The sequence below is a fragment of the Salvia splendens genome, chromosome 19 (genome assembly GCF_004379255.2).
Source record: "Salvia splendens isolate huo1 chromosome 19, SspV2, whole genome shotgun sequence".
In the NCBI taxonomy this organism is placed as follows: domain Eukaryota; kingdom Viridiplantae; phylum Streptophyta; class Magnoliopsida; order Lamiales; family Lamiaceae; genus Salvia; species Salvia splendens.
Window position 1 is genome coordinate 18,983,000 of NC_056050.1, and position 72,089 is coordinate 19,055,088.

Here is a 72,089-nt window from a genome sequence, read left to right on the forward strand (position 1 = left end):
AAGTAACCGGGCCAATCCAAGTTTGGGCTACAATATAATTACATGGGCTCAATAAATTCTCAGCCCAATCAATTAATATTAGAAGCCCAAAGCAAGGAGTCCAATATTCAATACTTCTCTCGTTGATTGAAAGGAATCGACTGGTGGATAAAACGCTTCTCTCGTTGTTTGAAAGGAATTGACTAGTGGATAAAACGCAAACAATCATCAAGTCCAGAAAGATATAAAATCCATATTTTAGTGAGCTTGTTCTAGTATCATTTTATCCATTTTATTGCTTGCTATTTGAGCATCTAGGTCTATATGATTGCAATGAATGAATTCTAAAATTCATGATGCCTACAACCTTCTAGTCTCTAGGTTCGATTTTTGGTGTTGAAGTGTTCTTTATTGAACATGCCCTTCACCTACCACACACATAAAACAAAAATTGTTTACAAAATATAAACTGAGAACAATTTACTTAGATTTGTAATAGCTATTGATGATTCATCACTTTGCTCTATGAATTAATGGTCGCATAGCATGTATGAAATTTTTGAGAAATTGTACGCATTCAAAAAATAAAATTGTCACCTTCGTGATTCAATTTCAAACCTAATTAATACATTAAACTAAGTGATGAATCCCGTATATGTATATCTTCACAATTCAAGGATTAAAAATATTCTAAATTTATATGTAGACGTATCAATCGTAGTAGTATATAAACTTCTTAGAAAATAAAATTGAGTAAAAAGTTCTGAATTTTTAAATATTTAATCATATTTTATTTGTAATTAAAAAAGCATATAAATTTTACCAAACGGCACAAAAGTAGAGATAAATTCCAAGATTTACCATACAATTATTCGCTTTTAAGTATGCCCTCGTTGTTTTGTTTTATGCTAACATTATTACCAAGCCACTAAATTCTTATAATAATCAAAATATCCAACCATTATTTGGGGGATAATATCATGCTCAACCAAAAAGTTAAATCTTAATAGTTTCAATGTCGGGTATTGAGAAACAGCAAGACTGAATTAATCTACATCAAGAATACTGTTACAATAATTAATTTTTTCTTCTTGTTTTTTATTGAGAGGGACTATGCCATCAATGAACAATGATAGTCCATTAAATTCAACATGGTCGGTCAGTCTACCTTTCAAATTGATTTATGATTGCGGTTCTCGAATCACACACGACACCCAAATAAATTTTGAAAAGTAACGATAAAGAATAAAGTTAGGAAAATAATGAGACCAAATAAATACATGGGTAGGCCAAAGGAGCACAGTCCCTAAGAATGGACATGGTTGATGCGCTGTTCGTTTATAAATGGAAAGGTAGGAAATAATATGGTGGGAATAATTAGATAACCTAATTAATTTAGTGTGATATAGCTTTTTGTCAATTCAACATTTACCCCACTATTCATTGATGAGGGAAAAACTTTTGTCTGTTTTTCGTGTCTTGATTGACTAATAGGGAAATGATCTTGCTTTTGAGATTTTTTTTAGTTGCACTTTTTCCATGTGTTTTTTTTTAATTTTTTTAAGGACGATCTACAATGGTTCCCCATCTACCTCCGAAACGACTCGGACCCCCCGGCCTAACGGTCGGAGGTGAAGCGTCTTACCACCGAGCTGCGCTTCGTTGTCGGGATGGGAAGGAACGAGTCAACCAACCTTTCCCCAAGCACGGGTCCAAACCAGTTAACCTATCAACCCAATTAAGGGGACGGCGTTAACCTATCTCCCCCAGCGCCTGGGTCCAGGCCAGGACTCAAGAACCCCTCAGGGGAAATTAATCCCCAAGATGCGCCTTCCAGGGGTCGAACTCGTGACCTCTAGGATGACGCGGTATCCTTGCCTCCCTCCCTCCTCTAGTTGCACTTTTTCCATGTGTTTTTGAACCTTTAGAAGTGATCAAAGTGTCTATATCTTCCCACGTAAAAGGAAAGATTAATAAAGTGAAGTTAGTCAATTGTCTGGACTGTTCCTAGTAATTGAATTTTAATCACCATTTTTATTTTCGTATGAGATATCAGTCATGGACTCATGAAAGAAATATTACTATCATATAAAAGCATTAAGTATAATGTAAGCACTCAAAACGTCCTCATTTGGTGCTTAGAGGCCACATCTGACTCATGTGCATAACAAGATCTCCATAGAAGAGACCAGTCAAAATTGAGGTGTCATCTAAAGTTTGAAAGATCACCTACAACTTTACATAATTGGTATAAATTCAACTGCCACATGTGAACGTATTTCCTCCGTCTCATAAAAGATGTCTCACATTCATTTTTAGTTTGTCCCACTAAAGATGTCACATTTTTATTTTTTAAAAAGTTCTCTCATAATAATATAAATATTATATTTTCTCTTTTCACCTAAGAGCATCCACAACCGTGCTCTTGCCAGCGGCACGGTTGTGGGCCCGGGCGGTACTATTCATGCCTGCTCTCTGGCAAGAGCACAACACCCACAACTGTGCTCTTCCGCAAGGACGAGCACAATTAATATAAAATTCAATTACACAACAACATTTTCATAATACTAAAATTCATTAAAAAAACCACAATAAAAATTACAAATTACAAATAAAATAAAAAGACATAATTAAAATCCTAAAAATTAAAAATTACATAATTAAAATACTAAAAATTAAAAATTACATAATTAAACTCCTAAAATTAAAAATTACATAATTATTGGCTAATATAACCCGAGGAAGACTACGCATCCGGCGGCACCAACCCCAATTGTTTTTGGAGACCCAATATCATGGACTCGTGCGTTTGAAGTTGCGTAGTGGTCATAGTTGACCTATCGGCCATATTGAGTTGGGCCAAAAGGGCCCACAACGAGTTGTTCGGGGGTGGAGGTGGAACATAGGGTGCGGGTTCGGGAGCAGGGGCAGATGGAGTCGCGGCGCGACGTCGTTCGGCCGCCGCCTTCTTCCTACCTTGCGGTCGGCGTCGGGAACCGCTTGGTCCGGCATCGGGGCTACCCAAGTTAGCTCCGGCGAGTTGGCTAGCCACTTCTTCCGAGCCGGAGTCGGATAGTGCTACCGACCGTGAGCGTTTGGAGGAGCCGCTAGAGGAGGATGTTATGCCTCCCTTATACTTCGGGTGCGTCCGCGTCTCCTGCCAAACGTTAAGATATTTGAACGACTTACCGTTCATGGATTGGTAGGTGCTCAGCGAGGCGGTGATGATGTCGACCTCGCTTTGGCCGCTCCCGGCATTCCGGGACTCCTGGATGAAATAGCCGTTGAACTTGCCAATTTTTCGTTGGCTCGGCCGATGCAGTTGCGCACCATACTCTCGTTGCGCTCGATCGTTCCCGGCGGCCGGTGTGCATTGTACCGGCTAGAGACGCGCCACCAAAAGTGATCGCCGGATTGGTTCGTTCCAACCACCGCATCTTCGGAGATTTCCAAGTACGCCTTGAACAATCTTTCCATCTCCGCCGGTGAGTACGGTGTGCGGACACCGGCGCGAGATGGAGGATTCGGCATTTGGGAAGGGGCGCGAGGCCTAGGCTCCGGTGTCCACCCGTAGCGCCCATCGGAGGCACCTTGATCGTCGATTGGGTATGGCCGGTAGCCACTCGGAACGCCCGAATCTTGGGTGAGAGGAGGGGCCGAATATTCCGTTTCCGGACTAGGAAACGGTTGCGAACCGAACCATTCGGGGTTCCAACCGTGAGAGCCGCTTGGGTTGTCGTCGTTACCGGACATAGTGGTGTTGTAGGGTGTGAGAGGAAGATGAAAATGGATATGAGAGATTGAAGATGAGAATGGAGATGAGAGAATGATGATGAGAATTGTGTAGTGAAAGTGTGAATTTTTGGGAGTGAAATTGGGGGTATTTATAGATGAAAGTGTGTATTTTTGGGGTAAAAAAAATAAAAAAAAAATTAAAAGTGGGGAAAAACGGTTATAAACGGATATAATTTTTTGGGGAAGTGAAAAAATTTTTTTTTTTATTTTTTATCGGTTTTTTTAATAAAAAACCGATTTTTTTAAAAAAAAAATAAAAAATTGTTTGAAACCAACGGCTATGCCGTTGGCGAATGGGAGAGTGACACGTGTGCGTCCGCTGGCACGGACGTGCTCGATACATCGAGCAGCGCCGTGCCAGCGGCGCGGTTGCAGCGGTGGCGGTTCTTCGCCTTGCCGCTGGCACGGACGGCGGTGGCGCCAACCGCCACCGCTGCGGATGCTCTAACATACAAAATAAAATTTCCTAAAATCTCGTGCTTCCTAGAAGCGTGACATATTTATGAGACGAAGGGAGTAGTATTTTAGCACCGTCGATATTATTGATACGGTTGATTCATAGGAGTAATTATTTAGTTAAACATTTGTTTTAGATTTCTGTCTAAGGCAACCCAAATTTCACATTTTTATACAAATTTCCGCCTTAGGCAACCCAACTATAAAACTTACCGTACAAAAAAAACTTATCTTTTAAGGACATAAAATAGAGATGCAATTGAAAATTTTAAAAATAACAACAATTTAAGACACAAAAGAAATCGTCCCTAAATTCAGGACCAATTAACTTAATTTGTTGCTTTTCTAGGACGCTTTTATTTATGCTTCATAATTTTTGTCGAGGCAGCAACAATAAGGAAGTTTTTAAAGTATTTGTGGTATATTTAGAAATACAAATTAGCGTCCTTAATCGCATTAAAAAATGTCCTTAGCCATTTTCTTTATTGTAGTGTTATTATATACTTCATCTATCCCAGTTAAGTTGATTCATATTCATTTTTGGGATGTCCCAACTAAATTGAGTCATTTCCTTTTTTTGACAAAATAACGTAACATCCAATTACTTTTACTTTATTGCATCACATGCTTTATTTTTTCTTTCTCTTTCCTACTTTATTACTCTCTCATACTTTTCAATACAATTTCCCAATCCATGTGTCCAAAATTTTTGACTCAGATCAGTTGAGACGGAGGGATTACTAATTTATAATGCAATTTTATAAGAGAAGATAAATAGATTATACATATACTCTTATGGATCAAGGATTACCTTTTTACTTCCCTCATCCACGATTTAAAGTTCCATTTTGACTCGGTGCGAGTTTTAAGAAATGTGAAAGAATGTGAGTTGAAAAAGTTAGTGTAATGTAAATATCACTTTATATATTGATTTTATAATAGAATGTGATGTAATGAGTTTGTGGAAAGTGAAGTCTCTTTACCAAAATTGAAAAAGTAAATGTGAACATTATTTTGTTGATGGACCAAAATGACAAATATGGACATTATTTGGTGGACGGAAGAAGTATGCTGGAATTTTCTAGCCGTTAACCTTACTTAAAAGTTCAAATATTGCATGTGTAATAATACTCTCTCCGTCCTATAATAGATGTCACATTTCTTTTTATAGAAAAATTTTCTTTCTCATTAATATAAATATATTATTTTCTCTCTCCAATTATTACACAAAATAATTTATCCAAAAATTTCATGCCAATCATCAAGTGTACCATCTGTTATGGGACCGAGGGAGTATGTATTACTACCAAACTTCTACAGGGAAGGACAAGGGAATTTTTTATACCTCTTGTCTAATTAAATTTTATTACTACATATTTAGATTCAATGAAACCTGTAAAAGAATTTGATTCAATGAAAGAATTCCAAGGGTGCACACGTCAAAGGTGTTGGGCCTAAACAGTAGAAAGCATAAATGTATCTTTTCACTTTCTAGCCTTTTATATATATACACATAGAAATCAAACTCGTTGTCTCACTTCCACACAATCCACACTAAGACAGATAACAAAAAAAAAGATGATCTTCTTATCGAAATCCAAATCAAGAACAGTCCACCACTATCACGATGAGAGTGGAGACGACGGTGAAGCATCCACTTCTCTAACAGTTTGGACAAAATCGCTCGTTTACAGCTGCAGCGGCTTCACCGTCATCGGCTCCGACGGCGGTTTGGCCTATCGGGTCGACAACTACACCGGTCGACCCGATCAAACCATCCTCATGGACGGCTCCGGCAATCCCATTTTCACTATCTGCCGTCGCAAGGTATCCTCGTTACATATATAAAATAGTATTCCCTATGTAACCTAGTAATTGTGCACTTGGATTTCGGAACGTCTTTTAAGAAATTTTGGATTGAAAAAAATAGTAAAATATGAGTCTCACTTTTATAAATTATTAGTTTTATAATAAAATAAAAGTGAAAAAGTTAGTAAAATATGGGATCTACTTAACATTTATGTTAAAAAGTGAAAGTGAACAATTAACGAGGATATTCGAAGATGGAAAAAGTGGACAATTAATAAATATGGAGGGAGTAATTCTATATTTAATTAAGTTGAACTCCCTCCGTCTCGACTAATATGACACATTCCTTGGTCGGCACGAGATTTTAAGAGTTGTTGGTTAAAGTGGTTAATTGGAGAGAAAAATGATAGATGTAAGTATAAAATTGAGAAAGAAAGAGAGTTGAATATTTTATTGGAGGAAGAAAAATGCGGTTGGGTGTAATAATTGGTGAGAGAAAGTTACCAAAAATAGAACGTGTCATCTTGATTGGAATAATTTTGAAAGGAAAGTGTGTCATCTTATTAGTTTGAACGGAGGAGTAATTAGTTTGACTTTGATAATCTGAAGAAGCTAAGGCTGTTGGATTACTGGCTTGTCTACGAAGGAGAATTTGACATGAAATCACCGCAGAAGCCTATGTTTTGCGTGAGGAAAAATAACATGAGGCTGAGGCAAACAAAAGTGGATGATGTGGTAGCCTATGTATATTGTGGGATTTTGGAAAATAGATGCATGTATGTGGTGGAAGGATCCTTTACGCATCGATCGTGTAAGATTTTGGATGAATCAAGGAGGGTTGTTGCAGAGATTAAGAAGAAAGAGGCCATGCCAAAAGGTGCATCATTTGGTTTAGAGGTGTTTCATTTAATCATTAAGCCAGGTTTCCATTGCAAATTTGCCATGGCTATTGTTTTATTACTTGACCAGATGTACTCCTATTAGTGCACATGTGCAAAATCAATGATACTCCTAAATATATATTGTTGGGTTGGGTGGATTCGATTCGGTATAGTTTTGTTTCAGGACCGAGCCACATAAGATTAGTGTTGTCTTGTTCTGTGCTATTCGGTTGCTAGGACTATTTATCACATGATTATCCATCGATGATTGAATTGTGAAATTCAATCTCATAAATAAAAAAAATAAAGTACATAGTTAATCATGAGATATGACCTGCACCTTCTACTACAAAGTTAATCTCTGAGTAACCAAACGTCTGCATAGAGTACTTATAGAATGGTGGTGTAATTATAGTTGATTAGATACACTAATACATCCTTAATTGCAGTTTAACATTGTAAGCAAGCCTAACACCTGCACATGATTTGACACTAGACCTCATATGCTGCAGAAGTGTATACATTGAACAATTATTGTAGATTTGTCGTTGATCTTATACACGTAGCCGACTTCGCTTGACTATATTACTGCAGGTATTGTCGTTTATTAACTCTTAACATTGAATCGATAATATATATGCATGATTGATACGACACCACAACTGAAGGAGCCTTCACAGCCGACGGAGTCACGAAGGACAGCAGGCAGTGGCGGATCCAGGATTTTTTGTTTGGGGGTACGTAAATAAATTATCGACTTGGAGCTTCAAATCTGGTTGGTCCTCTTTCCAATTAATTTTTTAATTAAAAGAATTCTTTGTATAAAAAATTTAATAACTTTTTAATGACACTATTAGTTCGTTGTATATTGAAAGTGGATAGCTTCGATGTTAATATTTGAATGATTTCACTATTTGTAATGAAGATTTTTAGATTTATATATTATGTTGAAAAGATGTAGTACTACCTCATTAGAAACGAATTAAACTACATTAGAAAATTCAAAAAAAAAATGTAGAAGATAAGTGCATTAGAAAAGAATTGAAATGATTAAAAAAATTATACATTATGTCAAAAAAATGTATTAGAAGAAAATAAAAAAATATATGTGAGGACATTGGGAAAAACAGAAAAATATGCGTTAGAAGGATTCTAAAAATGCATTAGAATATATAAAAGAAATAGAGGATGAGAGAATAAAAGTAGCGTGGGCATTAGAACATATAAAAGTAATAGAGGATGAGAGAATAATAGTGTGCATGCTATAGGTTTCGAACACAAGTCTATGCATTAGAATGGGACATAACCAACCACTAGGCTAGCAAAGGAATATAAGAGAAATACATCTAAATGCATTATTATACTTTATTTTGGGGGTACAGTTGTACCCCTTGCTACAATGTGGATACGCCACTGACAGCAGGAGGAGAAGATCAGCCAAGGGAACAAGAATCCACTGCGAAGTGAAAGCCCAAAAGGAATGCGAAGCCGCCGAACAAATTGGGCGATTATGTTCCCAAATAGTCTATATAATAATTAGTTAATTTACGTTAGTTATAGTTTATTGTCTTTGGAACTATTATTATTTTATTATTTATGTTCAGCATGAGTCGAGCGTAATTATAAGCTCCGTCGGGTTTTCTTTGTTGATTCTTTCCCGATGTATAAGATTCGGTCGAATCAACCCTATGGTCCTTAGTCTATAAATAGGGCTATTTGTTCATACTCTCTCTATGAATAAAGATATTACTTGCCCAACACCTCGTTGATTGTCTCTACCAAAACCTAGATCTCGAGCTGCCCGACGGGAAGAGTCCCGCGCACAGTCGAATCTGGTATCCGCTGACCCTAAGATTGGGGGCCGGAGAAGCAATATTACGTCGAACAGTTTCGACGACAACCGTTGAGGGAAAACCCCTTAACATCTGGTGCATTCACTTTCGTACTCATGAAGCGGTTTAACAACAATGGAAAAGTAGTTTGGGGTTCATCTCGGCCCAATACTTTTCCGAATGGATCGTCGCGCCGCCTACATATAGGAGGCCGTCGCGATCAGGGAGGGTTTCAGCGCCCAATTGTGGAGGATAGTGAATTTGAAGGGAAATTTGGGGAGGACTCGCACACTGATGAACCAATTAATATCAAACTGGACTGTTTATTCGAACGATTGACAAGTTTGATGTATGGAGGGATGAGGCGGACCGTCGGTTTGAGAATCTTGAACCGTACCTTTCACGCGATGTTGAGCCACCTTTGGGGTTTGTGGACGATGAGAAGTTGGAGGACGATGGAAATCGCCGACGTTATTCGGGGGATAGAGGGCCCCGTTCTCGGAATTTCCCATCTGGCAACCGCAAGAGTGGGATCGATAATCGTGGCCATAGAGATAACAGGAGCCGCGCGGGATTCGGGTGGGACCAATCCAACGGATATGTTTCGCCTGTGGATCGCCCGGTATCTTGGTGGGACCCACCCCAGCGGTTCCAGGCCCCGGGCTACGACAAGCCAGAGCGAGTTAAAATGCACCCCCCTCGCTTTCATGGGACCTATGCAACAACTTGGATTTCGAGGGTCCAATATTACTTCAATCATCTGATGATGCCCGATGCCCAACGATTGCACTATGCGGTCATGTTGTTCGATCAATCGGCGGCGGATTGGGTTTTCAGCTATTGTTCGAATAACGAATTCGTGACGTGGCAGGAATTCCTGGATGATGTACGTCACCGTTTTGATCGTCAAAGTTTCAGGAATTTCTATGGTTTGATAGCAAAATTGATGCAGACAGGAACAGTGCTGGAGTATCATGATACGTTCGAAAAATATCTGAATCGTGTTAAGGAGTTCCGGAATCAGATCTGTTTACATTATTTGTCGCGGGCCTTAAACCCGATATGCAGGAGAGGCTACAATTGCAAAGACCGTCGTCCTTAGCGGCTGTTATGGCTCTTGCACTGGAGCTGTGAGATACTCAAACAGATCGCATACTCCAGCCACAGCCGTCGTCGGCTGCTCGTCGCCCCTGGCAGAACAGAGACGGTAGGGGTCCGACGGGAGGTTCTCCTGCGCAGCAGTCATCCCAGCCATCAGGAGCGGTGGTTCAAACCTAGGGAGGTTCAGGACGGGCGGCTGTTCAGGTGAGGCCACCGATGGTCCGGGTTTCGCAGGCAGAAAAGGAAGAACGGGCACGGTTGGGTCTGTGTTATTACTGCCCTGATAAATGGGTAATGGGTCATGTATGCAAACAACGTTTATTGTGCTATGCTGAGGAGGAAGCTGAAGGCGTGGCAACGGACGACGAGTTTGCGACGGAGGAGAATGTAGCAGCATATATCTCCCACATCCAGGCCATGAAAGGAGGTCAGCGCTCTCGACCTCTGAAGGTGACAGGCTTGATTCAAGATAGGGAAGTCTGCATTTTGATTGATACCGGCAGTGACAGAGATTTCTTTCATCCTAGGATTACGGAGGTGCTGCACCTGCCTTTATCGCCAATTCGGCCCTTTCGAGTGGTCGTCGGGAATGGCGAGGCATTACTCTGCACTCATGTTTCGAAGCAAACGAAGATGGAGGTACAAGGGACAGTCTTCGTGATAGACTTACATATTCTGCCGTTTATCTTGAAGGGTATTCTGCCCCAACCCAGACGCCTTAATCTGCACTCCATGTTTGCATTGGCGTCCTCTCAAACAGCTTTTGAATTTTATGAAGTTTTGCTGTTGGAGCCGGAGGATACCGCCCCAACCGCCATCACGGGTGAGGATTTTCCGGTGAACCTACAACCTGGAGTGGCAGCCGTGTTGGAGCAGTTTTGCCGGGTCTTCAGTTTGCCGGAAAGCCTTCCCCCAGTGAGACCGTTCGATCATCGCGTCCACCTATTGCCAATGACGAATCCCGTTAATGTGAGACCCTACCGCTATCCGTATTTTTTGAAAAACGAGATAGAGCGGCAGGTCAAGGAGATGTTGGAGCAGAGTATTATTTAGAGGAGCAACAGTCCATTTTCTTCGTCGGTTCTCCTAATCCGCAAGAAAGATGGAACCTTCCGATTTTGCATTGATTATCGAGCGTTGAACAACGCTACGGTGCCCGACCATTTCCCCATCCTAACGCTAGACGAGCTATTTGACGAGTTGGGCAAAGCGAGGATATTCACTAAATTAGATTTGCGCTAGGGATACCATCAAATTCGGATGCACGACAAGGACATATTTAAGACGACCTTTCACACTCACAACGGTCATTTTGAATTCCTGGTCATGTCGTTCGGATTGACGAACGCTCCGTCCACATTTCAGGCATCTATGAACGCAATTTTCCATTCGATACTGCAGAAATTCGTTATTGTTTTCTTCGATGACATATTGGTGTACAGCCCGTCTACAGAATCACCTGAAGAACATTATCGGCTGTCCTGACTGTGCTGCAGAATAACAATTTCTTTGTTAAGCTTTCTAAATGCTCCTTCTGCAGCACTACTGTGGAGTACTTGGGCCACTTGATCAGTGAGGGGTTACTAAAAGCCGACCCAGCCAAAATCGAGGCGATGACGGCTTGGCCGCAACCGAAGACCGTGAAACAGCTACGCAGATTCCTTGGCTTGACAGGTTACTATCGTCGGTTTATTGCAGGATATGCAGTGATTGCTGCCCCGTTGACGGAGTTGCTTAAAAAGGACGCTTTTGATTGGTCCGACGACGCTGGGGCGAGTTTCCAGAACCTGAAGGCAGCGATGACGACTGCTCCGGTCCTCCGCCTTCCGGATTTCGACCGACCCTTTTGCATAGAGACAGATGCTTATGATCTAGGAATTGGGGCATTGCTTTTGCAGAACAATCACCCAATTGCTTATTTTAGCAAGAAGCTAGGTCCCCGACGTCAAGCGGCGTCAACCTACCACAAAGAGCTCTACGCGATAGTGGAGGCAGTACAAAAGTTGCGGCAATACCTATTGGGCCGCGAGTTCATCATCAGGAGTGATCGAAAAAGTTTGAAGGAATTGCTCCAACAAGTAGTCCAGACCCCTGATCAACAGTTATATGTGAGGAAGCTAATGGGTTACAAATTCGCAATTGAGTACAAGAAGGGCAGCTCGAACAAAGTGTTTGATGCCTTGTCGCGTCGGGGGGAGTCTTCACTGGTATCAGGCGACAGCACCGCGACCGCTGATGGCAGTCCGAAGATCGATGCCCCGCGGCAGCGCCTTGCTGGTGGCTGCGGTTCAGCCGGTTCCTAAGCTGCTCGATCTTTTGCGCAACGAAACATCATCTTCCCCTGAAATGAGGGAAATCACACAGAAAATCAGGGGGGGGGGGGGGGAAATGCGCCGCCTCATCTGACTTGGGCGAATGGACTTTTTTATCACCGACGCAGGATCTTTGTGGGGTCGCGCTCGTCGGCGAGAACGCCGATTCTTACCGAGTACCACAGTTCGCCATCAGCGGGACATCCAGGATTTGAGAGGACTCTGCGGCGAGTTTGTGTGGATTTTTATTGGCCTAACGTGAAGAAGGAAGTGAAGAGATTTGTGGAGGCTTGTGTCGTCTGTCAGACTACGAAATATTCCACACAGAAGCCTGCAAGGTTGTTGCAGCCATCAATTACCTATTCCGTCGCAGGTTTGGGAGGATGTGTCCATGGACTTCATCACGGGACTTTCGCCATCGCGAGGGTACACGGTTATTATGGTGGTTGTGGATAGATTATCTAAATATGCGCATTTTGCGCCCCTACCCACCAAATTTAACGCTCTGAGGGTAGCACAATTATTCGTCAATACTGTGGTTCGGCATCATGGGTTTCCCAAGACCTTAGTCTCTGATCGTGATTCGGTGTTCTTGAATAAGGTTTGGGGAGAGATTATGAGGCTTAGTGGAACGAAACTGAATTTCTCGACTACTTACCATCCGCAGTCAGATGGCCAGACGGAAGTAAGAAATAGGGGTCTCGAGCAGTATCTGCGAGCTTTTACGGCTGATCGTCCTTCAAAGTGGACCAATTTCCTTCCGTGGGCGGAGCTAGCCCTCAACTGTTTTCACCACGCGGGGCTAGGCGTTTCCCCGTTTAAGGCATTGTATGGCCGAGACCCTCCAAGCTCCCTCGGCCACTACTCCCCCGTCCGTGGCTGAATTAATCACGCAACGAAGCAAGCTGCTTGTTGAGCTTCGCCGCAACCTGGAGCGAGCGCAGCAACGAATGAGGGACTCAGCCAATAAACATCACCACCATGTGGAGTACGCAATCGGCGATATGGTGTTATTGAAATTGTAGCCTTACAGACAACACTCGGTAGCTCGGCCTTTGTCTGCAAAGGCGCGACGTTACTATAGCCCTTTTGAAGTGGCGTATCGGTTGAAGCTGCCGGAAGGGAGTCGGATACATAACGTGTTTCATGTGAGCCTGTTGCGACCGTTTGCGCCCGGCGATAGCGAGGGTGTGGGCGGCGAGTTGCCCACTGAATTTTTTGGGGATAGACCAGTGGTTTACCCGGTTAAGGTGTTGGAGAAACGCGTCCTTTGGTTGGGAGGTCAGGCCTGCGACCATGTGCTCATTCGGTGGTCCGACGGGTCGGAGTCACCAACGTGGGAGCCTTTGGATGTGATCAAACGCAGGTTCCCGAATGTGCTCCTTGAGGACAAGGATGTCGCTATCGGGGGGAGCTGATACGACCCCACAATTGAAGGAGCCTTCACAGCCGACGGAGTCACGGAGGATAGCTGGAGGAGAAGATCAGCCAAGGGAACAAGAATCCATTGCGAAGTCAAAGCCCAAAAAGAATGCGAAGCCGCCGAACAAATTGGGTGATTATGTTCCCAAATAGTCTATTTAATAATTAGTTAATTTACGTTAGTTATAGTTTATTTTGTCTTTGGAACTATTATTATTTTATTATTTATTTTCAGCATGAGTCGAGCGTAATTATAAGCTCCGTCGGATTTTCTTTGTTGATTCTTTCCCGATGTATAGGATTAGGTCGAATCAACCATATGGTCCTTAGTCTATAAATAAGGCTATTTGTTCATACTCTCTCTATGAATAAAGATATTACTTGCCCAACACCTCGCTGATTGTGTCTACCAAAACCTAGATCTCAAGCTGCCCGACGGGAAGAGTCCCGCGCACAGTCGAATCTGGTATCCGTCGACCCTAAGATTGGGCGTCGGAGAAGCAATATTACGTCGAACAGTTTCGACGACAACCGTTGAGGGAAAACCCCTTAACAATGATCCCATTAATTATTGTAGGTGTACGTGTGTTATGTCGGAAGATATGAGCGTTGATTTTGAAGGTTTCAGCTACTTAATTAACCAAAATGAGAAGAGATTTTCCGGTGAGGAATAGGTTATATTTTATACATCACTATACCAGAATTTATAATCACAGTAAATTTTAATGCTACATTTATATATATATATATATACATTTATATATATATATATGGTTTTGATCTATGCAAAACTAGATTTAAATATAGAAACGCAGAACAATACAATATAATACGTAGGGCACTTTTAGGTCATATTTAGTTAATTTTTAGGTCATGCTAACAAAGCATGACCTAAAATGATCTTAACATGACATTAAATCCAAATATTATAATATGACCTAAAATTACTTAATTATGACCTTCCGTGTTTTTGGTTAATTATTGACCATTAGATCATCTAATCCTAGGGCCAAGATTTGAGCTGCATTTCTGGATTTAAATGTATATATATATATATATATATATATATAGGGGAGCGTTATTCTCCTTTTCACATCTTAGATCTTTTTTCCTTCTTAATATTACGCGTTAGATCTAAGGCATCAACAGATCAGATTGGTTCTATAAAACTGGTTCCGTGTTGCATTATAGAAGGTGGTTGTATGCATTACAGGGTTATTATTGACATTTGACGGAAAAGTAACTGCCACATTTTGGTATCTGCGAATAATGCACCACATGGTCACGAGTAATGCATATAATTGACTATATAATGCACAATATGTGAACTGCAATGCATACGAATAAGATGTACCATGTTATGATGTTTGGACACACGTTTCTTGTTTCCCCTAAGGGTTTAATAAGCTTAGGGGCTAGGGTATAGTACGTAGACACGTATGTAATCTTCACATGGTAACGAGTAATGGATATAATTGACTATATAATGCACAATTTGTGAACTGCAATGCATACGAACAAGATGTGCTGTGTTATGATGTTTGACACACGTTTCTTGTTTCCCCTAAGGGTTTAATAAGCTTAGGGGCTAGGGTATAGTACGTAGACATTACTAACAAATTGTTGTTATTGGAATATACGTATGTGCAATATTTGGTTTAGGTAGTGCATTATGTAGCTGTTAATTGTCATTATCTCAGTATATTATGCATTATTAGAGGTATTGTGTATATGGGTTAATCAACGGATTGAAGATTACATACGTGCATTTAGTAATGTCTACGTACTATACCCTAGCCCCTAAGCTTATTAAACCCTTAGAGGAAACAAGAAACGTGTGTCAAACATCATAACATGGTACATCTTATTCGTATGCATTGCAGTTCACATATTGTGCATTATATAGTTAATAACATCCATTACTCGTGACAATTTGGTGAATTATTCGTATCGTTTTATAATTTGTTATTAATGCGTACGTACTATACCCTAGCCCCTAAGCTTATTAAACCCTTAGGGGAAACAAGAAACGTGTGTCAAACATAATAACACAGCACATCTTGTTCGTATGCATTGCAGTTCACAAATTGTGCATTATATAGTCAATTATATGCATTACTCGTTACCATGTGAAGATTACATACATGTCTACGTACTATACCCTAGCCCCTAAGCTTATTAAACCCTTAGGGGAAACAAGAAACGTGTGTCAAACATCATAACACAGCACATCTTGTTCGTATGCATTGCAGTTCACATATTGTGCATTATATAAGCAATTATATACATTACTCGTGACCATGTGGTGCATTATTCGTAGCGGTTTCCAGCCATTATTAGATTACTATTGTACCCTCATAATGCACAAAATAGGACAAATAATGCAACACGGGATTAATTACCCAATGTTGATCTGGACCATCCATTTCTCTAATCTAATGGCTGATATTAAGAAGGAAAAAGGAGGAAATATAGGAAAAGGAAATGAATACATCCCTATATATATATATATATATATATATATATATGGGTGCATTATAATGATAACCCCAATTTGTGTGATAACCCTATAACTAAATCTCCACCACACATTTTTAAAATATGTGGTCTAGATTTAATCTAACAAAACTATCATTTTATCAAATAAAACTATCATATTTCGGTTATATAAGGGCAAAATTGTCATTTCGAATATATCAAAATTTGACCTATCAAATCGCTCTGCCTCTCTTCCTCTCCCGCTCCCTCCACTATCTTCACAAAATCCTCCAAACCCAACAACCCATCCCCGTCCGAGTCCATCAGCGCCACTGCCGCCTCCGCCTCTTCAGCCGCCATGTCGCCACCGTATATTAATGTATGTGTAGAGATAGAGAGTGTATGCGTATACGAGTGAGTAATCTGCTTGGATTTGTGAATGAATCGAGATCACGACGCACCGTTGTTCTGTAAATATAGCATAAGCTGGTTTGCCTTTACTCACTCTCACTGTGTGATGTGAATATATACTTGTGTGTGGGTTTGTGTGTGAGAAATATTATTGTTTTTTTTGGGAAGGAGGTGGTGTAGGGTGGGGGAAGCAATGCCGCGTTGTATAGAATACTGCGGAATAATATACAGTGCATATGGATAATTTTGATATGATTAATATATATAAATATTTTTATCTAAAATCCCAAAATTTGGAGAGTATTAAACTTTGCTTGTTGTATTGTGACTATTGTCCACATTATTAATTAGAGGTAATGAGTTGTGGAAAACGTTTTCGACGAATGAAAATAGCAGTGCTTTTAAGAAATGAAAGGAATAATATTGATCTTCAATTTTTGATTTGGAGATTTTAGCTTGTTAATAAAATCGCAACAAATTGAAAGTTTTATTGAAAGCTAATATTATCATATAAAATGATAGTTTCAGAAGGTAAAGTGATAGTTGCACTTGATAAAATGATAGTTTCAGGGGATGAAATGAATGTTTTAGAAGGTAAAATGATAGTTGCACTTAATAAAATGATTGTTTCAGAGGATAAAATGATAGTTTCAGGGGATAAAATGATAATTTCAGTGGATAAAATGATAGTTTCAAATGATAAAATGATACTTTTGCATAAAATGATAAAATGATAGTTTCAAATGATAGTTTCAGTGGATAAAATGATAGTTTGAAATGATAAAATGATAGTTTCAATTACAAATCGTATTTTGTCGTGTCCTCTGCTGTGTCCTTTGCAATCGTGTTTCAATCACGCATCTTAGACCTTATTTCAGCTGCAGCAGCTTCATGGATATGAGAAAAAAAATCAATATAGCAAAAAATCAAAGACACATCACTCTTGTTCAGAAAACACTTCACTCTTGTTCTGATTTTACTTCACTCTTGTTCACAAAACACATCACTCTTGTTCAAAAAACACCTCACTCTTATTCTGATTTTACTTCACTCTTGTTCACAAAACATATCACTCTTGTTCAGAAAACACTTCACTCTTGTTCACAAAACACATCACTCTTATTCTGATTTTACTTCACTCTTGTTCACAAAACACATCACTCTTATTCTGATTTTACTTCACTCTTGTTCACAAAACACATCACTCTTGTTCAGAAAACACTTCACTCTTATTCTGATTTTACTTCACTCTTGTTCACAAAATACATCACTCTTGTTCGGAAAACACTTCACTCTTGTTCACAAAACACATCACTCTTGTTCAGAAAACACTTCACTCTTGTTCACAAAACACATCACTCTTATCATGATTTCACTTCACTCTTATTTGCAAAACAACTATAAATCTAACCATGTAAACATAATACAAAGGCCATACGATTTTCATAATCAGTTAACATCAGTGAAACAACTATAAATCTAACCACAGAAATTTATGTTTTCATAATCACTTAAAATCAGTGAAACAACTATAAATCTAACTCAGAGTATCATTCTATCCGGCAAAACTATCATTTTATCAACTCAGAGTATCATTCTATGATAAACTCGGATTTTAACTGTTTTATTGGACATTAAACATGATCTTTTGTGTGCTTTCATTGCATTATCTTAGAGTTTATGTCCATATTTCACTATAAAGGTGCTTTTATGAGTTTATCTAGTGTTTGAAGTTAAAATAGGTAAAAAATGGTCAAAATGAGCCAAGACGAGGCTGGGGTCTGCTTCAAACGTTAATCTTCCTATCAATATGGGGTCCAAATCCTATTTTGAGACTACCATTGTCTTCATCATCGAAAGAGCTTTGCGTGGGTACCTCACACGCCCCAATCGGAGTTCGAATGAGAGAGATATGGCCGATCTACGAAAGCCGCGCGCGACTGCCGGGAGTGCTACCCGACCGGGTGGAATTTATGTTGAATAATTCCACCCGGCCGGGTCGCCAGTTTTGTTCATGAAGACTCCAGAGAGTTTCACCCGGCCGGGTGAATACTCAGTTCAATAATTCCACCCGGCCGGGTCGCCAATTATGTACATACCTACAAATCAATCGATCATCCTAATCAATAAAAATAGATAATAAATATAAATGAAAACTATATTCATTTTGTCATAATGCCATATACTAGTAATTAATTTAATTTCCCATCCGAATTGTTGTATTATATAGACCAAAGGAAAAAAAACAATTTTACAACAACGCTATATAAAAAAACATTACTCTAAATAAGATGTGATTTCAAGAAAATATAATGCACGAAAATAAAAAAATTATCGAAGAAACAACTGTAATTATGAAGAAGCTTGAATCCCATCCCACAATATGCAGTAATAAAACATATAGTAGTTGGAAATCTTAAACGATTACCAAAACATGGAGTATTAGTGTTGTGTGAGTTGGGCTAGTGGGTGTGGTGTTGAATTGGTTGTTGAGTTGAGAAAGAGGGCCATTGCACAGTCATCAACCTCTGAAATTGGATACTTATTCATCCATGCAATTCAACTATCATTTCAGGGGATAAAATGATAGTTTCAGGAGATAAAATGATAGTTTCGGGGGATAAAATGATAGTTTCAGAAGGTAAAATGATAGTTGCACTTGATAAAATGAAGGTTTCAGGGGATAAAATGATAGTTTCAGAAGGTAAAATGATAGTTGCACTTGATAAAATGATGGTTTCAGAGGATAAAATGATAGTTTCAGGGGATAAAATGATAGTTTCAGAAGGTAACATGATAGTTGCACTTGATAAAATGATGGTTTCAGGGGATAAAATGATAGTTTTAGGGGATAAAATGATAGTTTCAGAAGGTAAAATGATAGTTGCACTTGATAAAATGATGGTTTCAGGGGATAAAATGATAGTTTCAGGGGATAAAAGTAAAAGTATCATTTTATCAACTCAGAGTATCATTCTATCCGGCAAAACTATCATTTTAGTGATTGGATAGCTCATCAAATATACAAAAATTGATTTTTTAGGTTTAACTACTAGGCAAGATTACAGATAAAAAAGACACTAAAACCTCTTTCAAAATTTTTTTACTGAACAAATAAAGAAGATCTCACCCATTTGAATAAAATCATCATCAAATTAATTATATAACTGAGTTGATGCTGAGTTTAGTTTCAGCTGATATTACAATAGAAAGATATATATAGAGTTTTGAGGTGTACCAATCAAATTGTACATGCACCCTCTTTCTCATTTTTCATGGTACAATTATTTTTGGAACGAAATTAAGACTATCTAGCTTTGTCTAACGACGGTGGCGAGGAGAGTCAACATTTCTCGGCCGGCCTTCTTCCGGGAAGAGACGATGCGATTTTCTTCCAGATCCGGCGTCGTCTGCCGCTTCAGAAGCTTCATCAACCAGAATTCTTCCCTCAACACCATCAAATCTGGGAACAAAATCGATGAGAAGAGGAATATGGAAACAAAATCGCTGAGAAAGATGAGAGAATCGAATTGAGAGAGAATGAAAGAATGGAGCGAAATTCAGAAATTAAATGAGAGAAATGACATATTTACCCCCTGCGCCTTTTTTTATGAAGTAAATCTAAGTTTGAATCTCAGCCACAAGATTAGAAAATATGTGTGGTCCAGATTTGGTTATAGGGTTATCACACAAATTGGGGGTTATCATATGATCACAACTCGATATATATATATATATATATATAGAGAGAGAGAGAGAGAGTCTCATTATTCACAAATCCACTCTTAAAGATCGAACCACCGAACCATACCAAATTAGGGTTTTTAGATCTAGTTTTTTATGGATGAGAGGCACAAATTTATCAATTATTTTCACCTTCATCACGAGCCTATTTTAATTCATCCGAAGGTAAATAAGTTATACTAACATGTTACGAAGATTTAACTTCATTCCAGTAGGTTTTTACTTCATTCCAGTAGAATTTTACTTCATTCCAGTAGGATTATTACTTCATTCCAGTACGTAAATGCGGTTTCACCGTCGCGTGCCGTTCTTTCTCTCTACAATATCTATCACCACCGCCACAACGCTGATATGGTTTAATAAACACATGGAATGATGTAATAAATTATTGGAATGAAGTACGTGTAGAAGCATTTGAAGTCCTACTGGAATGAAGTAAAAACCTTATCCAACGAAGTAATAACGTTTCTGAATGAAGTAATAAGCGCACTTGAATAAATTGCATTTTTTAATGTAAATAAAGTAAAAACTAAGATCAATGAATTCAAATGAAACATATGTTGAATCATTTCAAAACCTACTGGAATAAAGTAAAAACATGTTGTAGTTTCAAGGTATTACGTACGGAATGAAGTAATAAACCTATACAATGAAGTAAAATGGGCTTGTAATGAAGACCGAAAAATTTACACAGCAACACATCTCATCAAAAAAACTAGACCTAATGGCCAAGATTTGGTCTCTAGTTCGGTCTTTAAAATTGGTTCGACATTGATCACAACTCTATATATATATATATATATATATATATATATATATATATATATATATATATAGGGGAGCGTTATTCTCCTATTCATCCCTTAGATCCTTTATTCTTCTTAATATGGGCCGTTAGATCTCATTCATCAATGGTCTAGATGATCTGCATTATTACACTATAATGGTGCATTATTAGTCGGTGTGCATTATTCAACTGAAAATCTGCATTATTACACTATAATGGTGCATTATTAGTCGGTGTGCATTATTTAACTGAAAATCTGCATTATTAAATGACACGTGGCACCAATCTAAACGCCGGATGACAAAATCGTGGGAATGAGATTAAGAAGGAAATAGGAGAAAAGATACAAAAAGGAAATGAATACATCCCTATATATATATATATATATATATATATATATATATATATAGGGATGTATTCATTTCCTTTTTGTATCTTTTGTTCTTTGCTCTTTTTAGTCTCAGCCCCACGATTTTGTCATCCGACGGTTAGATTGGTGCCACGTGTCATTTAATAATGCAGATTTTTAGTTGAATAATGCACACCGACTAATAATGCACAATTATAGTGTAATAATGCAGATTTTCAATTGAATAATGCACACCGACTAATAATGCACCATTATAGTGGAATAATGCAGATCATCTGGACCGTTGATGAATGAGATCTAACGGCCCATATTAAGAAGAATAAAGGATCTAAGGGATGAACAGGAGAATAACGCTCTCATATATATATATATATATATATTATTTGTGGTCAACCAAGGAAAACGGTCTGGATTTGATCCATTTTGGATGGTACTGTAGTCAACGCCAATTAATCCATTTTGAGTGAATTAGTTCACATTAATTAGCAACTTCAAGAACAATCTTAATCTCCGACTATGAAATAAGAAAATCAACTTGCTCCAAGCTCCGGTGCCTGTTGGGAAATAAACACAGGCAATCACGAATATGAAAGAGAATGAACACAAGAAGTTGTTTACCCAGTTCGATACAATGTGTATCTACGTCTGGGGGCGATGCCAAGCCAGGGATTTCACTATATAATTTCAGGATGATTTAACAATGAGGGAGCACCTCTATTTATAAGTAACTAGAGAGCCCTAATTCTAGTCAAACTAGGAAACATATTCCATAAGGAAATATCTTTTAAGGAATAAATCTATCACAAGGAAATATACTTCAAGGAAACAAATCCTAAACATGGTAGGAGATATTTTAGGCTCCATAATTAACAATCTCCCACTTGGAGACTAACAACTCCTAAACAACCATTTCCTCGTGATCTCATCCCTTCATCCGCTTAGCATCGCCTAACCTTCTCTTCAAGTTCCAAGGCCAATTGAAGCTATGCATAGCTTCAATTTCTCTAAGGTCACCACCTTAGTAAACATGTCTGCAGGATTATCACTTCCAAGTATCTTCACAAGTTGCAGGATTTTCATCTCCACTAGGTGTCGGATGTAATGATATTTCAACTCCACATGCTTTGTCCTAGAATGAAACGCTGGATTCTTCGCCAAGAAAATAGCACTCTGACTATCACTGTAGAGTATGCTACTCTTGTTCTCCTTCCCAAGTTCATCTAAGAAACTCTGCAACCACACCATCTCCTTGCTTGCCTCTGTCGCAGCTACATATTCAGCCTCCGTAGTAGACAAAGCAACAGTCTTCTGCAACTTAGAAGTCCATGAAATAGCAGTACCACCATAAGTAAATACATACCCGGTTGTGCTTCTTCTCCCATCAAGATCATTGGACGCCAAGTCTGCATCCACATAACCTACCAGCTCGACATTCTTGCCATTGAAACATAAGACGCTTTCTGTAGTACCTCTCAAGTATCGAATGATCCATTTAACTGCTTCCCAATGTTGTTTGCCCGGATCACCCATGAACCGGCTCACTACTCCCACTGCTTGTGCAATATCAGGCCTCGTACACACCATTGCATACATAATACTGCCAATTGCTGAAGCATAAGGAATTTTCTTCATTTCAGCACGTTCTTCTTTTGTACTCGGCGACTCCTTCTTCGACAGCTTAAAGTGACTGCCCAAAGGCACACTTACTGGCTTCGAATTATCCATGTTGAATCTTTCTAAAACCTTACCAATGTAAGCAGCTTGCGAAAGATACAATTTTCCTGCCGCATTGTCACGCTCGATTCTCATGCCCAAAATTTGATTAGCCTCTCCAAGATCTTTCATGGAGAATCGTTCAGACAATTGCCTTTTCAACTTATCCATCTCCTTTTGATCACCTCCTGCGATCAACATATCATCAACATATATTAACCGAGTTCAGTTGCGAAGTAATCATGTTGAACTCGTTGAGATGTTGTTGCACCAGCTTTCCCTCTTGCATTCTAAAATTAAACAATCGTCTAATCAGATGTACCTTGTTTGCCGTTGATGGTTTCTGATACATGTCCTCCAAGATCTTTATCATCTCCTTTGTCGACTTTGCTGCAGTCGTGTGATAAGCCACATCCTTGGACAACGATAGCCTAATCGCGCTCATCGCTTTTCTGTCCAGCAGCTCCCACTCCTCATGTTCCATCTTTTCGGGTTTGGTTTTTAAAGGCTTCCAGAGATCTTTACCGTACAGGTAATTCTCAATCTGCATCTTCCAAAATCCGAAATCAGATCCATCGAACTTCTCTACAGCAATTTTCTCGTCGATCCCCATCGTGATTTCTGCCTCTTAAAACCTGGCTCTGATACCAGTTGTTGGGAAATAAACACAGCAATCACGAATATGAAAGAGAATGAACACAAGAAGTTGTTTACCCAGTTCGATACAATGTGTATCTACGTCTGGGGGCGATGCCAAGCCAGGGATTTCACTATATAATTTCAGGATGATTTAACAATGAGGGAGCACCTCTATTTATAAGTAACTAGAGAGCCCTAATTCTAGTCAAACTAGGAAACATATTCCATAAGGAAATATCTTTTAAGGAATAAATCTATCACAAGGAAATATACTTCAAGGAAACAAATCCTAAACATGGTAGGAGATATTTTAGGCTCCATAATTAACAGTGCCAGCGGTGGAGGTGAAGCTCCACCAAATTTGTGCTCCGGCTTGAATCAGACATGAAAATATCATCGAATATCCTCTTATAATACCCATAGCTCCAATTTGTGGAAGAAGACGAGAATTCTCGCTGATTAGGGTATGAACAACTGCTTCTTCTCAATTTCAAATTTCTTTGCTCATAAAGATTCGATCTTTCCTTGTCGACATTTGATTTTTGGGTTTCATTTTCTTCAAATGGGGCAAGGCTGAAACTCATCAAACAATGGAGATCTCTCTAGAAAAGAAAATTCTTTGATTTTATTTTCCCATTGCTCTCGGCGACCACTCACCATGAGCAGCTTTGCAATTTCAGACCCTCACCGCCTTTATTCTATACGGCTCTCGCATGCAGCTCAATCTTGGCGGGGGAGGAAATTACAACGGCGACGGTCGTCTTTAGTTGTCGTTGTTGCGGAGCAGAAGCTGAATCTGATGTGGTGGCGGCATATGTGGGATGAATTGATGGAGTTCCGTGGCGAGTTGGAGGATGTTGGAGACTAGGGGGAGAAGTCGGCATAGGAGGTGGTAGCTGTGAGGGCGAGATCGGAGGTGACGGGCATGGCGGAGAGGGTGAAGGAGAATATGATGTTGATGCTAGAGGGTAAAATTGTTCGAGATAGAGGGTGAGGAGCTCTTGATGTAGATGACAATGGTGTTGAGTAAGTGAAATTGGGAGCATTTGAGGGATAGAAGTGGAGAGCCTCGATGAGGATTAAATCGAGCCATATCATGTCGAAATGGTAGTACTACTTGTCATAATGCTCGGTAGTGTTCACTACAACTCCCGCCACCACCGTCGGATATCCGTAGAATGGGGCCATTTTCAAGGGATAGTGATGGTGGATGAATAAAGACAATATGTTTAGGACCAAAAAGGTAGAATACAATATTTATAAAATACTCAAAACAATATAAATCTAGTCAATACTGAGTTAATTGACGTTAACTGTCAAATTTCGACGGTGCCGTCAATAAAGGATCAAATTAGGACCATTTTCATTTGTTCAGGATTCAAATATTCAAATGTTAATGTTCTTGACTAAAATTGTAAAATACACATATGTTTAGGACCACAAATCGTAAAATCCCAAACATCGTATAACCACAATACGGTCAAGATGTTTAATTCTAACCGACAATATAAATTGATTTAAAATTAAAATTATATAAATATTTCTCCACTTTTTTTTCTCTCTCTTACTTTATTTTTTCTTTACTTAATTCACAAAATAACACTGCATACAACATGTGCCGAATAAGAAATGTTCCGGTTAGTGGGACAAATGGAGTATTATATACTCCCTACATCCCTTAAAAATAAAACTCTTTCTTTTTTGTCCGTGTCCTAAAAATAGAAACTTTCTATTTTAAGAAATTTATTTCTCTCTAATGAAGTGTGATCCATTTTTCACCAACACGTTTTTTTTTCTATCTCTCTCTTATTTACTAATTTTGCATTAGAACTCGTGTCATTTTAAAAGTTTCTATTTTTAGGGGATGAAGAGAGTATTTTGTTGCAACTATAAACAATAAATGTGAGAAAGTTGGTATTTGAGCAAGCCTGGTGTACTAGGTTATGAGTTTGAGACGTCATTGAGACATTTTTATTTTTGTTTCGTTTTTTATGATTGTTTTACTACATCGATTCTTATTTCCCATTTCGTTTCTTGACATCGTCGATTCTTTCGATTATGGCATTTCGCTTCTGCCAACAATCATTGTATCTACTCTATTTTTTTATCACCAATTCTCTAATTTATTTACTATCATTACTTAGCTATCTTATACAAATCCTATTATTAATGCTGCAATTGTCTTTGCCAATGCCTACATCGAAAAATATCTCAAATTATTAACTGTAGTTTGGGCCTCTAATTTTTAAAAAATATATCTATCTAGGTCTTAAATTTTGGTAAAGCTAGAAAAAGTCCAATTTGGGGAGGCCATAATTTTACTATTTAAATTTATCATTCTACGTCATCACCACTCACTAAATTCCTTTGTGTAATTGGTTCTTTTAAGGAAAAAATTAAAAAAAGAAGAGACAACAATTAACTAGGGTAAAAGCGCAAGAGCGACTCTATGCCGGAATAGAAAAAGCGGAAATGCATTAAGCTGCAACTATACTTAGGTCACAGCCTCACAATCATATCATAAAATAAAAAAATTAATAATAAACAAAAAACTATATAAACTCACACTATGAAATCACAAAAACGAAAAGTTGTTAGTCTGCACACTCAAAAACATTCGCCGCCAACCTCCGTTCTTTGCTGTGGTACATTTGCATCTCTTCCCTCTTTTCATGCATGATTATATTTATGCTCTTCTTCTACCTGTTGCTCTTCTTTTATCACTGTAACTTCTTTTTTAGTTTTTATTGTTTCCTTGTGACTGAGCAACAGTGTTTTCTTTTTTTTCTTGTTCAATTATGATTCTTGAAGCGGATTTTGGGTGGGAATCTGGATGTATCTTCTATAGTTGTTGGTTGTGTCATTGTGCTACTTCTTCAGCTTGTATTTAAGTATTGGTCTCTTTTGTCACTTTAGTAACCTTTTTTAAAGTTTTGTTTACTGTTTTCTTATGATTAGCAAGAACTCATTTTTTTCTTGGTTAACTGGTTTAATTAATATTGTGATTGTGTTTCTTGAAGTGGGAACTAGGAAGGTTTTTGGATGATAATTTGGGTGTCTTTTGAGTTTGCTTGTTTTTTCTGTATAATTTGTGTAGTTTTGCTGAGCTGAAACTTGATAATTAGCTGAGTCTATGGTTTGGTTTTAGTGATTCAGATGTTTATAATTAGATGGGATTGTGAATTGTTTGAATTTGTGATTAACCTTTCAATTTGCTAAAATCTTTTTATTTTGGTTTGATGTGTGCTGTATTCATGGTTATAGGTATTGTGTGATTAGTATAGGTAATAAGGTAAGTAGAATTATAGGTCACATTGTATTTCCTTTATTTGTTCTTAGACTTCTAGGTTGAGCCTGATTCTCCATTGAGAGCTGAGATGCTCTACAACTTCTGCACGTATAAAACAAATTCATATTGTGACAGAACTATCGTTTTCATGATTTTCGGTGCGATTATAGAGGACGAGACAACAGAACAAGCTGGGTAGTAAAGCCACGTAGTTCCAGTTTAAACAATCCATGGAGATGAACTTTGAAGGAGCTGATTTTGTGATAATGTTCAAAAAGTTCAGAGACCAGTTAAAGAGTTTGATGAGAATGGCCTGAACTGCACAAGTATAGGGGCGTCTTGTTAACTACACAACATGTTGGTTGAAGGTTATGAATCTTTGAAGGCTGCAGACAATGTTTCAGGAAGCAGGGACCTCAAGGTGGAGGCAAAAGAGGACCCTGATGCCACTGAAAATTCAAGCTCATTTGCTGATACAATATCTGGAAATGAAAATGCTTCTAGTTTAAGTGATGCTGAAGTCGAATCACACTTCATTCCTGACAATGGTTTGGATCCTACATTTGATGGATTTGGCAGCATCTTCCCAATAAGGTTTGGTTTGCTCACTTGCACATTTCCCTTCATGCTATCAATGGTATTATGTGCTGACATTTCAGATTGCCTTTAGATATCATTCAGTACGACCTTTTATTGTAATCACACTCATTTATCTTCGTCTTCTGTTAGAGAATCAAAAGTAACAGTGGCAGTTGAACAGATTTAGCTCGTTTTATTTGTGTTCTGGTAAATGCCTATGTCTAACTAAGCATATTACAGTCTCAATTATGTAGTAAATGATGTTTGCTGCATTAGTCGAAAAGCTGTTGTACTGTGCTTGTTATGCACTTTATAATGTGAATCATGTTATTATCTTAGTATGGTTAGTTTCCTGCTACGGTGACTGTGGTGATCACGTTTATATTTTGACTTGCGTGCATTGCAAGAACAAGTTTTTGAGCAGTTTTTAAGTGACCTTATCTCTTCAACAAACTTATTTTCTCAGGAAGAAAAAATTGACTGCTCACTGGAGAAACTTCATACATCCTCTAATGTGGCGATGCAAATGGACAGAGCTGAGGATAAAGCAATTAGAGTCACAAGCATCGAAATATGCCAGACAGGACAGCGGGAAACATATGGCGCAAGATAAAACAACTGTGGAACAGTTGGGATCGAACTCTCTGCCAATTTCAATTCAAAGTCATAGAAGAGGAGGAAAAGAAGAAGAGTGGAGAATACAAGTGATATTGCATCATACATGTCAAATCATATCATTTTCTCTGATCGAGGTTCGATCTTCTTTCTTCTGCTATGTTATTCTAATTTTTCACTACAACTAAACCATTCAACCGTTGGTCTTACTGCAGAAAATAAGAAACCTGATCTGGATGGAGTTCCTACATGGGAGAATAATGGTAATTCAGCGTTGATCGAGTCCCAAACGAGCTAATAATATCTTGTGTGTTTTCTTAGTTGTTGCTCTTGGTTCCTATATGCAGATGAGCATACAGGCAATCGTGATGAGTTTGGCCTTAACGATGATCATTCAATTCATGATGAAGATGATAATCTTCTACATCATATGCTCAGGAAAATCGAGCTTGTGCATTCCCGGGTTCAGAAGTTGAGGAATCAACTTGATGTAGTTTTGATAAATAACGCTAGCAGGTTTTCTTCCTCGGAGGATTTGAGCCAGCTCATGGGAGGTGACATACATAGCCCTACATTCTCTGCTTGCAAAGGAGATACAGGCCTGTATGCATCATCTCCGTATATAGGGGACTATAATATTGAGGATTTTGATTTACTCGACTGTGAAGAAGTTTCTAGTTTTGGAGAGCCTTTCTCGATTCCTGACGAATTACATGCTAATGTAGCTGCAGCCGGTTTGAAATTTTCACCGAATATTAATTTGCAGCCCCAACTTTGATTTATTTTTTGTATGCTCAGAAATTGTTTTACTTATAGATGGGAACAACAAAGAAACTATCAAATTTGTAACCAATTTTTGGTTGTTTCAGAACAAGATTGGTTCAATTGTGTAGTTGTGATGAATCAGCTGGATGTAAAAGTGAAGAAGAGAAGCTCACTCGAGCTTCAGCAGCCGTTAGATGAGGTTCATTAATTTGGGCTTTTTAATCTGGGTCGTTAGATAAAATAGCCGTTTAGCCTCAGATTAGTTTTAATAGTTAGTTAGTGATTGTAATTTCAGTTTTACACACACACAATCTATCTCTCTCTCTGTAATCGATCGAGCTCTGTAATTCCTCAAGATTTCTCATATATGCAAGTTCAATTTCCCATCTTCTTCGCAATATCCATTCTTTAACAATTGGCGCCGTCTGTGGGAATCGAAGTAGATTCCTCAAAGAAGTTTTGTGGGGTTTGCGATCTGGAATTAGATTTGCGGTGAAGATGGCCTCCAGATTTGAGGCGGAGAAATTCACAGGAAATAATGACTTTGGGCTTTGGAGAATGAAGATGAAAGCCATGTTGATTCAACAAGGTTTGGCATCAGCGCTGGAAGTTGAGGCGAAAGATTCCAAAGAGAAAGGGGTTCTTGATGAGAAGGCTATTCAGAAACGAGCTGAAGTCGAGGCAAAGGCGCATAGTGCTATTGTGCTTTGCCTCGCTGATAAAGTGCTGCGTGAGGTCGCGAAGGAGAAGAGTGCTGCAGGCATTCTGAAAAGATTGGAGGAGCTCTATCTCACGAAGTCTCTAGCGAATAGGTTGTTCATGAAACAACGCCTCTACTCCTACAAGCTCTTGGAAGGAAAAGGGATATTGGAGCAGTTAGAGGACTTCAATAAGGCGGTAGACGACCTTGAAAACATCGATGTGTCAATCGGTGACGAAGATAAAGCGATCTTGCTGTTGAATGCGCTTCCTCGCTCATATGACCAGCTCCGCGATGCGATTCTGTATGGCCGTGAGGGATCCATTACCCTATTGGAAGTGCAGTCAGCTTTAAGGGCGAAGGAGTTACAGAAAGGTGAAGTCAAGCCTAGTGATGCAAGTGCAGAAAGCTTGAATGTGAAGAAATTCAAGGGCAAGAAACCGTTTAAGAAGGCCCAAGATTTTTCCAAAGCCTCCACCAGTGATCAAACAGAGACTCGTTCTTGTCATTGGTGCAAGAAGCCCGGTCACTTGAAAAGGGACTGTTATGCTTGGAAGCGAAAGCACGGAAATGGTGGAGGGAAGGCTGTAAATACAGCAGAGAGTGTGGAAGATGAAGAGGTTTCTGAGGCCCTGAATGTGATGGAGAGAAAGGATTGTGGATCCTGGATTATGGACTCAGGGTGTAGCTTTCACATGAGTCCAGATCTGAGATGGTTTGATAGTATTGTGGAGACTTCTGGTTCTGTAATACTTGGCAATGATCAGGTATGCTACATCAGAGGCATAGGTACTGTGAGATTAAAGGTTGAAAATGGAAGTATGGTTACTTTGAGTGGGGTAAGATATATCCCAGATGTAAAGAGGAACCTGATTTCACTTGGCTCCCTGGAGAAGAAGGGATGCAGTTTTGCCTCGGTTGGTGGAGTGATGGAAGTTTGCAGGGCAGGTAAGGTGCTCATGCGGGCAACTAGAAAAGGGAGTCTCTACTATATGAATGCCACTGTGCAGAGAAGTAAGCCGGGTGAACTCCATGTTGTTGGGGTCAGTAGCTTGGATCTGTGGCATAGCAGGCTGGGTCATCCAGCAGCAGGATGTGTGAAAGAACTAGTGAAGAAAGGATTGCTGCAATGCTCAGATGAGTCAGAAGATCTCAGATGTGAAGATTGTATACTTGGTAAATCCAAGAAGCTCCCATACCCAAAAGGTGTTCACTCTTCTACAAAACCTCTAGATTATGCGCACAGTGATCTTTGGGGCCCTGCCCAAGAAAAATCTGTTGGAGGTGGGAGATACTATATGAGTATCATTGATGACTTTTCAAGGAGAATTTGGTTGTATGTGTTGAAGGAAAAGTCAGAAGCATTCCAGAGATTCAAAGAATGGTGCATAGAAGTGGAGGCTGAGAAGGGAATGTGTTTGAAGTGCTTAAGGACAGATAACGGTCTTGAGTACCTATCACAAGAGTTTGATGAGTTTTGTAAGCTCAAGGGCATCAAGAGACATCGTACGGTACCCATGAACCCTCAGCAAAATGGGGTGGCTGAGCGTGCTAACAGAACAATTTTGGAGAGGGTGAGGTGTATGTTGCTGGCTGCTGGGATGCAGAAGAGGTTTTGGGCTGAGGCTGCTTCCACAGCAGTCAAGTTGCTGAATAAATGTCCTGCTTCAAGCATTGGTGGTGATACCCCTGATTTTAGGTGGTTTGGAAGGCATGGGAGTTATTCTGACTTGAGGGCTTTTGGGTGCAAGGCATTTGCACATATAAGGCAGGGTAAATTGGAAGCTCGGGCAGTGAGGTGTGTCATGCTGGGCTACCAACCAGGATTCAAAGGATACAGACTTTGGTGTACAGAGCCTAACAATGGAAGGATCATAATCAACAGGGATGTGATATTCTGGGAGAAGGAATTTCCATTCAAGAAGGCAGAAAAGATGATTGAGAATGGTGACACTATTGAGATTGAGGTGGAGCCAGGGAGTATTGTGCAGCAGCCTGGGAACTCTCAGCAGGAACATTCTGATAAAGATGATACTCCAGTAATGGAGCAAGGTCCACAGCAACAAGTTCCAGCTGATCTACAAAACTACAAGCTTGCAAGGGATAGAACAAGGAGAACCAACATCAAGCCACCTGCAAGATATTCTGATGCAGAATTTCTATTTTATGCATTGATGGTAGCTGAAGAGGTAGAATACTCAGAACCTTGTTCCTACAATGAGGCAATGCAAAGTGAGGAATGGGAAAAGTGGCAGCAAGCTATGATAGAGGAGATCAATTCACTGTTGAAGAATGGAACTTGGGTGTTAGTGGAGAGGCCGGATGGCAGGAGGGTTGTGAGTTGTAAATGGATCTTCAAGAAGAAGATAGAGGCTGCTGAGAGTGGGAAAGTCAGATTCAAAGCTCGACTTGTGGCAAGGGGCTTCACACAGGAACATGGGGTGGATTTTGATGAGGTTTTCTCCCCGGTTGTCAAACACACATCCATCAGGATTCTGCTTGCTATTGTTGCAAGGAGAGATTGGTTGTTGGAACAATTAGACGTGAAAACAGCTTTTCTCCATGGTGATTTGAAGGAAACCATCTATATGGCACAGCCGGAGGGCTTTGTTGAGGCAGAGAATAAAGGCAAGGTATGTCTACTAAAGAAGAGTATATATGGCTTGAAACAAGCTAGTAGGCAGTGGCATATGAAGTTCGATGAGCACATGCTTAGGTCTGGTTTTCTGAAATCAAAATATGATGAATGTGTATACATTAAGAGTCAAGGTGGAGCTGTTGTTGCTTATTTGCTATTGTATGTAGACGATATGCTTTTGGCTGGCTCTTGCAGTATTGAGGTTCAGAAGGTGAAGAAGGATCTCAAGGTTGCTTTTGACATGAAAGATTTAGGTCCAGCTAAACAGATTCTGGGAATGACAATTCACAGAGATAGGAGCAAGAAAAGAATTTGGCTGACTCAGGAGGGATATGTATCAAGAGTCATAAAAAGGTTTCACATGGAAAATATGAAAGAAGTCTCCACACCTATGGGCCAACATTATAAGTTGTCTGTTGATCAAAGACCCAAGAATGAAGCCATTGCCAAAGGACAAGCTTGAGTTGTGCATGAAACTTGTGAACTTGGGCAGAATGCAATAGTTGCCAGCTGAGACATCAAGGTGGAGATTGTAGTTGTGATGAATCAGCTGGATGTTAAAGTGAAGAAGAGAAGCTCACTCGAGCTTCAGCAGCAGTTAGATGAGGTTCATTAATTTGGGCTTTTTAATCTGGGTCGTTAGATAAAATAGCCGTTTAGCCTCAGATTAGTTTTAATAGTTAGTTAGTGATTGTAATTTCAGTTTTACACACACACAATCTATCTCTCTCTCTGTAATCGATCGAGCTCTGTAATTCCTCAAGATTTCTCATATATGCAAGTTCAATTTCCCATCTTCTTCGCAATATCCATTCTTTAACAAATTGATGCTTGAGATTTGTAAACCATAAAAAGATTATAAAAAAAACAAATCATTTTTCTTGTCACCAATACAAAGTTTAAACAGGCCATAATCTAACAATTTGAGATAATGCAAGTGAATATTTTTGTAAGTAAACAGAAGTGAATATATTCTGAAGTTGAAAGGAAGTAAGATAGATACATAAAGTCAGGTGCAGTATGTCATTGATTTCTATACAGTTGTGTGTTATTCAGAATGTTGAGAGGAACTGAAGCTGTTTGAGCAGAGGGCTCAACGTTTCCATTAGCTTTTCGCAGGGATGGTTGTGAATTCCTTCGTACGTTGTCACCACCACGCTATTGTCTTTCGAAAGCCTCTGTATCTGTTTCTTCACGTTGCACGTATGATGCGTGCACCGGTAGTAGCTCCTTCCCCCATCATATACGGATACAAATTATCAACCATCAAATAATCAAATGCATAATTTAATCTATTTTGAGTTCATATTTATAGTCATGTTTAAGTTGAATTAAATAAGTATATATCTTAGTTTCGTTTTATTGTTTCATCTACTTTCCATGCATATAATTTTTACAATTAGGAATGTTTTTCAATTTATTGCCGTTCACCTTCCTTTAGTTGATAACCAGTTTTTTGACTAACGCAACAAAAATAACCAAATTATTATAAGTAGATTAAAATAAATAAATAAATAAATAACAAAATATACCTTGGATGAACGCTATTCTTGACAGATTTCTGCCCATATTTTCTCCATTTGAAGCCATCATCAAGAATGTCTTCTTCACTTCTTGTATGAAACGCCACTCTCTGCGGAATGCTCTTCTTTTTCTTCCAAAATTTCGATTTGCTTCTGATCCCGCTTTGATCTACTTCCCTTGAAGCCGACGAGCTGGGGTTCTGTTCGATCGACCCGGATGACAAAAGGCTAGCCAAATCCATCTGATCAGAAGTAGATGCAAAATTAGGGTTTTGCATAGATTGTTCTAGAACATTCGTAGACGAACCACTCAACGGGAATGCTGGCGACGAGGTAAAGTAGTAGGGGAAGTTTCCGCCTTCCATGCAAACTTAATATGAGGCTAAAGGAAAAATTTTCTTGAAAATATTGAAGCTAGATTAATGGATCCCACATTATATTTATAGAGGATTAGGTGGGAAAATTATTTGGATAAAGAGATTATATCCATAAAAAGAAAAGGAGGGGAGAAATGAATCATGATTCTAAGTGTGGGGAGAGGCCTTGTTAATTTGGCTTGTAATATTTGAGAAAGCCAACCATAATTCACCTAACTAAAATATGATCTGTTCAACCTCCTTAAAGTAGACGTGTCGAAATGGATATAATGTTAAAAGTGTCACAAGTAATGTAGGAATGATTAGGGTCAAAAAGGGGTGTTAGAAATGGATTAATTAGAGTGTTGTTAGGCAACTACCCTAGAGTTAAGATCAAAATGCAGATATATTTTGTTGTTAGGGTTGTTCGGAAATTGATGGATCTAAAACTTCTTAGCGGCATAACCATTTTCAAGACTTTGTCAACAATATATATTATAATAGATACACACACACACCCCTCTATAAAATATACACAAACACACGTTAATTTTCACAAACACACATACACGCTTCTATAAATTATGCTTATGTACATGCAACAAGTTTGTAGTGTAGTATTAAACTACTGAAAATCTTTCTCATTGTGAAACTGTTTTATATTCAACATATACGTAATTTAAGCTGTTTAATCGCTATTTAATAGTGTATGTACACTAAATTTATAATTTTTTTAGTTTTTGGTTGAGATTGTAAGTATTGTTCCTAAACATATCATATTGTAATATCGGATAAATGTAGGGTGCGGGTGCGATTCGCATAGGATGCACATACGCCACTTGACGGAAAAAACTTGGACACGCGTATCGGGTGCGTTTAGGGTGCATTTTGGATTGGCTTCTATATTTTAATCACTTTTAATCCCTTTATTATTTCACCAATTTTACATTTAAACTTAGTATTGCCCATTACATAGATTGTCAGAGATAGTAGTATATGTTAGAATGAAAACTTCAATTAAAATAGTCAAAAAATAGAATGAAAAAAAATAGTACTCCACGAACTTATTTTACCAAAAAATAATTACTCTCTCCGTCCCATAATAATTGTCACCCTTATTGTGAGCACGGATTTTAAGAAATGTAAAGAAAAGTTGGTTAGAAAAGTTAGTGGAATGTGGGACCCACTTTTTATATTACTTTTATAATAAAATGTGAGTGATGTGAGTTAGTGGAACGTGAGACCTACTTATCATTTATGGTAAAAATGAAATGTGACAATTATTGTGAAACGGACCAATATGGAAAAGAGTGACAATTATTGTGGGATGGAGAGAGTAATATTTTACACCGATCAAAATGAATGATTGTATGAGTTTTAATTTCTAAATTTATTTAATTTTATAAAAAAAGGTACAGTATAAAAAATATATACACATATCCTACCGTTTACCCCTGACACACATCACGTCACCCATGAAACATGCCATTCAATATAAGGAATCCTTATATTGTGTATGACTCTGTGTTTTTGGAAGTACGTGATTTCAACTCACGTTATATAAACTGTTTTTTTTAAGAATAATCAACAATTGTTTATCATTTCTAATGTTTTAGAAAGTGTTTTTACTTGGTTTATGATCCCCCTATATGGGCTATAAATTCTGCTGAGGTTGTTTAACTAAAACCTATCACTTCATGGTTTGATGAGTCGTTGCAAGGATTAAGTCAAAGCTTAAGTACTGACATATGCATATGGTCGATTAACTGCATTAATTTTGGGTAAATAATACTGCCACTTCCATAAAAAATAGACTTATATTTCGTTTTAGGTCGTCCATTAAAATTAGTTTCTATCTATTTATTGTAAAATTTTCTATCTAATATAATGTGTCTCATTTTATACTAACAAAACGCTTCAACTACTTCTTTATCTTTATATATCAATTTTACATTATAACTCACAATATCTACACCTAATACTAGATATAAACACTAAATTATTAGCCTTTTCCTTTCTGATTAATTACACCCCATATATTATAAGTATAACACAACACTAATTTAATTCTTTAGATTAAAGAATGAATAAACAATATTGCATATTTCGGATTCCATTATGTAACATGTCACTGCAACAAAAAATCGTTAAGGATATTTTTATACAATTAAGGAAACTAATTTGTGTTTCTAAATATACCAACAACGTTTCAAAAAGCGTCTTTACCGTTAGTGTCCCAACTAAAATTAGATGACGCAAATGGAAGCGTCCTAAAAAATATTCATTTGTCCTTAATTTAAGGACACTTTCATTTACGTCCTAAATTGTTAAATATTATTTTAAAAAGATTTTCAACGTATTGCGTCCAAATTTTTGTGTCCTTATAGATAAGTTTTTTTTGTATTGTATAGAACTATAGATTTCCATTCATCGGGTTTTATTATCAAAACTTTTCTAACGGATTATTAAATTTGGTGGTGCGGGATTTTAGGTGGTGATCTCTCTACATTTGTATTTCTAAGTTGTATACAATATGTAAATGTTTGTAGATAATATATATCAAAATTTGACCGATGCATTATCACCCAACCCTTCTCCTCTCGCATGATGCACGGAATATTAATACTCCGAAGCATGTTTACGCGATTGCAGTAATAATTTATTTGCGTCTTTTTTTTTAACTATCGTGACATTTATAAAATTAAAAATTAAATTCAAGGGTGTGGTCGAGTGACATTTGACTCGTCCATACTTAACCAAATATAAGGAGATCGAGCCCTATCTTCGGACATGAAGCAACTTAGAGCATCCACAACCGTGCTCTTGCCAACGAGCACGGTTGTGGGTCCGGCCCCACTTTTTCTGCCTGCTCTTAGGCAAGAGCACAACACCCACAATCGTGCTCTTCCGCAAGGACGAACACAAGGGCCCCACCATTCTATTATTCAATTTGAATAAAAATATTTTCACAAAATTAAAATGCATTAAAAATATTCGGAATAATATTACAAATTACAAATAAAATAAAAATTACATAATTAAAATCCTAAAAAATAAAAATTACATAATTAAAATCCTAAAATTTTAAAAGTACGTAATTAAAATCCTAAAAATTAAAAATTGCATAATTAAATTCATAAGTGACCGAATTTCGTCTAAATGGATGATGAACGTGTGTATTTATCGATGGTTTTGAGATCAATTTTTTTAAAATTTTTTAAAAAATGGTAATAAAACGGCTATATTTTTTAGAATCCTAAAATATTTTTTTTAATTTTTGGTATTATTTTTTATTTTAAAAAAAAAAGAAAAAGAAAATGCCAATGACCAATAGAAACACGCCACGTCGCCCTGCTCGCTGGCACGGCGGTGCTCTTAGCTGAGAGCACGTCCGTGCCAGCGGCAAGAGCGCAGCGGCGGACAAGCGTGTCCTTGCCAGGGGCAAGGACGGACGGAGAGCTTGTGCTCACAGTTGCAGATGCTCTAAAAATCTTTGGGCCAACATTCCCACCTTTTAAGGTGCCTACAAATTAGCATGAGAAATAGTCACTGGATCAGCCGATGTATATCCTTGTTCTAATAACAAAAAAATTGATTAAAAATTAATTTGAGAAATAATTTGATTTGTAGAAAACAGTTGGATCTTCTTCCAAAGATTAAAGATTTTGCAACGCATACTACATCCTTCCACAAAAATAGTATTAGCGGTGTATATCATGAGTTTAAATGCAAAAATTGATAAAAATAAGATAAAGATAACGATAAAAAAAGTGGTTAAACTAATATTAGTGGAAAATGAGACACCGCTACATTAGATAGAAAATTTATTACAAATAAATAGGAACTAATTTTGATGGACTGCCTAAAATGAAAAATAAGACTATTTTTCATGGACGTAGCAGTAATATTTAAACAAAATTAATGCTGTTATTAATTTTTTATAAGATAATACTTTATAGCTAAAATGGGATGTGGTCTATCTAGCTATAGCTCCTAGTGAAAATTTTATTTATTTAAGTAGTAAATTTTGGTTCTTTTATTTGCACGAGCTTTTAATAACTGGAAAAAAGCATGCGGCAAAATGGGCCTGCCTATGTATATTTTGGTGTGCGTTTTTGCTTCAGGTTGGTCCCTTCACTAGCATATTCCAAATATATGTAGTTTTAACATTTTGAGGAAGATTCGGCAACCATTAAATTCATGTGAAGTATTTAATACTCCCTCCGTCCCCGAATAAGAGTCGCTAATTTCCTTTTTGGGCCGTCCCCTATTAAGAGTCGCTCTTCATTTTTACCATAAATGGTAGTAGGTCTCACATTCCATTAACCCACTCCACTCACATTTTATTATAAAACCAATATAAAAAAGTGGGTCCCACATTCCATTAACTTTTTCAACCAATTTTTTTTTACATTTCTTAAAACTCGTGCCCGGTCAAACAACGACTCCTATTAGGGGACGGAGTGATTAAAATTTTTTGTGATGGGGACGTGTGACACTTAATTAGTTACCCAAATTTCAATTTTAGGCATTGTACTTTACTAGTGGCGGCAGTAACGTACGCTTATATAGTGACCTCGTGCATTAGATAAGAAAATATAAATTAACTATCAATTAATGCAACTTTTTATTCATTTGCAATTTTAACATGTTTTTTACACATTGTAATTATGCCATCATGCTTAATTTGTTTCAAAAATTAACACCTCGAATTTTTGTAGTGATAAAAAAAGTCATGTGATTATTTCCGGTTCGGTTAGTATTGCGCTCAACACGTTAATTTTGCAATATATAGAAAGGTAGTTGCACTCTCACTATTACAATGTTGCAAAATTCGTGTTAGAATTAGAAATGGGTGAAAAAATCATGCACTAATTGTCTATTACTCCCTATTCATATGGAAGACTAAAACACGATGTGTAGACTACATCTTTGGCAACAATCCCTTGAAATTGTCCGACATGTATCGCTTCGCTCGGCTGCAAGAAGCGTGTCAATCCCCTCTATCCGAACCTGGCTGGACAAGGTCGGCTGCAACGGCGTGTTTTTTACACCACAAACCTAATCCCAACTCATACTCAATTGTTAGAGGGACTAATTCAGGGACGGATCTAGCATTAAGCTAGAAGGGCCAAATGCCCCCTGCTCATATTTCACTCTTTATAGATATTTTTGTATTAATCTTTCACTAATTGCCTTTTCTTTAATTTTAAAATTTCACCATGTATATTTTTTCCCCTCTTGCTAAGAATTCTTGGCTCCGTCCCTGGACTAATTTAAACGATGAATTGAATGACTCAATCGGATCACTCACACAGTATATAAAAGGTGCAGCTGCTTTTGTTGCCCAAAACAACAGTTCATACATGCAATTCAATCTAATGGGTCGTGTTTGGCCAAAAATTATGGAAAGAAATGAGGAAAAATAAAGAAATGGATACTAGTTAGGCATACTATTATACTGGCCATCAATTATTAAATCCTTATCACTAACTAGTTGTTTAATTACATCTGCAAAGTCGTGGGAGTTGTTAAATTACTACTATAGCATAAATGAATCACTTATTCAACATGTTTTGGTAAAAATTAAGGCGTCTGTGCCGCCATTCTTCCCCATTTTTCTCCCTTTTCAACAATGCAACTCATGATTCATACAATTACACTTATCATAAAATGCATAGCTAAAATTAGCGATTCCGAAATAAGCAAAAGTAGCAGTAACCTAATGTGTGAATGATGCATATATTTTAAAGATTAAAGTATTTAATTACACCCCCTTTCTCTTATACCGAAACCGTAACTGCATACATATTAATATGCAAATATTTCAACCAATTATGTTTAATGAGCAAGTTCTAAACCCAGCTACAAGGCCTTGAACGAAATGGCTGCGCGAACTCATCAAACTCTTCTAGCCCCGAAAAGAAATCCTCGTTGAAAACAAAATCATCGGAGCTGTGAGCCTTCTCCTCCACTTTGATCCTCGGCTTCACATCCATTTCAGTTTGCTGCTGTGGCTGAGATTTCTCCGCTTGCTTGGGAGAGGGGAACTTCTGCCTGACCGTGCCTGCTAAGGAATTCCGGCGCGTGGGTTGGCTGTGGCTGTGCTCCGCCGTGTAGGTGATTATGAACATCCCTGGGTCCGTACAGCTTTGCTCCACTTGTTTTCTTGCCAAACACCCCTTTGAACTGCTACATCTGTAATAGCTTCTGTTCCCATAATTTCTTTTCTGGTTAGCAAAACCTTTTTTTTATTGATAAATGAACATAAATTTAAAGACTGTGTCACAGTAGACTCAAACCCAAGACCTTTGGCCTCAAGATTAACCAGTACTATTAGGCCAACACACGCACATGCTCACCTTGGATAGGGCGATCCCTTGATAGGTTTTTGGCCGTATTTGCGCCATGCCCACATGTCCGAAGAAAGATTCTCAGCTGAAACTTGAATCACAACTCTCTTATGCTGATTCTTCCTGAAAATTCAAACAAAAATCATTATTTATAAATAAAAATACATCTATGTAAGATTTACCGACCTTTTCTTGTACTTGGGCGTGTAAACGGGGTTGACGCTAGCAACGGGGCTGGAGACCGACGACTGATCGGATTGGTCAGCATTTTGTGGCTGAGACTCGACGGCAGTGTGATCGGGAAGAGAAGTTGCCGGATAAAACGGCTTGTAAAGCTCCTCAAGCTCGTCGCCGGACGAGCCCGGGAAGCTCTCGAAGATATCGGGAAAACTGGCGCGAAAATTATGATCGAATAATTGGTGATCGGAGGTCAAGAATGAATCTGGACCGTCGACGTCCATGTCGCCGATCTTCCCGAACTCGCCGCTCGATCCTCGGACTATGGCCTGCAAACTCCAATCCTCCATGTTATATTGAACTCAATATATTGGTATGGCTTAATTTCATTTGAATTGGTGAATGAAGCTGCAAAATGGGGTGGCTTTGCCTTTATATATAAAATATAATGGTAGTAATTAATGGTGATGAAGCCCCCTCCTTGCAACTTGGTAATTTTCAATTTTGGATTTTTATATATTTGGATTGGGTTTGACTTAGGGAAAATGTCAAAGGGGGGTGTGGCTCGATCACACGCTCGTTTTGAAATGAGTTCTCATTAGTGATTGTGATTAGGATTTGATGAGACGGAATATTTTAAAAGTTGTTGATGAAATAAAAAGTTTAATTAAAGGGGGGGATATTCGTAAAGGATGTCATTGTTTTGTGTAACTAACTTTATTTGCTTGTGTCATCAACACGTTAGTATTACATACGCTTGACCTTGAAGAATTGGTATTGATTTTGGAACAAGGCTTTAGGTGGTCGGTTTCTTGTGATCATATTCCGAAACATTCGAGAACTATATTTCATCCGATGTGTGGATAGAAATTGTTTGGTGTGGATATTTCGTTTGGAGGTGTTATCTTTGATATATTCCTTTCGTTCTTAACGTGTGTCCCATCGTGACTTAGCATAAATTTTAAGAAATATATAAAAACAAAAGTACGTTAACAAAATTAGTGGACCGTAAGTCTTAGTTTTATATATTAATATTATAATAAAATAATAAATTAATAAAATGCGAGATTCATTACTAAAAATAATAAATATAAAATGGGACAATTTATAAGAGATGAGACAAAATAGAAAATTGAGGCACATAATAAAGGATGGAGGAAATATAATATTTTTCATTTATATTACCAAATTAATATGGAGTCTTCATGTGTTAACTGACAATATCTAGTTTTTCAGCTGAGTATTCTTTGTTAATTTTCTTATTTTATTTTGAAGTAATGAATTTCACTCTGCTTTTTAGACTTCAATTTTTAGTATAAAATGAATATATAAAGATAGGTTCTATATTATGTATTAACTTTTTTCATTCATTTTTATCTACTTATATTAAGTCAAAATGAAACATATATACCCTCCGTATATATTAACAATTTGGCACCAAAAATTCCCTCCAAGGCATGAAAGACATTTTTGGACTTTCATATCTAGGTACTATATATGATATTTTCTCTATCTCTCTCTTTAGTATTGGATATTATATTTTCTTATAGTTTGAGTGCCTGAAATGATGTTTTTCACTTCACTTTTTCAATCAATTTATGTCTGATTCTCTTTCTCTCTCTTTCTCTTAAACTACTATAAAGTAGTAAAAATTTTAAATAAAAAATACTATGAAATTCTTATTATTATAAAAATTAAAATTATAAATTTAATTATCAAAATAATTTGTAGCTAATTAATTTTTCTTTTAATTTGATTATATTTTTAATATTAAAATTTAATTATTTTTAGTTAGCCCTACATTTTTAGTTTTTAAGTAACCATAAATTTTTTATTTCTAATATTAAAAAAATTATTTAATGACAATCAAAAATAAATTTAGCTACAAATTATTTTGATAAATAAATTTATAATTTTAGTTTTTATAATTAATATATTTAAGAATTTCATAGTTTTCATATTATTTTTATTTTAATTTTCTACTTTTTAAAAATTTAGAGGAAGAGGGAGGAAGAGATTCTGATATAAAGTGATTGAAAAGTGAACTGAAAAATATCATTTCAGGCACACAAACTATAAGAATACATCATATTCAATACTAAATACTAAAGAGAGATAGAAAAAATATCATATCTAGTACCTAGATATGAAAGTCAAAAAATGTCTTCCATGCATTGCGGGCATTTTTTGTGCAAAATTATGATGAATAGTGAGAAAGTACCATGAATGTAATTACACCTTAGTTCATAGACTACTTGTAATATTCCTAACCTAAAACATACATTATTTTATATATTAATATATTTTATTGCCATTATGTTATCATTGATATTATAGGCAGCATTGTAAAAAAAAATATACGGTACTATTAAGTCTTGAAATGTCCAAATTTGAATATGTGTAGTTACAATATAATACTTGTATGCCTAGATTCATATTTATGCATACACTAACCATGCAAATAAGATTTCAAAGCATTGAATATAAGTAGCTAACAAAAATAATAAAATACATAATAGATTTTAGTATATATATGCATGCATACACGTGTACATCTCTGAGGTTTACAACATTTTACTTGGAGCATATTTATTTTGGTTTCGTATATGACGTGTAGCAACTAGCAAATTGTAAGTAAGCTTCATTTATGCTATTGTAAGTAAGCTTCATTTTCTATTAGTATCACTAATAGAAAATTTAACTTCGGTAGGATTTTTGCCGAAGGAGGAAGCCTTCATTTATTTTTGAAAAAATATGCATGATTCAAAAGCTATTAGAAGTGGGTGTTCTAGCATAACTGAAATAGAAAACCTTTTAGTGAAGTTAGTGAAGAATACTGAGAGATGCAGAGCAGAATTACATGATTGAGAATTGGAAGTTCAAAAAGCAGAATCAGGATATCAGTTAGATTATTCGTAATAAGGTGAGTATAACTCACACTATTAATTTTTACATATGTTAATGTTTTGCCGTTCATATTGGAGCGAATATTTAGATTATATGATGTGAACCTAATTTAGTTATGTATTATTTGGAGTTATATGTTATTTGAAATTATTTTATGGAATGTGATATGAATATCTTACTGGTGCAATGAATATGTTTTATATATTGTAAAGGAATTATTAGATGGAATATGATAGAAATATGTAATTGATGCAATGGGCATGTTTACATATGATTTTGGATTTATTTGAATCATTGAATTAAAGATGATATGTGACAGTCTTGCCCTGGATTTGAAATCACAGTGGACATATTGGGACCTTCGGGTCAATCATATTGGGACCTACGGGTCAAATCATATTGGGACCTTCGGGTCAATCATATTGAGACCTTCGGGTCAAATCACCGTGGGACCTATAGGTCAATCATATTGCGACCTACGGGTCAAATCATATTGGGACCTTCGGGTCAATCATATTGGGACCTTCGGGTCAAATCACAGTGGGACCTACGGGTCAATCATATTGGGACCTACGGGTCAATCATATTGGCATATTGGAAATCCCGAGCAGATACCAGGTCTGATTGGTTACAGAGGCATATGCATATGGATGTGAAATTGTTTATGATATTTAATGTTTATTGTTATATTTGTTGCTTAGAGAATTTGTTTGATTATTGTAATGTGAATTAAAGGTGAAATTTAAGTTGTGGCTCATATAAACCACTGGTATTTTTAGGAGCAAGATATCAATGATATAGAAGAATATTTTTTTTAAATGTATCTGATATTAGTGTTCTATTTGACATGTGGGTTAAAAGTTTTTTATTATTTTTTTATTTACTATAAGAATATATGGTAGAGGGGTTGAGGTGTGACACTACTCGTGATATTTTTAAAGTTTAGGAACCGTTTATGTGTGAAACGGATAGTTTAGGATCCATTTGCGTAGTTCACTCTAGTTTTCAAATGCAGAAATCATGGTGAGTCTTCGAGCAAGGAATACAAGAAGAGATTCAGTCAGACGACAATTCTACCTTCCGAGTTTTTTGTATTGTGATTAGATTGTATTATGCTTTCTACTATATTTTGCTTAATTTATTTGTGTATAGATAACTAGTAAAGTTCTAGAATCCTGAGACTAGAGATTAGTTTGCAATAATATATGTTTGATTTATATATTATATGTTCAAGCTATAACTTCCAGTGGGTTACGGATTTATCGTTGATTCATGTGTTTATATGATGTGCACCGTAATTCAATAATGTGCACCATAATTCATCATAGAATTAATATAATTGATTCACAAAGTAGTCAATGAATTGTTTTATCACAATTTTCTTCCATTTTTGGTATGAGAAAAAATTGCATCTCGGTTTCCGAAGGTACATTTTAGGTAATATTAATAATATTATTTTATTAAGCAAATCACGTCTATACATATATATAAAAAAGAAGAAAAAGAACAGCAGTTAATGTATATCTTGTAGAAAGGGCTTGTCGTAGAAAGAATAGATTTGAATAACAATAAAAGTATTTCCTCCGTCTCACAATAAGAGTCACGCTTTGCCATTTTAGTCTGTCCACAATTAGAGTCATACTTCATTTTTATCATAAATGGTATAGGGCTGATCATATTTCACTAACTCACTTTCTCACATTTTATTATAAAATCAATATAAGTGGGTCTCATGATATTTCACTAACCTTTTCAACTCAATATTTTTACATTTCTTAAAACTCGTGTCAAAGTAACTCCTATTATGAGACGGAGGGGTATAATCTATTTTCATATACAGTGAACACATTCAATTGAGGTATTAAAGTGTGTAATTTTAGTCATGGTGCCATTAAACTGCATTATTCGAGTCTTGTCATAGTTTAATTAATCTTCCCTCTTTCCAAGGATATATTTTTTCTTTGCTATTTAATGCAAATATTGATATTATGGGGCATAACATCAATATAACTGTACGGAGAATTATATACGTAGCTGCTGGGCAATGGACTTATGGTTAGGTAATTAAAAGTGAATATAAATATTAAATAATATAGTATGCCTAACATGAAAAGGCTACAAGACTACCTATTATAAGTCCAAAAGGAAAATAAAGTGTTCGATTTCGCGTGAATGGATTCATAGATCCCATACTGCTGTATTTCCAATATTGCTCATAAAATAAAATATCTACATGTCTTTTAGTTTCCAAAATTGTATTTCAATTCGTGAAATAAAATAAAATTATCTCTTAGGCAAGGATGGTACTGTACCTACTTTGCCCATAATCTATTGCTAACTCGTTATAATTATAACTAATAATTTAAAAAAAATTATACAAGCTAGATGCGTACAAACCCTTCTATTTCTTCAATTTGCTAACGTTCTATTAGTAGTATTGTTTTAAATAACATACATATATAGTTGGAGTATAGAACATTGGATTGAAACATATTAAAAAGTAAAATTTTATTATACCCCATATATTCTTTAAAAATAGATCACATTTATCATTTTAGGATGTCCCTTAAAAATAGATAAATTCTATTTAAGAAATTTTTTTTCTCTCTAATGAGGTGAGTCTTATTTCCACTAATAATACTTCAATTACTTTTTCTTTCTATCTATCTCTTACTTTACCAATTGTGCATTAAAACTCGTGTTGTTTCAAATATTGTTTATTTTTTAAGGATGGAGGGAGTATATGCTATAGAATTATTTATATTAAATTTTAAATATCACGATCCAGCCTCCACTAAAAAAATGGCTAACTGACATTTTTAATGCAATTAGTGATGTTAATTTGTATTTGTAAATATACCACTATTGCTTTAAAAGTATTTTCATTGTTAGTGTTCCAAAAAAAGTTAAGAACGAATTATGACATACATATACAATGACATGGTCATAATTTTCTAAGACAATTATTTATATGAGAATTAAGAACCGCTTTGGTCCTTTAGATAGTAAAATAGATGGTCTCGATTTTCCTGACTTTAATATTAGTTTATTGATTCATGAGTATCAGCTGGGACAAAAATGAATTTTAAAATATACAAAGTGATAGTATAATCTAATAATAGTATATTAAAGAGAATTGATATGTTTTGAGGTGCAAATTTAAATAGTTTGCATTGTAAATTGATGTCATTGTTAATGTGAAAGTACGATAAAATTGTTACTGAAGAGAACCAATGTATTTTGAGATGCAAAGTGATATGTTTATTGATATTAACGAATCAACAAATTGGTATAATTCTCGATTCTCATTTTGGATATAGTTCTCATTTAATCACAACTATATATTGCCATATTGATAAATGTTTCACACTTTCACCCCATTTGTTGCTACTAGGCAGCCATAGATAGATCATAGATATATCAATTTAAATAGTGATGGTGTAGCTATAGGAATAGGAGGTTTAAATTTCAACGCATGATCATCAAAGGGGTGAATGAATTGGGATTTTAGGACCCTTGAAAAATTGATCCCAACTTGCGCATTAACGTGTAGTTTAGGGAGAATGGACCTTTTTTGGACCATTACACCCTCCTTCCCATTTCCCATGCCTAATTTTTCATTTTCCTATTTGGCTTATACTACTATTGCACCCTCACCCTCACCCTCACCCTCACCCTCACCAATAAATACCCACACAAGATTTTGTCCATTCTATTTTATATTCTGGATATACTACTACTGTATAATACTTTCTCTATTCGTGAATATGAGTCCCGTTTTTTTTTTTCATTTTAATTCATTCATAAATAGGAATCTCAATTCATACTTAAAATAAATAGTGAAAAGGTCTCACATTTTGCCATCCAAGCCCCTTGGCCTAGCGGTAAAGGGTGCTGGATACCGCGTCCATCCTGGAGGTCTCGAGTTCGAACCTTGGGTGGCGTAATTTGTCTTTCCTCCTTGTTATAGGAGTTGATTTGTAATTTCCTCCTTCATATATATGATATAAATATATGAAGTTAATTTTTTTTTAAAAAAAAAAAAAAAAAAAAGGTCTCACATTTTGCCAACCCATTCCATTCACATATCATTTAAAATTAATATATACAAGAGAGACTCATATTCCACTAACTTTCTTCCACCCACTTTTCTTAAAACCTGTGTCGAAGAGAAATGAGACTCTTATTCGCAGACGGAGGTTGTAATATATGAATGGTAATAATGTTCAAATTCTCTCTTACTTTACTCTTTATTCACTTTAATTATTTATTATTATTTTTTAAAACGAATGAAAAAAATAAAATGACTCTATTATTATGGAATGAAAGGAGTATTTAGTACTGTAATCGTTCGTCACCTGATGGCTACCAAATTGCTCATTCATGCAAAATTCGTTTCTACTTTATATCTGGTGCTTTTGACATATATACAAAGTATAAACATCCCCTAGTGCTTACTATAATACTAATTCAAGGTTTATACGATCTAGACCGGATTACACTCATTTCATTAATCAATATTTAGTTCTCCACCATAGAGATATTATTGGTTACATTACAAACGGAAAAGTCCGAAATTTATGGCACTAAAAATAAATCTATATAAGACCATCTTCAACCATTTACACCAAAGTCAAACTATTGGTGAGTTTGGGTCATACCAAAATATAATTATATTCCAAACATTTACACCAAACTCAAACGGAAATAAATATTTCGTATTTGTACCTTTTCAATTATACATCCATACTTATTTAATTTACATATTAATCCAACAATATTTAAGAATAATTTATATATATTAAATAAATAAACAAAATTTTTTATTAATATATTTTGTATTAAATATACTTTATATTAAAAAGAATTACACTACTTCTAAAATATTGATGCATAATTCTGACGGTAAGTAATACTCATAATAAAAAAAATTAGACAATATTCATTCCTATATTAGTAAATTTATTAATTACAATTTGCAAAAGAAACATAATTTGTTATAATATGATAGTCTCACAATAGCTTGCTAATCCTAGTGTTTAATTATTTTTCAATGAAAAAGTATTTGCAAAATCCAAAAAAAGTTGTGTGTAAAATATGGCTGGCTAATTCACATTAATACTACATGATCAAAATATGGTCGGATGTTTAAACATCTCAAAATAATAGTAAAAAGGACTGATATATAATATCTCAAAATTTTTTGCAGTAGCTACTCGTTTTTTGTGTTTACTCAAAATTTGGTGTTGTTTCATTAAAAATCCAAAAATGGGTTTGTGATAGACCCTTGATCTATCGGACTAGAGCACCAACGATTTGTAGTGAAACGAAGAACAAGATAAACCCTAGTTGAAGTGCTAGGGGCGATTTCCGCCAGAACCAGAATGAGAATAAGTTTATACTTAATTCTCAATGAATAAAAGAGTACATAGACCTCTAATTTATAGAATACTAACTAGACTCAATAAAGATAATGATTGCATAAAAATAACTAACTAAAATAGAAGATATGCTAAATAAATAAAATCAAGAAGATATGTTGGAGATCTTGCGCGAGATATGCTTGACGAGATTCACAAGATCGAGGACCCTATCAACTCTCCAGCCGTTGAAAACCACCTTGCCCTCAAGGTGGGTCATGAAATATGAACATGAGTGGCTTGATTTGGTTAACCATAGCAATGCCGGAGTTTGTGAAAGCTGCCCACTCCAACTTCTTGAAAAATCCATCGTTATCTTCATAATTGTCGATACCACCATGGTCAAAATCTTGAGCACCATTCTCGTAGACAACTAGCACAACATATGCTCTATTATTCCATGCCTTGAGCATCTCAACAGCTGCAAATTTCTCACCAAATTTAGCCAAGTCAAACACTCTTATCCCAACAAATGATAGATTTGCAACTAAATCACCATCATTCCCAGTACGCCCATAGGATGCAACAACTCCAAGGTAAGCAAAATCATGGAAATCCTTTGTACTCGAGCCAAACTTGAGGAAACGTCCATCACCCATAGAGTACAACAACATCCTGAACATAGCAGCCACCTCAGTCGCATCAAGCACCGTGACACCGCAAAGAGAAGCATCCACACACGAGAACAAAAGATTGACGATGCTCACATACATGCCCGTGAGTTTCTTACTTCGAATCGGCCTGAAATTCTCCAAGGTGGAAAAACTCTCACCAGATTCAACAATACTAGACACCTTCCTCTTCAGCTCAATCGACTAATGCCTGATGTGACCCGAAAGAGCTCCGAAATAGGTGAATTTCTTGCTGCGTTCGCAAGACCAAGTTTTCTCAAGAACAACATCTTTGGGATCAAAAGTCACCATAACTTTTGCTAGATTTCCACACAGATTGAATATATTGCTTTCCCACCAAAATAAGTGACCAAGAAAACAATTCGAAGAGAATACAATTTTTGTGGTCGAACAGCTAACTCCAAGCGGCCTTGCCGAATAATTGTTGCCCCAATAATATCCAGAACAAGTCGTCTAACCATCACTCTAACACGTGGAACACCCAAAGCAAAGAACAACAGGCAAAAAGGATCAACCATATCGTAGCATGAGGCAGTGAGGATCTGTTCGCCAACTCGCATAGGCTCCACCATTGAAAATAATGCAATATATCCACATATTTGGTCACGATTAATGAACATCTGATCAACATCTAAACGTCTCACAACTGTGCGCGGAGGGATCGAGTGGCCATCGGATGCAAGTGCGTGTACCATTGTGAACCAGTCCCGATTTTCAATACTAAGCAAACTATGATGCTCTAGGCAAGACTTCATTCCATGCAAAGTACTATGAAGCTTTAAGCAAGACATCATCTCATCACTAAATAATGGTGTCGGAGGTGTTGCATATTTTGGATCTTGAATATATTGTTTAGATTCAACGGAAAGAGAACCATCATTATTTTCATCGTCTACCTCGCAATTTTGGAGTCGCAATTCAGTCTTGACGCCCGAAAATTCTAATTCGGTGTATGAATTTGAACTATCCATGCGAAGGAACAAATCAACCTCATTTATTTACATCATTGGCTGCCCACAATCAACTGCAATATTAATAACAGTGTCTCCATCTTCATCACCATCCGTGCTATTTGTTCCAAAATTCTCATCACCAATAATCGTTTCAAAACCAAGTTCATTAATAACACTATTATTGGTTGATCCCGTATTTACGATCATATTCTCATCACAAACAATTGATTTGGAACTACTCACATTAGCAAAAATATTGCTAGAAATTGCATTTAAAGGGTGAGCACCAAATTGACTGACATCACTTACTTGTGTGACCTCCTCTTGTCGCTGCAGTGGCTGCTGATCGGGCTCTCTATCTGCGACTGGGCACTCTGTAGTGCGGTTGGGCTTCCGCTGGTCTCGGATGGTACGCCTCGTCCCCATAAACTGTCGAGGTGAGGCGGTCACCGCGCTGGGTTTGTAAAATTCAGGGTCGAACCGCTGTTCCACGGCCAACAAGAAATCATCCCAACTCTTTCCTTTGTTAGTTTCCACCCAATATTCCCTCCAATCCGATGCTGGGTAATCGAATAACTATTGTGTAAGATAAAGACGATCATCTAGCGGTGTGTAGTGGTGGTTATAGTACGTCTGGATCTTACGAATCCAATATGGGGCATTCTCTCCGTCAAAACGTGGTGGCTCGAGGCGGAGGCGTGGTAGGGTCTCGGGTTTGATACCCAGCGGTGCGGTTGTGACCGATGGCGGAAGAGACCCGTCCCGCTGAGATCCCGTGGCTGGCTGCTGGTCCGACGACCAAGTATGCCACTACGGATGTGGAGGTGAGTGCTCGTCAAGGCTGTCCGGAGGTTCCTCGGTCAGTGTATGATGTCTCAAATTGGCTAGAAATTCGCCGTGAGCAGCGACTACACGGCGTAAGTCCATGAGCATCTCGCAGAGAGCATGTTGCTCGAGAAAAACCATGGAAATAGGAGTATTGTTTCGTGAGTGTGGAGTGTGAGGAGAAATCTAGCGTGTGGTTGGAAAAAAATAGAGAATTTGATGTGATGGAGGAAGAGTAAACAATGGAAGCACCAGTTGATAGACCCTTGATCTATCGGACTAGAGCACCAACGATTTGTAGTGAAACGAAGAACAAGATAAACCCTAGTTGAAGTGCTAGGGGGCGATTTCCGCCAGAACCAGAATGAGAATATGTTTATACTTTATTTCTCAATGAATAGAAGAGTACATAGACCTCTAATTTATAGAATACTAACTAGACTCAATAAAGATAAAGATTGTGTCCAGAGCTTTTGTACTAGCGGCAAGGAGCTTTGACATTATTGCATGAGGTGTCGAGTTCGAGCCCTCTTGACGTCAGTTGTAATTTCTCCTATCTATAGTATATGAGTTTATTTGTAATTTCCTCCCTTATATAGGAGTTAATATTTAAAAAAATAATAATAAAGATAAAGATTGCATAAAAATAACTAACTAAAATAGAAGATATGCTAAATAAATAAAATCAAGAAGATATGTTGGAGATCTTGCGTGAAATATGCTTGACGAGATTCACAAGATTGATGACCCTATCAGTTTGGGTATGTTGTATGGTTGGAGAACTTTTTTACACAAAAAATAGGATTAGGTGTATGGTTAGAGGTGGTCTAAGTTGATTGACCTTCCCGAAAATTCGTTACAACTGAATTGAGAAGAAAAATTTGAGATTAACAAAACAAGGGAATAATTATACCTAACTTGGTTAGGGTCGCTTTTATAATTTCTATTTTCTAGATGAGTTTTGTGTTCTAAGGATCCCATATTGTTTAACATTCATTTGAAGATGATAATTTATTAGAGATTAGTGCACCTAGAATAAGCTGATTACGTCTCATAAGCTCTACTTGTTAATGTATTACCCGCGCTAGATAGCGCAGTAGGCATTCAATTAGCTTCTAAATCAGTTCATATACAAAATTAATTTATTAAAATACCATAGTGGACAAGTCTTGGTGGATGGAAGCTTCAATGCTTTCTCTAGCTCTCGATCACCTCTTTCTTTTACGTTGTCTATTCTTTGGGGTAGCAAAAAGTCATATCTAACATTTTGAACAATTATATACACTTGGGGCTGCTCCACGGGCTTTGTAAAAAAAATACTAGGTGTTATTTAGGATAAATACGTCTTCAGTGGCCAGCAGAGTTTGCAGGGTACGAACCTAGCTAGCGATCCGCTAGGCAGTGACGGAGCCAACTCATAATAAGGGGGTACCAGTGCACCCCCAAAACAAACGGGCTAAATACTAATCATAGAGATTTGGTTACAAAGAAGTATCAGTGGCCTAATGGTTTTATGCGCTACATTTAAAACGATGATTCCAAGTTTGAACCTCTTAGACTACATTATGGGTTCCTTTATCTCTTTTGAAGCTTTTATTATGTTCTAACAATTGAAAATTCTACTATATGTCATTTTAATTCTTTTTCTGGTTTATTTTGTTAAAACAGTTTGTTTAATTTTTTCCATGTTTTGTTTTATCAAACAATTAAAAGTTACTCCACAGTAGATATTTTTAATTAATTCTTTTTCTGTTTTATTTTGTTAAAAAAAATTGTTTATCTTTTTCCATGAATTAAAAGTTACTCCACAATATATAATTTTACACTATGGTTTCTTGTTAGTCATTATGTTTGCATTCTATATAAAATATTGATAGCGTAACTAAGACAATGAAAAAGAATGTAAGAATTTTCAAAACTCCTAATTATTTGTGGAACCCCCGAACTCTGCATACCTCCCTTGACTATTGAGTTCGACACAGGTGAACCAAGCAATCTGTTGACTTCTCTCGCAATGGATTGGCTCTACTCATTGGTCTACTGACTTCGCTAAGTGTTAACTCAACGCCCCACTGAGGATTTATTTCTTCTAGCCGATTAATTCCATTTTTCTTTTTGAATCCACATTTCATCTTTTTGCTCATTTTCTTCGAATTTAGTTTTTGATTCCGAAATAATGTTAAAATTAGTCTAAACTTTATAAATCTGTTGGATGATTAGGATAATGATGAATCCGCGAATTTTTGATGGTGATGAATGCAAGAAGAGAATAAAGATCACGACACAATGAATTTACGTGGTTCGATTTACTGAGGTAAATCTACGTCCACGGGAAGAAAAGAGGGCAGAGTTGTATTGCTTGATCTGTTTTCTACAGCTTACAATACAGACTTGCTATTTTATATTTGATCTCTAGAGAGCGAGAGAGTCTAACCCTATCTATCTGATCTAGGTTCTATTTATACAAAGGACCAAGATCGTGGCATGCAGCACCATTTACTAGGTAGCGGATGTCGTGGAGATCGTGGCGATCTTGCATGGGTCCACTATCCTGCATGAGTTAATGACTGCTTGACACCACTAAATAGATCGTGGGTGTAGTGGAGGTGGAAATCCTGCATGAGTCCACTATCTCCTAGTTCGGTCGAATACTGAGACCGAACTGCTGAATTATTGCCGAGCAGCTTTTGCCGATCTGAGAGTAGAGCTTGATGCCGACCTGAGAGCAGAGTTTGATTGGTTGGCTTTTACCGAGCTGTAGGCTGGGGCCGAACTCTTTGGTTGTGCCGAACTGAACTCTTTAGTCATGCCGGACTGATACTCTTTAGTCATGCCGAACTGATACTCTTTCTTGGGCTTTAGGCTGATGGGCTTTACTGCTGTTGGGCTTGTTTAGTACGTACTCCATCACTACCCCCCCCGAAAAGCGAAGTGAATCACTTCGGCATTCTGGATAAAGGTACGGGGTAAGTTGATGTTTGTCCTCGGTCTTATGAAGTGAACTCTTCTTTGACCGGACTTGGTTTGTGTCCTAATTTGGCGAGTTTTATCGCTCGGATCGGACTTTCCGTTGTCCTAATTTGGGGATCGGACTTTCCCTTGTCCTAATTCGGCGAGTTTTATCGCGTGGATCGGACTTTCCCTTGTCCTAATTCAGGCAAGTTTTATCGCGTGAATCAGACTTTTGTTGCAGTTCGTTTCAGACGAAGTGCTTGATTTTTAAGCGGAATTGTGGTCTTGTATCCTCTTTAGAAGCTTTGACTCACAATCGTTGGCTTATTGCAGCTCGTTTTAGACGAAGTGCTTGTTTAAGCTGAATTGTGGTCTTGTATCCTCTTTAGAAGCTTTGACTCACAATCGTTGGCTTATTGCAGCTCGTTTTAGACGAAGTGCTTGTTTAAGCTGAATTGTGGTCTTGTATCCTCTTTAGAAGCTTTGACTCACAATCGTTGGCTTGTATATGTTCTAAGAAGGGGATCAGCCTTCGAAGAACAAGATACCTCAGTAACATTTGTAAGAGACGACACGCACAAAGACAGACAAAACACACAGACAAAACGCACCGAGACAAACAAAGACCAAGCAAACCAAATAAAGCACATTGACCAAACAGGACTCACGACTGACTGACCGGACTGTCTCTTACAAATGGAACTTTTTGAGGTTGGAAATGTGCCATGTTCGGGGTACCTGTTCTCCTGACATGTGAGCCAATTTGTAAGACCCTTTGCCGAGGACTTCTGACACCCGATACGGACCTTCCCATGTGGGTTCGAGCTTGCCCAGCTTTTCTGTTCGGCTTACTTCGTTATTTCTCAAGACGAGATCTCCCACTTGAAATTGCAGCTTCTTCACCCTTTGGTTGTAATACCGGGCTACTTGCTCCTTGTACTTGGCTGCTTTTATGCATGCCAATTCTCTTCTTTCTTCGGCAAGATCTAGCTCGGCTCTCAGTCCGTCGTCATTCATTTCTGCTGAGAAGTTTAGAGTTCGGGGACTGGGTATGCCGATCTCCACCGGAATCACGGCTTCAGTGCCGTACACAAGACTGTACGGAGTTTCACCGTTGGAGGTTGTGGGTGTAGTTCGGTAGGACCATAGGACTTGAGGGAGATTTTCTACCCATTGTCCTTTGGCTTGTTCTAACCGAGCTTTTAACCCTTTCACCAGGATACGATTTGTTACCTCCGTTTGTCCGTTTGCTTGTGGATGAGAGACCGAAGTGAACCGCTGTTGAATATTCAGCTCTTGGCACCAATTCTTGAACGTCTTGTCGGTGAACTGAGTCCCGTTATCCGAGATGAGGATGTGGGGTATGCCAAATCGGCACACTATGTTCTTCCAGACGAAGTCCAATGCCTTTGAGCTCGTTATCGTAGCTAATGGTTCAGCCTCCACCCACTTCGTAAAGTAGTCCACGGCAACGATTAGGAATTTTATTTGCCGAGGAGCTTGTGGTAGTGGTCCTACTATGTCTATACCTCATTGCATAAAAGGCCAAGGGCTTTGCATAGTGGATAGATCGGTCTGCGGCATCCTTGGGATATTTGCATGGATTTGGCACTTCGGGCATGTCTTGACGAGCTGCACTGCCTCTTGTACCATGGTTGGCCAATAATATCCCCATCTCAGAACTTTTTTAGCTAAAGCTCTGGCTCCGATGTGGCTACCGCACGATCCTTCATGAACTTCTCTGAGGATGTAGTCCGTCTCTTCTGGTCCTACGCACCGCAATAACGGCTGGAGGTAAGACTTTCTAAAGAGGACTCCTTCATGAAGTTCGTACCGAAGTGCTCGGCACGTGATCTTCCGAGCTTCTCTCTTATCCTCGGGCAATTGTCCTTGATCCAGATACTGCAAGATCGGCGTCATCCAGTTCGGCGAGCTGGATACTGAATGTACCTCGGCTTCATCAATGCTTCGATGCATTAATTCTTCCGCCTTTGAGCTTGGATCTGAGGCCAACTTACTTAAGGTATCTGCTCGGCTATTTTCCGCTCTGGGAATGCGGATTATCCGAAAATAGGAGAAACTTCGGCTGATGCTTTGCGCTTTGTCCAAATACTTCTTCATTCTCTCGTCACGAGCTTCACTTGTACCCAACATGTGATTTACTATGACTTGTGAATCACAATGGACTTTGAGAGATTTGACGAGCAGACTTTGCGCTAACTGGAGTCCGGCCAGGAGGGCTTCGTACTCGGCTTCATTATTAGTAGTGGGGAATAGGAACCGAAGTGAGTAGGTTACCTCGTGTCCGTCGGGAGCGACAAGTAAAATACCAGCTCCACTTCCCATGTTGTTTGAAGCTCCATCTACGAATCCGCTCCAGCAGTCCGGCGGCTCTACTTCGGATTCCAAGGGCTGTGCTAGTTCGGCATTTTCAGAATTCTTCTGTTCGGCAATAACAGGAATTGCTTGATCGAACTTTGCTTCTGCAAGAAAATCTGCCAAGGCTTGTCCCTTGATGGCTTTCCGAGGTAGGTACTCGATTGAGTGTTCTCCCAGCTCTGTGGCCCATTTGGCGATTCTGCCTGACGCTTCTGGCTTGGTCAAAACTTGCCGAAGAGGCAGATCGGTTAAGACGCATACCTTGTGAGCATAGAAGTATGGCCGCAGTCTCCTTGCTGCATTTACTAACGCCAGAGCAATTTTTTCCAGAGGTTGATACCTTGTTTCTGGACCTCTTAATGCTCGGCTTGTAAAGTAGATGGGAAACTGCTTTAGGCCTTCTTCTCGTACAAGCACCGCGCTAATGGTTTGATCGGATGCCGCTAAGTATAAGAAAATCACTTCGGCATCTGTTGGAGCAGAGAGAATTGGAAACTCGGCTAAATAACTTTTGAGCTCGTCAAAAGCCTTTTTCTGCTCTATGACTTCAGAGACGATTTAGTCTTCCCGGCAGGGAGAGCGTCAATAGTTAGGATTACTCCATCATATTGCGGCTCGTTATCGTCTTCGGGATCCTGTTGCCTTTTCGGATCCTGAGGAGCGCAGTTCGCACCTCCCTGCTCTTTGTTCCTTTTCGGCTGCTTGCTTTGGTATTTTTTTAACGTCCCTGCTTTCACAAGGGCATCAATACCTGCAGCCAAATGTCGGCACTCCTCGGTATCGTGACCGTAGTCTTGATGGAAGAAGCAATATTGATCCTGAGGTCGGCGCGCGGTCGATTTCGTCATCCGCCTTGGCTTTTCGAACATATCGGAATGCAGTTCGAAAATTTCCGCTCTTGGCTTGTTCAATGGTACGAACTGAGCGGGCGGCTTCTCAGGATTGAGACGTGGCCCCAATCTGCCTTGTACCGGTGCCCTTTGAATTCTTTCAAAAGGAGTTCGGCGAGGAAGCACCTGGCCGCTTTGATCGGGCTTCTTTTTCTCTTCTCGGGATGAGCTGTCTAAAGACCGTTTTCGACGGTCTGCCTCATCGGCACGGGAGAACTGGTCCGCAATGTCCCACATCTCTTGAGCTGTTTGCGGACTGCATTCCACGAGCTTTCTGTAGAGAGCTCCGGGCAGGATTCCATTTTGGAATGCCGAAATGACAAGTAGATCGTTGAGATCATCTACTTGTAGGCATTCCTTGTGGAATCTCGTCATGAAGTTGCTGATCTTTTCGTCGCAACCTTGACGTATAGAAAGCAGCTGAGCCGAAGTGATCCGGGCTTCCGCTTTCTGAAAGAACCTCCTGTGGAAAGCATCCATTAGATCTCGGTAGGATCTAATGCTGCCTTGAGGAAGGCTATCGAACCACCTTCTCGCGTTCCCGATAAGCAGCTCGGGGAACAGCTTGCACATATGGACCTCATTGAGACCCTGGTTCGCCATGTTATACTGATAGCGTCCCAGGAAGTCATGAGGATCCACCAACCCGTCATAAGTCATTGACGGTGTCCGGTAGTTCCGCGGCAAAGGAGTTCGGGTGATATCGTCCGAGAACGGAGTCTTTAATGCTCCGTACATGGCGAACCCGACATCTCTTCGGTACGGAGGAGATGGAGTTCTCCTGTGGTTCCGGTACCGAGGAGGAACAGGAACATGTCGGGGTTGAGGATTCTTTCTCCTGGAAGACACGTCACTACTGCGGTAGTGACTTTTATGTCTGGATGAGGAGGGAGAATCCGCCGTTGTCTTCTCCGGCTGTTGGCTCTTCTGCAGGAAGGTTAAGAACTCCTCCTGCTTCTCGGCCAAGAACAGCTTGACAACTTCATTTAAATCGGGCTGCTGGGAAGACTCGGTGCGATGACTCCTGGAGTGGCTTGTTCCTTCTTCGTGAGAACCGGAGGTAGATGTCTCCCGAGGCCGTTTTTCAGACCTGCGAGCTGGACTAGCTTCCTCACGGTTATCACGAACGGTATTACGGGTAGTATGTGATCTGGTATGCATTTTTTTGGGGTGGAAAAAGGGTCAAAAATTCGCTTTATCACAAATTTGGTTCTCTGTTTCCCACAGACGGCGCCAGTGATGAATCCGCGAATTTTTGATGGTGATGAATGCAAGAAGAGAATAAAGATCACGACACAATGAATTTACGTGGTTCGATTTACTGAGGTAAATCTACGTCCACGGGAAGAAAAGAGGGCAGAGTTGTATTGCTTGATCTGTTTTCTACAGCTTACAATACAGACTTGCTATTTTATATTTGATCTCTAGAGAGCGAGAGAGTCTAACCCTATCTATCTGATCTAGGTTCTATTTATACAAAGGACCAAGATCGTGGCATGCAGCACCATTTACTAGGTAGCGGATGTCGTGGAGATCGTGGCGATCTTGCATGGGTCCACTATCCTGCATGAGTTAATGACTGCTTGACACCACTAAATAGATCGTGGGTGTAGTGGAGGTGGAAATCCTGCATGAGTCCACTATCTCCTAGTTCGGTCGAATACTGAGACCGAACTGCTGAATTATTGCCGAGCAGCTTTTGCCGATCTGAGAGTAGAGCTTGATGCCGACCTGAGAGCAGAGTTTGATTGGTTGGCTTTTACCGAGCTGTAGGCTGGGGCCGAACTCTTTGGTTGTGCCGAACTGAACTCTTTAGTCATGCCGGACTGATACTCTTTAGTCATGCCGAACTGATACTCTTTCTTGGGCTTTAGGCTGATGGGCTTTACTGCTGTTGGGCTTGTTTAGTACGTACTCCATCAGATAACAATCACTTATGACAGGACATCGAGAGCAAGAACACTCTTTTGTGTCGTACACATAAAAAATAAGAGTAATGGATCCGCTAATGCTTACAAATTTAAATATAGTATAACTGAGTCTCATTATTCACAAGTTCAGTCTTTAAGACCAAATTAGGACCCTCCATTTTTTTAATCTTGTAGTTATGATTAATTTACAATTAATTTAATATTTTGTTCAATAATTATGTCATAACACATTATGAAGTAATAAACTAATGGAATGAAGTAATAAACTGATAGAATGATGTAATAGCATGACTGAATAAGTAATAAGTTCATTACTATTGTTTGACGTTTACCACAGTTAACATTGTATTTCAATAAAATGTCATATTTACTTCATTACTAACGTTCATTTGGTTCATTATTTATTGAATATAGTTAATTACTATCGCTTAACGTTTAACACTAAAATTTGTTGTATCATTAATGTATTTCAATAACATGTCAAAATTATTTCATAACTTACGTTCATTTAGTTCATTATTTAGTGAATATAGTTCATTATTTACTCTGGCAAGTTTTTATTGAATAAAAAAATTAAAATTTAAAAAAATTAAAATTAAAAAAAGTTTTTATTGAATAAAATATTAAATTAATTATAGATTAAGAAAATGGAGGGCCCTAATTAGGTCTCTAGTTCGGTCTTTAAGAAGGGTTCGACATTGATCACAACTCTAGTTTAACATCAATATATATTTTTTTTATGATACTTAGCAGTAATCTAGATTAGACAAGGCACATCAGCACCTCTGCATCTTAATCTATCTAATTATAATGTTCTTTTGTGTGAATGATTCGAGAGTTTCAGCTTTCAACCCGTGTGCAAATAAAATTGCTTGCACATAACGAAATCCAAAAGTGGGAAAATGATGCTTAATTTTGACTATCAGTTAACCGATCTTCGTTTTAAGGCAGATAGTCACATTTTTATTTTTAATTTATCTTATTAAAAGATGTATTTTTTTTGAAAAATTCATTTTTACATTGCATAAAAATATCACTTAACAACACAGTACAAAGTACTAATATTTTCTAAAATAATTGATTTAGGACCAGCCAAAAATATCCAGTTCAATTTTTCTCTAGGTATATGATACTAGTATTTATTTTATTTCTCTCTATGTTCCGAACCTCCAATCAACAATTTAATAGGAGAATAATTTCGCTCTTTTTGCGGCCTTTAGAGACTTGGTCTTATCTAATATTGACATAATGGTGCCGTTATAACATGGTCTTACTACAGTTACACTTAAACGTCCAAGTTTGATTAATGCATCATTATATTAAATTATTAGTAAGATATATATCATCTGTATGGATTATGGACCATTGATCATTATATGATCCACAATATTCGGAAAAATAATTTTAAAAAATATAAAAATCATTACAAATAAGCATAATTATGTATAGTGATAAAATTTTGATTGATCTATACATATATAACAAAAAGAAATTATTGTATACCTCTTTAGTACCATGTAACTTCAAGTTTGAATCCGAGTCTTCTAATTCAGAGATTTGAAATTAAATTTGAATTTAAAATTCTTAATTTTAGATTTTGAATTTATCTAAAGAAGAAGTATACTTTTAAATTTTAATTATTATAAAAAGATGAAGTATACTTTTAAATTTTAAATAATTATAAATTGAGTAGTTCACGTACACTTTGCACAGACACTACACACAATACACAAACACAATGCAACACTACACACAATACACAAACACAATGCAAACTCATATATTGTACAAACTTCAAACTATGATCTTGACAGTTAAAAAATATCAACAGATGATAAAATAATAGCAACAAAAAGTGTCAACACAATATCAACACTATATCAACCGTTGACAATGTGTTGACATTTTCTGTTGCTACTATTTTGTCATCGGTTGACATTTTCTCAGGGTCCAGATCATAGTTTGGAGTTTGTACAATATTTAGAGTTTGCATTTGATTACATTCCTGCTCACCCATACAATTTAAAAAATATACTCTTTCTGACCACTTAATTTATTTATTTTTTACATTTTGGTTCGTCAATTAGTGAATTTCTATTTTTACAAGTTTTTTCACTCTTATGAAATGAGTTTCATTCTCAACTAAGAATACTTCAATCACTTTTTCTTTCTATCTTTCTCATATTTTATCAATTTTGTGTTGTGATGTCCTTAAAGTCCCTATTTTTATAGGACGAACATAGTAAAAAATAGTACTCCATAGAGTTACGTAGTACTCACTTTGTCCCTGAAATATATGAACATTTAGTTTGACACGAGTTTTAACGTATAATTGGTAAAATGAGAGAGAGATATATATAAAGGGTAGTGTAAATAGTGTTAGTGGATGATGAGTTCCACATCATTAGTGGTATATAGTGTAATGGTATAAGAGCATCTTCAAATATCACATTAAATTTTGATTTTACTCCAACCATTTATACAAAACTCAAACCTAAAAGAATATTATCCACTCACTTACTTTTAATGCTTTTCAATCAAACCTATATTTGATCTAAAGTACACACTAACCCCATAATACTGTCAATAACTTAAATTAAATAAAATAATAAGATTTATTAATTTATATAAACATATATGAAATCTATTTTTTACTAAATAAAAAATTAACATAATTTAAAAAATTTAAATGCAATAAAAATACTACAAGCATAATTAATCAATATTATAGATTTGTTATTTAAAAAAAATGTGTACTAGTATTAAGCAAATACTTATATAAGTTAGACATAATATCAATTTAACTAATCAATAAAAATTTTGTATTAGTATGGACCAGTCCACCAATTAATAACTAACCAAATATAAATTAAATTAAATTAGATTATTATTTCATATCTTCTTGTTTCTTTGTATTTTGATTTCTCATCCTTCCCTTTTCCTATTTTAAAAATATAAAATGATTTGGTCTTGAATAAGATAAATCAAAATTTAAAAGGTTTTGGTACAGTTTTATTGTAAACCTAAAGATAGGTATATTTTCTTCAAAAACCTATAATAGGATTGGTTTTGTGGTACCATTGGAGATGGTCTTTTATAAATAAAATAATGTGTAGAGGTGTGTATTGTTTAATATTCCAAAATTAGAAAATTTATATTTTTCAGGCACGGGCTAATAATGAAATAGTTCATACTTTTCAAGGACAGAGGGTACTATATAGATAAAAATTGAAGAAAAAATCAATCAATACCAAATTTTGATTAATACTTTCTCCGTCCCCCAAATATTGTTCCACTTTGACCGGGCACGGGTTTTAAGAATTGTAATGAAAAGTGAGTTGAAAAATTTAGTAGAATGTCGGTCCTACTTTTATGTATTAGTTTTATAATAAAATGTGAGTAGGAATGAGTTAGTGGAATATGAGGTCCGCTACAAAAAATGGTAAAACGTGAAATGAGACAAATTTGTGGGACGGACGGAAATAGAAAAATGAAGCAAACTTTTAGGGACGGGGGGAGTATTTTCTTATCAAATAAAGAATTTAAAATAATTTAATTTTAAATTCTATTCTATGAAATTACTTAGATTTTTATGGTAAAATTACCAAAGGCGATCTAGTTAATTTTAGTTATACAAGAATATCAAAGGCCGAGCCGGAACCAGGGCCAAGTTATAAAAATATCACTAAATCAAAAATCGAATTAGCCCGCGAAAACATAAATCACAAATTTCTCACCTTCGCATCGACAACATGGGAGACCTGTTGAAGAACTCCATATTTTTTTCAGATCAACACATTTGCTACGCCGATATCCTTCCTCCTTCTGAGGTGCTTTGCTTTTAATTTCTGTATTCATTCAATTTATATTGTGATTCTTCATTTAATTTTTCGCATGGTTTGGTGCAAAATTCAGGTTCGACTCAGGATCGAAGTTGCAATCCTTAGTTTCCTAAAAAATCTCAGTTCCTCAACTCCATCAGTATCAGATCTACCTCTGGTTCGTAATTTGTTTCTCAATTCCCGCTAAATTCAATGTTTTCTGGAGTTGTTAGTCGAAATGTGAGTAGGTTTTAGGGAGAAATTAGAACACAGCGAAATCAATTAAGTCCGCAATTAACAATTCTAGTTGTAAATCTGCAAGCAGATTAGCAGGAGGATGAGCAATAGCAGAGTTAGTAGAGCATTACTGACCGAAAACACGAGGATTTTTCTTTCGGAATCGTTTTCTACAAAGTCTTTGATGAATGAGAACAGTGCTAATTCATTGATCAGAGGTATTGTTAAATTGCTCAGGTTTCGTATTCAACAATAGTTAGTCTTGTTGTTTGATTCTAATAGTTTTGGCTGGAAGTGTGGAAGGTGATGGAAATGTGTTATCAGATTCTGGGTCAAGAGAAGAAAGTAACTCAGAGGGAGTTGTTTTACAAATTGCTAAGCGATTCGCCACAATATTTCACCTCTCAGTTACAGGCTAACCGTAGCATCCAAGGTCAGCATTAGTAATATTCCAATTCCAATTGTTTCCTAATGATGGTTAAACGAATCGTATTAGAGTAAAATCGTGCGAAATTAGTAGCTGGATCAATGTTCTAGTGCATTAACTTAGATTTTTCTCAGTTCCTATTGTTCACTGCAGCAAAGATTAATGAAATTTCTATCTCATGTTTATGCGATAAAAGATTTGGTTGCATTGCTGAGATGCAGCCGTTATAGCCTCGGCATCATGGCTACGAGCAGAGGAGTAGTTGCTGGGCGCCTTATGCTGCAGGCATGTAGTAACATTTTATTCTGTACATACAAATAATATGCACCACCTTGATGCTGCTTCTACTTTCCACACGTGATCCAAATATTGTTTTATTTAATGTGAAGGAGCCAAATCGAGACGTTATTGACTGTTCTGTTTGTGGATCATCCGGCTATGCAATCTCCGGAGACCTCAATTTCCTGGAAAATTTGATTATGAAGAGTGATGCTAGATATATCATTGTGGTGGAGAAGGTGTGTAAATTCCATTTTTCTGAACTTTGTGATCCTTCTCTTGCAACAAGTTATTGAAATATGGATACGGACAGCATGCTGTATTTCAGAGGTTAGCCGAGGATCGCTTCTTCAACCAAATTCCGTGCATTCTCATCACAGCCAAAGGATATCCAGACATCGGGACCAGGTACATTGACATTGTGATAAGTGTCATGCTATTGAGATATTAGTCCAATGTCATGAAGTTTTGCATCGCCAAATAGATTTCTTCTGCACCGGATGAGCCGGGAGTTCCCTCAACTACCGATTCTAGCCCTTGTTGACTGGTACGAGTGCCCATCTAAAGACATGGAGTATTTCAGTTGTTGCAGGTGTTCACCATTCTGTATTTGGTTATTTAGGAATCCAGCTGGATTGGCAATATTGTGCACATTCAAGTATGGAAGTGTAACAATGGGGATGGAAGCATACCGATATGGTATTACTCCATGCTGTGTTAGTACCATTTTGGTAAATCCTTGTAGCTGAAAACCCCACTCATTTCCTGTTTTAGCTTGCAATGTCAAATGGCTCGGGCTGCGGAAAGATGACATCGACCAACTCATACCGGAAGAATCCTTGATCTCATTAAAGCCACGCGATCATCAAATCGCCAAAAGCTTAGAGTCCTCCGAGATCTTGCAGGATACGTACAAGGAAGAGCTAGCCGCAATGATTCATAGTGGTTGTAGAGCAGAAATAGAAGCACTTTACTTCAATGGATATGATTTCTTGGGTAAGTATATAGGAAAGAAAATTGTACAAGCCAGTTACATATAATTCAGACCTAATTCAGAAAACTGGCTTGGGTTCACAGTGCTAATTGGTGTTTTTTTTTAATTATAATTATAGAGATGTAGCTAATAAGTTTCACCAGAAGAAGAGAACACATGTTACTACGACATTATTCTATTAATCAAAAATGGGAAGTTGTCCTACACAAAATTGTTTCAAGCAAAATTATAACAGAGACAAATTCCTCTGCTATAGTACTAAATATATGATGCAATACACCTTCACTGTTACTCAATTACTCAAATAAACAACTCTTTGACTTTTTTTTAACACGGCCTATCTTCTTATCGACTCTTCTCCAGTGGTGGACGTACAGTAAAACCCGCAGGATTATGCGACCCCCGTACTTGGTTGACAAATATGGTTATGTGATATCTGTGAATATATTTCTATCATTTACTCTCAGCAGCAATGTACACATGAGTGCAGGTAGGTAAACTTCCATACATACAGATTATATCAAGTTCTTTTCACCAGCAAGACGTTCTTCCCCTTCACTGAAAACCTATCACTGTTTTCAAGCTGCAACAGAAATCAGTAAGTGATTCTTGCTCGACAGGGACTGGGAGATAAATCACGAAAATAGAGAATGGCCAAGAGAATCACAATTCTGGAGAAATAATGTTATACCTTCTGTATTAAAAATGTAAGAGCCTCTTCTTTTGATAAGTTGGAAAACATCAAAGGTGAATGTTCATCAACAAGTACTTTAAGCTGCTTCAGCTTCAATGACTCCCCAGGTGCCTGCAGCAAGAAGCGAATCAGCAGAGTATATACAGATTAGGTAAAAAGCAGCTTCACAATATAACAGATGATACCTGTCCAAGAAGCTGTCTACACAGTTTCTTCAGTTTTGGCCTCGGTGCAGGATCCACATCCACCTCCAATTTTTCGTGTTTCCTTTGCACTCCACTATGTGAATCAGAAGAATCCTCCCCGTCGCTATCACCGAAAGTAGTCTTTTTCCCTTCAAAGAAGCAGCCTGCAATTTTCTTTTTACGGTCCTTGATACCAAGCCCTTGTTTTCCAGATGTCTTTGTGCCCTGTAAATGCAGGTGTCCAGAGAATTTATTCCTTGCACTCATAAGCAGAATCCACTTCTGAAGTCCTCATGAAAACAGTATGATGTGATAGAGGTGATGACAATTGATTCTATATTCGACTTTCAGATTGCTGAAAAGACTACTTCCTAGCGTACAAATTCCAATTCAAGGTTTATACTGAAAACAAGAATTGGACCAATTACCCAATCATTCATGGCCCTAAATGGAGAACGGCTCATTGCCATGTTCAGTCCCTAATCCTATACTTTTATCCAATCAGGAAAATAACTGGCTTAACAGGGTTGCCAAGCAGTTCAAGCACTAGAGCCTTGAAGTTCAGATATCTATAGAATAATCAGCTACAAACATAAGAGCATACCTGAGCAAGGTTGTAAAGATTTTCTTGATCATCCTCATTGAACATGGTCCTCTCAAGGGACTTCTTTCTCCGAGATTCAGCACCAAGCATACCTCCAACGACAAACCCAAGTTTGAAGCCCCACCAATCTATGGGAACATCTTGATTTTTTCCTGAAATTTTGTACATAAGAGATCATAACATGAGGTTTGGGAGCGTTCATAGGTTGAGATATGCACCAAATATAATTCTTGACCAAACAACAGTGCAAGTTTAAGACACGGTTAGAAAAGAAAATCCAATTTCTAAAACCACAAGCAATATATGTTATGACTGTTGACTAGAATTAGGTTGAAGTCAACAAAATAACAAGTAACATAATCAGCTAGTTTAAATGATTCTCACAGTTAAAACTATATGCAGCTTAAGATTGACAAGGCTGAAAAACTGAAAATTAGAAGAGAATGAGACTACGCAGCCAATATAATTCATCAATATGCAATGCAAGTTTGATTTAATCTATTTTGTTTACAAACAAGAAAGAAAATGGGCATTGCCAAAGCCAGTTCAGAAAATTAATGAGAAATACCAGACTATAAAGGATATATTACAATTAATCACAGCTCAACAGTTCGGCACCCCAGTCGGGGACTAAGAAAAATTAAAACATTGAGATACCAATATGAGAGCATCAACAAAAGTGGCCAATTCGACGAGCCACGAACTTTCGCAGATAGCTCACCGCATTATGGGAAGGCGAGCCGCCATGATTGGCATCAACTTGGGCCAAATGCCCGTGGAAATCATGCCGAGTTTTTCTATTTATTATACTCCATAAATTAATTGAATTAATACACAAGTGAGATTGGCCTAGTGGGAGAAGATGTCTCTCTTTCTCGCCACCCATGTTCAAAACTCAGCAGCCCCATGTTCATTTTTGCATTATTTTTATTTTTCTTCGAATTTTCATTTTTGTTTTTTAAAATGGTATGTTCAAACTTATTTCTGTCAATTTTCAATATCTTTGGATTAATGTGATTGATTTACTTTTCACTTTTTAATAAAATTCGTATTTTATATCATTCATCTATCAATGTAATTGGAATATATAAAAAAGTATTAGCATCCAAGGTATTTTATCACAGCAGAAAGGAAGCTAGGCATAGAAGGTTTCATTCAATAAACCCCATCCAAGGCATTACTTTTGACAAAACGAATCAAAGCTTACCTTCTTCATCTGGAAGACTGGTTTCAATTGACTTTTCGTCCTGTGATGCTTCTGGAGCATTACAGGTCTCTGTAGCCTTGGACTTGTTCACCTAAGGCAATAATTTCATTTAATATGTTAGTGAGAAAGGTTAAAGATATTTTAGACATTCGTGATTCACCAATCATAGGTATAGGCCATTAAGTTTATGACATTCAAAAAGGCTTTATAAAGTCAAAATCGGATCTATTCCAACTTAATCAAAAGAGAGCTCAATCTACAACGCCAAGCTGAGACTGGTAACCATTAACCAAAGATTATTACCAGAAACCCTAGAGCTAGTCAACTATGGAATTGCAGAGGTCGGGTCACTCTAAAAGGTATATACAATTGATCATATCTTCTTCTAGTTCATCGGTTTCCTTTAAAACCCCATCGTATCAACAAGTAACTTGTATCTTGTTTGTAACCATCCCAAACCACAAAATTTATTAAGACATGACATCACCCGATAACTCACTCACCAAGCTTAGTAGTTAAAAGCTCTTTGATTTAGCTCAACTAAAAATTGTGCTATTAAGCCTATATTTCAGTATACAGCACTAAATCTCCAGCAATATGAACAGGAATAAATCCAGGAACTTAGAGATAAAATCAAAATGAAAAATTAGATGAAATGCACATCCCAGTTCCGAATATAAAATGGATGCAGTAATACCACTAATAAGTTATCTAAACATATTTTTTTGCATAATAACAGAAACTGGAAAGGTGCATTCAAACTATACTTACAAGAATTCCTTCAAGATCTTGAGAGGAATATGCACGAACAGTCTTTCCCTTTTCTCTTTTTTTATACCTGGATATTTGATATCAGAACGCACATTATCATGCACATCTGAATCAATATAATATATACTCCCTCCGTCCTCCATTAGAAGTCCCATTTCATGACGGCACGGATTTAAGAAATGTTAAGAAAAGTGGGTGGAAAAAAGTTAGTGAAATGGGGTCCCACTTGTATATATTACTTTTAAATGAAATGTGAGTGGAATGAGTTAGTGGAAGGTATGATCCTATTACCATTTATGGTAAAAGTGAACCGGGACTCCTATTTGCGGACGGAATAAAATAGAAAAACGGGACTACTATTCGCGAACGGAGGGAGTATTAGGTATAGAAAAAAGAAAATCAGCATTTTTCAAGAGAGCCTGACCTCCCTTGAGGTCGAGTAACCTTAGCAACTGCCTCCTTTTTGTCCTTAGAAGGGCTGGGTTTTTCAGCATCTTCATTTCTATCTATCTCATCATCTATTAAACACATTGGAATCACATGTCATGTAACTATCATTACTATACAAACCCAATAACCAGATCAAATTTCATTTTCATGTACCTTCATCCTTTGTTTTTTCAATCACTTGCTGCCAAAGTATACAATGAAGAATTGATCAATTATGAGTCGTGATATGGGACAAAGTACATCGAATATATACAACAAATGAAATAAGATGCAGAATTTACCACTTTCAGTTTCTTGAGGATACTGTCAAACTGAGTGGTGTCAAAAGCCCACGCATTTGGTATATCTGTTCCTATACCTTTATAAACCAAATCAAAATCATCCATTAGTTTATAAATCAAAAGAATTTCAGAGCTTAAGTGGTGCAAAAATTGGCAGACCTAAAGTATCCTGCTTGTTCTTCACCCTTACATATCCTTTGATTCCTTGCTTTTCTTTTCCAAGCCCTTCGCCTTCTTCCCATCCCTAAACAACCATTACATTAAGCAACAAAATTTGTGAGCATTTTAACAAAATTTGTGAGCAACAAAACACGTGTCTCAGCTGCGGAACTACAAAATTCACATTGATTTTCAGCTAACTCATGTAATTCGGAGAAAATAATTGATGAAGTAACACGAATAACATAAATAAATAGATAAGAATAAAAGAATGAAGCGGAAGGATTACCATTTGTTTCATGAGGCGGAAGGCGGCAGAGCTCCGATCGACTCCGACGTAGCGGAGTGGAACTTCCGGCGTTGCCATATTAACGATAAGGTCCTTTACTCTCTCCCTCCCACTGATCTTGGAGAGATTTCAAAGCGCTAGAGAGAGAGAGGCAGAGACGGTGGCTCTGAAGCAGCGGCAGACACCTTTAAAACCTAAAATGAAGGAGACGCGATTTACGGTTAGGATCTCGCGTTCCAGTGGATCGACGGTACATAATAAATGTTCTACCTCCACGGCGAGGGTATTGTAGTAAATATTTAATTTTTGATTAAATTATGAATAGTCCCATAAAATTTGAAACACGTAAAATATTAAACTATGATATATTATGGCCATATTTGGCTCCTGAGAAAGTTTAGACAAAGAAAATTATTCTAAGTACTAGTAATATAATTCCTAACAATTTTATTATACCGTGTTTAAAAAAATATCCAGATTTTAACTTTTATATTTGATTAAATAATAATATTATTATTATATTAAAATTCTTTATATAAATTATTAATTAAAAATAATTATAATAATATGCTAATTATTATTTTATTTATTATTATAATGATAATATAAATAATTTAATTAAGATATTCATAATTTATTAGTTTATATTATTTATAATTATAATTATATAATTATAATTAAATATATAATTATAATTATAATTATTTATTATTATTATAATTTAATAAAATTTATAATTTCAAAATTTCATTAAGTCTTTGTTGGTTAGTTATTAATTTATAAATTAATAATAATATTTTATTAATAATAATACTATTATATTATATGATACGTAATTTAAATAATTATATTATAATTATTTAATAAGATAACAATTATAATAACAATTATGAATATAATAATAATATTAATAATAATAATAATTGTCATTATTATAATATTGTGTAATTATACTTAATTATTATAATGAAATTATGTAGAGTATGATTCATAATTTTAAATTATTTTTTAAAAATATTTATGCAAAATAATAATAATGATAATTATTATTATTATTATTATACTCCACTCTATTAAATACTTAAATACGTAAGAATCCTAAAATTGGGAAAAAGAATATCTAAGAAAAACTAGGATTCATAATCCCGGAAAGTTGTACTATTTTTTCTTGTTTTTAGGATTCTAATTACTTTTCCAGTTTGGTTAAAACTCAAAACAAACACAGAAATTTAAAACTTAAGGAATCAGATTACTTTTCCAGACAGAATCCTGACAACCAAACATGACCTATGGCTTTTCTAAGTGTTTTATCATGTACTCCTTCTATCCCATTAAAAATGACTCACTTTCTTTTTTTTTCTAATCAAGATTGACTCATTACTTAAATTAGAAATATATTTTATGTCTACTTTATTTCATCTCTTTTACTCTATTCTTTCTCCACTTAACACACAAAATAAAGCTGCATAAAATCCTATGCCGCCCAAGGTAGGGGTCATCTTCCTTGGGACGGAGTGAGTATAAAATGAATCTTTTGTTATGCTTAAAAATAAGGGTGGTCTATCGGGTTTTTTTTTTCATTTTTTTTAAACAAAAACACCCATGTTGGGGGGGTTAGGCAAACCCCCAACCCGTGAATAAAATCAAAATATAACGTTCTATGATCCAAGCCCAAAAGTGACTAGAATCCAAAGCAAGAACATGAAAATACAAACTGAAGCTCCCATAAGTCGGGATCCTCCATACTATCAAAACTAAACTAGAAACCAAATGAACAAAAGGAAGACATAAAATAATGAGATCTACCATAAAGTCACAATCAATCCGCATCTCTACGTCAGAAACAAAAGTTAGGATATCCCAACTGGTCTATCGGGTTGCTGGTATTGCATATGCTAGATTCACGTCAGGTATCATGTACTTCTCCGTCTGTAAAATGTTGTCCATGTTTGACACGGCACGGGTTTTAAAAAATGTGAAGAAAAGTGAGTGAAAAAAATTAATGTAATGTAATTCCCACATTTATATATTGATTTTATAATAAAATTTGAGTGTAATGAGTTAGTGGAAATAGGGAA

At 37.0% G+C, this 72,089-nt stretch overlaps 5 protein-coding genes and 1 pseudogene across 6 annotated transcripts; 3 read left to right on the top strand and 3 right to left on the bottom strand.

The window, feature by feature from the left end:
• The first annotated feature begins 5,778 nt into the window (after positions 1–5,778).
• Positions 5,779–7,059, top strand: LOC121778209 (protein LURP-one-related 17-like). 2 transcript variants are annotated; one of them, XM_042175519.1, is made up of 2 exons: positions 5,779–6,057; positions 6,649–7,059. In XM_042175519.1, exons 1-2 carry the CDS (start codon positions 5,809–5,811, stop codon positions 7,021–7,023), a joined length of 624 nt encoding a protein of 207 aa, XP_042031453.1. In that variant the 5' UTR covers positions 5,779–5,808; the 3' UTR covers positions 7,024–7,059. The 2 variants fall into 2 exon arrangements, with proteins under 2 accessions (XP_042031453.1, XP_042031454.1); XM_042175520.1 differs by having other exon boundaries at positions 6,712–7,059.
• Positions 7,060–26,337: 19,278 nt separating this feature from the next.
• LOC121778854 lies at positions 26,338–29,307 on the top strand (annotated as a pseudogene).
• A 3,952-nt stretch (positions 29,308–33,259) lies between these two features.
• On the bottom strand, positions 33,260–34,345 carry LOC121778737 (probable WRKY transcription factor 43). Its single transcript, XM_042176143.1, has 2 exons — positions 33,848–34,345; positions 33,260–33,545 (listed from the first exon to the last, which is right to left on the bottom strand). Exons 1-2 carry the CDS (start codon positions 34,201–34,203, stop codon positions 33,368–33,370), a joined length of 534 nt encoding a protein of 177 aa, XP_042032077.1. The 5' UTR covers positions 34,204–34,345; the 3' UTR covers positions 33,260–33,367.
• Positions 34,346–39,912: 5,567 nt separating this feature from the next.
• LOC121778604 (WRKY transcription factor 22-like) lies at positions 39,913–41,178 on the bottom strand. The gene is made up of 3 exons (XM_042175978.1): positions 40,734–41,178; positions 40,557–40,670; positions 39,913–40,404 (listed from the first exon to the last, which is right to left on the bottom strand). The coding sequence occupies exons 1-3, from the start codon at positions 41,072–41,074 to the stop codon at positions 40,050–40,052; spliced, it is 810 nt and encodes a 269-aa protein (XP_042031912.1). The 5' UTR covers positions 41,075–41,178; the 3' UTR covers positions 39,913–40,049.
• Positions 41,179–63,349: 22,171 nt separating this feature from the next.
• Positions 63,350–65,448, top strand: LOC121778112 (meiotic recombination protein SPO11-2-like). The gene is made up of 10 exons (XM_042175406.1): positions 63,350–63,443; positions 63,529–63,612; positions 63,760–63,889; positions 63,967–64,104; positions 64,295–64,383; positions 64,488–64,616; positions 64,691–64,785; positions 64,862–64,924; positions 65,000–65,076; positions 65,152–65,448. The coding sequence occupies exons 1-10, from the start codon at positions 63,366–63,368 to the stop codon at positions 65,415–65,417; spliced, it is 1,149 nt and encodes a 382-aa protein (XP_042031340.1). The 5' UTR covers positions 63,350–63,365; the 3' UTR covers positions 65,418–65,448.
• Positions 65,449–65,528: 80 nt separating this feature from the next.
• Positions 65,529–70,204, bottom strand: LOC121778113 (G-patch domain-containing protein 1-like). The gene is made up of 12 exons (XM_042175407.1): positions 70,012–70,204; positions 69,723–69,807; positions 69,564–69,640; positions 69,436–69,463; positions 69,257–69,350; positions 68,833–68,899; positions 68,062–68,152; positions 66,855–67,006; positions 66,251–66,475; positions 66,063–66,176; positions 65,884–65,954; positions 65,529–65,807 (listed from the first exon to the last, which is right to left on the bottom strand). The coding sequence occupies exons 1-11, from the start codon at positions 70,087–70,089 to the stop codon at positions 65,892–65,894; spliced, it is 1,074 nt and encodes a 357-aa protein (XP_042031341.1). The 5' UTR covers positions 70,090–70,204; the 3' UTR covers positions 65,529–65,807; positions 65,884–65,891.
• Positions 70,205–72,089: the final 1,885 nt, after the last annotated feature.

Bases quoted from the DNA above. Each gene is read 5' to 3' on its own strand.
- LOC121778209 (XM_042175519.1), top strand. From the start codon at position 5,809: ATGATCTTCTTATCGAAATCCAAATCAAGAACAGTCCACCACTATCAC. The intron at 6,058-6,648 runs GTATCCTCGTTA...GATAATCTGAAG, and splicing joins TCACTATCTGCCGTCGCAAG to AAGCTAAGGCTGTTGGATTA.
- LOC121778737 (XM_042176143.1), bottom strand. From the start codon at position 34,203: ATGGAAGGCGGAAACTTCCCCTACTACTTTACCTCGTCGCCAGCATTC. The intron at 33,546-33,847 runs GTATATTTTGTT...TGATGGGGGAAG, and splicing joins AAGAATAGCGTTCATCCAAG to GAGCTACTACCGGTGCACGC.
- LOC121778604 (XM_042175978.1), bottom strand. From the start codon at position 41,074: ATGGAGGATTGGAGTTTGCAGGCCATAGTCCGAGGATCGAGCGGCGAG. The intron at 40,671-40,733 runs GTCGGTAAATCT...TTGAATTTTCAG, and splicing joins ACGCCCAAGTACAAGAAAAG to GAAGAATCAGCATAAGAGAG. The intron at 40,405-40,556 runs GTGAGCATGTGC...TTATGGGAACAG, and splicing joins AAGGGATCGCCCTATCCAAG to AAGCTATTACAGATGTAGCA.
- LOC121778112 (XM_042175406.1), top strand. From the start codon at position 63,366: ATGGGAGACCTGTTGAAGAACTCCATATTTTTTTCAGATCAACACATT. The intron at 63,444-63,528 runs GTGCTTTGCTTT...TGCAAAATTCAG, and splicing joins ATATCCTTCCTCCTTCTGAG to GTTCGACTCAGGATCGAAGT. The intron at 64,617-64,690 runs GTGTGTAAATTC...GGATACGGACAG, and splicing joins ATATCATTGTGGTGGAGAAG to CATGCTGTATTTCAGAGGTT.
- LOC121778113 (XM_042175407.1), bottom strand. From the start codon at position 70,089: ATGGCAACGCCGGAAGTTCCACTCCGCTACGTCGGAGTCGATCGGAGC. The intron at 69,641-69,722 runs GTCTGCCAATTT...TGGTTTATAAAG, and splicing joins GAACAAGCAGGATACTTTAG to GTATAGGAACAGATATACCA. The intron at 66,177-66,250 runs GTATCATCTGTT...TTCTTGCTGCAG, and splicing joins GTAGACAGCTTCTTGGACAG to GCACCTGGGGAGTCATTGAA.